Here is a 72,089-nt window from a genome sequence, read left to right as displayed (position 1 = left end):
GCTGCTCTTGATGCCTTAAGGTCCTTTTAGTTTTTTGATTTTTCTAATTTTTATAAGTAGTTATTTAGCAGAAGTAAATTTAGAAGCAGCAGCATTTCATTCCTTTACCCTTAACACAGAAACTACACGCATTCCCCAACCCTATTACCCCATTCCACGCTCCCCATATCAATTCTATCCCTGGATTCCATTAGAACATGTTTAGTCTCACTCAAAGATAAGCCTGTTCTGTTTGGAGAATGCTTATATCTTAGGCTAAACCGCAGAACACGGTCAGAAACTAGGTGACCGTGTACCCCTTGTACTCCGAAGAAGATGAAGATTGATGAAAAGAGGGTCTCAAAAAGCCCCCAGTCCCAATTCCCACGGGGTGGACTGGGGGTGGATCAGGACAAAAGCCACAGGGTGGGAAAACCTCGGATTGGACAGGTAGTATTATAAATTGTAACATCTGAGACACAGGGGCGCATGCGTTTTGTAATCTTATGCCTTGTTACCGAATTAAATCCTTTTCTTATCCCCAGTTAAATTGCTTTGGAATTTTTTTTCCTCAACTCCTTTAGGCATCATCTTATGTTGCTCTCCACAGTGACAGGGAGAGCGATAGAGATCTATCTCTAGAGAGAGAGATGAAACTCAACAGCCACACCTAGCAAGAGTTGCTATTGAATGTAGCTATGGTAATCAGAATAAAGTTATGGATGCTGGTGCTATCACTAGCCCTGTATCTATACACCCTAATGGCAAGCCCACATCGGTGCAAGGAAGAGAGGTCTCACTAGCTAAGGAATACAGATATGGAAACGTAGGGTATCTTATCATCGGAAGTGTATTTTGCTGTCTTCCCAGACTACCAAGACACCCTAGCCAGAGTTCAGTGGAGGTGCCACCTTCCAATCCAGACGAGGAAGACAGCCAGTTTTGTTCAGGTGACTGAATCCCTGGATCCTTCTGGCTCTATCCCAGTATCCTTCTAAGAGCAGTCTGAAACCACCTCCTCCTTGTCTCCTCTCTTCCAGACTGGCACAATGTGCTGCCACGCTAAGGTGACTGGAGATACACCAGCATCACCACCAACTGGAGCCCATGCTAAGCTGTGTGCTACAGCACAGTGTGTGTGTAGTGGACACAGATGATCAGGTCACAGCAAGTGCCAGAATCAGCTCAGGCATGCTGCAAAATTTGGTAAATGAGAATTCTTCTTGATAGTGCTGTCTGTGATACACTACAGGTGCCCCAACCAGGCACTGGATCCTTGAGTACCTCCACTGGAGTAATCTCCAAAAGCAAACAAGCCTATGAAGCTTTTGCCTACCTATTTGAAAGACTACATGCATTAGATAGCCACAGCCACAATACAGAGCACGTGAGTAACCACAAAATTACTCACAAAAGTATAATTAAACCATGTTCTGAATAATTTGTATCTATTGCATTTACAGCCTTTCTTCTGGGTTTATTTCTTCTAAGAGTCTTTTGGAGCAGGTAAAAAGCCAGACAGATTGAAATGGTGGAATGGGATTTTGGTCTCAAGATAGAGCTGAATGCTCCACGTACAGTATGTATCTTTAAACAGCAGCAGGTAAACAGTATTTTGAGCTGAATGCTATTTTTTTAAAATATTACATAAGTTAAATTGGAATATATGAGCTGTGACAAATATTCTATGGTTACCATTTTTAATGTTAATTTTGTAAATTTTTTAATGTTTAATATCTTAATTGGATACTACACATTGAAAAAATTTATTCCTGTATATGTTATTAATTGACCTGTCATTGAAATATGTATACTGTTTCCATAATGTTGATTGTTCATTTTTACATTGTTCTAGGAACTCAAAGATCTGGTATTTTCTATATTTCTCTTCATTGTTTCCAGATATTTCAGTGTATGCTTTTGCTATTTTGTGTAGGTTTTGTGCAGTAAAGTTAAGTATGATTCTTGTGGGTCCCTTCCAAACTCAGCATATTCTGTGAATGCTGATTTATCTGCAAGAAACACATGGAGGGAGAAGTCTCATCAGGCACCTGGGGAAGAAAGCACACTTTTCACAAATGAACTGTTAATTTCTTTCTCATTTCAGCACCCATGAACTCAGGGACTTTGGAGCAGCTGTGAGGAGAATGATGGATATTCCAAATTGATTACCATTGAACTCCTACAATTTTAAAAGGTCATAGAGTGAAGAAAATGAAAAAACTTTGTTCTGGCTGAAACAAAGTTACCCTGGCATGGCAATCAAGCCAACAAATAGCTTTATGCTCTTATCACACAAAATCCTAAAACTATATCTAAAATATTTTTCATTTTTATAAGGCTGCTTTCTCTTTAATTTTTTTGAGTTTGCTTTATTATTACTGTGTTTTCATTTATCTTGTGATCAAAATTCGATCTCAACGTATTTGTATACTTCTAATCTCTTATTTACACATATTTTGCATCCCTCAAGTATCCAGGCAGCACAAGTATTCCCACACAGTCAATAAATTAATTCTCCTTTTACCACTCCTTCTTCTCTATCAGTTCTGTACCTATGACCATAAGAAAGATAATTAAGATTTTGGGTTTTTTGCAGCTGTAGTTACCTGTAAATTCTTGTTCTTTTCAGCACTAAACCTTATTTTCTTCTAGTTGTCAGTCATATTTCTGTGCACGTCTAAAGAGAACAATACTTTCAGCTAGTATCTTACATGAACATTTTCTACTCATTGCTTTCTTTTGATTATGCAGTCACAGAGCCATGAAGGTAAATATTTGCCTACCTTCTGTTTAGGCCTGACTTGCTGATTAAAAAATATCAGAATACAGACCCCTGAATAAGAGTCAGGTGCACAAATATCCTTGTGAATTTTCATCAGTAAAACAGAAATATTCTCACTGTGCAAGCTGAACAGTTCAGATGGAATTCTAAGCAGTTTCCACTGCGAGTCTGGTAAAGATCTAGTGAGTGGTGACTCAGAGGATCCTTTGTAACCTGACGTTACAAAGAATTAGTTTTTGTTTTAGTGCCCACTTACATTTTTGTTATTTTTAAGCCATAATGAGTTGAAGCTGTTTCAAGGCTCTTTGTTCCCCATATTCATACTGGCAGAACTCCTAAAGAATCCCTACCTCTCATACAGGTAACAGTACTTAGCTGCATCTTTTACTCTTCCTCTTACACACAGGAGAGCTTTTCTCCTCTTGATCAGTACAGTTGTTTGGTTTTTTTTTTCTAAGAACCTTGGAGTTAACCTTTATTGAATAAGAGTAATCAGAACTTCACACAGTATTAAATGAGGATTCACTAATATCCAGCACATGGTTTTACTGGAAACCTCCTTAAATGATAGGATTGAATTTTCTACAGCTGAAACAACAAATATTTTGCTGTTATTTTGCACTCAACTAATACATCTTGATTTTTTAATTAAATGTGAATATCCAATATTTGTAATGAGTTTTGGACCAGTTCACTTCATAGGAAGAACATGTTGTGGAAAAGTGTTGCAATGTTCTAGTGGACGAAATGGTGACCTATCAACCTCAGTATTCTCCACACAGATTTTAAGACATGGTATGGGCATGTAAATAAATGAAGAAAATAGATACCAAAAGACCTGAATCTGGCTGTTCTTATCACAGACTGTTGTGTGATGCTAAGTGAGATATAAATACTAACAGCATTGTCCCCAATAAATTATGCTTGCCAGCTTGGTTGCACTTAACCCAGTTGGGAAGTGTAAGGTAAACATGCAAATATTCTTTCCAAGAATGCCAAGCAAGTGGAAGGATTAAAAAAAAAAGTTTATTTCAGATGTAAGGACCACTTTTTTACAATCTAGCATGCATTGGACCTTCAGGGGCGAAGGAAATGCTCTGCCTCCTCCAGGCTTCTTGTGTCTTCTCTCTCTCTTCCCCCACCCTCTCTGGCCCAAGGAGGCCTTGTACATGTCTGCAAACATGTTATCTCTCTGTATACCACAGAGAGAGATATCTTGTTCACAGCTTTTCCCTGTAACTTTCTTTGAAATGCAGAAGAAAGGAAAAAAATCCAATCAGTCTGAAAAGGTATTTTGCAGTTTTTCTAAGCGAAACAAGTCCTAGCTTACCCTTACAAATTCTTGTGCAATTACACCTATCCCTACCTACACAGGAAGAAACATCCTTCAGTGACCACTGCCATCCAGATTAAACATTCATAAGGTCCAAGAAAATGGGAAAGAGTCCTTTGACAGTTTGTGATTGATTTTCATCAAAAAGGGGGACAAGATCTCTCCCCACTGTCTGACATAAATATCTTATCAAAACAAACAAAATAAAACAAAAACCACTAAGTAGCCAATTCCAATCCTTCCCTCTTCCACAGATTTGTATTTGCTTCCCTGCTTCCTGTCTTGTGCATTGCTTTTGGGATTGAGAGGAAATAAGATGATCTCAGAAACAGCTTCATATAGATCAGGAATTTATGCCTGATTTTTTGAAACTCAGAGATTAGTAGGTTTTATTACTTAATTTATGTCTTTGTTGAAAGGTTTTGCTAGTAGCTAATTTTACCTGCACAAAATTAGGTATGCTTAGACTTCAACAATTAATTCAATACAAAAGTTTGCAAAAGAAACAATGTCTTCCTATTTCCAATATTTTTTGCAACTAGATCTCTACAAACCCGTATTGACTTTCTGAAATAGAGTTTGTACCTCAAAGAGCCCAATTTTCCCAAGGTCAGATTGCTGTGCAAACTCAGATATGATTTATGCGTGGTAACATAGATCAAAAGTGTGTCTGAAGAAGGACATAATTATATGAGACAAAATATGAAAAAATAATGAGGTCGTTTCCTATTCAGGTATCTATATACAGGTCTTAATCCTTTCCAGGGAAAAGAAGATCAAAACCAGGGTATTTCAGATCCAATTTTATGTCTTGTCCTCTTGATTCTGAAACAAGGCTTTCAAAATAAATAAATTAATTAATTTTGGACTGCACTGACCTTTTCTCTCTGAGAAATAATAGGATATAAATTAAACCATATATACACAGACAAATATAAAAGTATAAATATATATCAGACATAAATACAGATCCAAAAGGTCTGTATCTGTATCTGGATGAGCACAATTTTGAATACAGTAATAATTAATGAAATGTATGAAAATCTCAATCTTGCATAATCATATGAGGATAGATAAGCAGATAACAAAGGATTTTGTTAATACAACTGAAAAATATAAACTTTTTCATTCATGACACTAAGGTAATTCCTAAAATCCTGTAAGTACAGTGTAACTTTAAAATTAAGCATTAGGAACACACTAAACCTTTAAAAAGAACAAGTCAAAGACAAAGTCAGATGCAAGTTATAATAAAGCAAACATAACCTTTTAGTAAGAGAAATTTGAATATTTCCCAAATCTGAAAAAAATTATACTCAGTACTGTCACAGGTGAGGTGAAGTAAATCCATAGGCAGTGAAAATTAAAAACCTGAAAGATTGCCTTATGCCTCACTCAGTTATCTGTCACACTTGCTCACTGTCTCCCTCCATCACACACTAGGTTCCCTAGGTCTCCAGTCCCCAGATGAGAGGCGGACACTCACGCAGGGAAGCGGTGCAGAAAGTTGTACCAGTATGTGCTGTGCTTGGGCATCACCAGCCAAGGTCCCCGGACATCCCCCAGCATTTGCATCCACACAGCTCACTGATCTCTGCAACCTTTCCCTACTTCCCAGATTCCTTGTCCTGCCAGGATCCACACCTTCTGCTTCCTGTACTTCCTGCCCTTCCCCCTGACTATTCCCCCCTCCCTCCCCCTCCCCAGTTACATGACTGGCCATCTCTTTTTTCACTCAGTAGATTAAGGATGTGACACTTTTTTTTAGTCCAGGTGTTATAAAAAGGTATAGCCAACCCATACCAGCTGCAGGTAGCAGCTGCACCCTTCTCAGACACACACAGCCAATTGTCTTCTGCCTGGTAGCATTCACATTTTGAGCCACATTTTTACCTATGACTATGCTCTTTGATTACTATCCTGCTGAAGTTGAATAGCTAGTGCTTCTTTCCATAGCTGTATTATAAGACCTATCCAACTTAGAAGAAAGAGTTGGAAGGGACAATAGTATTTTATATTACAAGCATCTGCTATTCTATCATAAATTAATGTATGGCACACCTAAGAGTTTGACTGTTAGAGAATAAATAAATCATATTAGATAGTATAAAATATATAGTCACAGAATGTTAGACTTGGAAAGGAAGCTCATTTGCTTACTTCACCCTCACGGAAAGCAGAACTTAACCATATATTCTCTTGAACTTTTTCCAGACATGTTTTCATATGTCTGCAGTTATGAGATTTCTCTTACTTTTCCTGAAAGATTTTCATAATCTGGTATCTTGGAATATAATTCTGGCATTTTTTTATTATAAATATAGTGAGTCTTATTGATATTTAATGTTGTCCAGTAATCCACCTCATCAAGCTTGGTTGGTTTTGGCTAGTAAAATTTATGATATTGAAAACATAAAGGTCTTTTTGAAGCAGATGCTCATTTTGCACTCAGGCACAGCACAGACAATTAGAATTGCCCTTTACAGGTTAAAGGATACAAATATCTGTGAAAAAATATGGCTGTAATCTTGTACACTGAAGAGACAAGAACCAAAAGCAAATATTTTGTGCAGAAATGACTTTTCAGACAAACTGAAAACATACTTAAAAGTTTGACACAATAATTCTATCCCATCTAGTTAGTGCTGTTGTCTTTAAATATTAAAAATCTCATTAAATATTAATATCTGAAAGTTAATCACTGCAAATATTTTCCAGTAAACTTTTCTTCTTACCTCAAGACCTTGAGATTCATGGAAGTTTTCATTTTGTCAGTTACTGGTATCAATTCAACATTTTAGCATCTAAAAATTAGTTACACATCAGGAGACTCAGCATGAAAGTTAATACTTCAAAATAAGAAAGTAATTGCCTACACACAGAAAAAAAAATGCAGAGGAATTACTCTTTTTACCCAAATTAGAGTTTCTTCATCTCTTGGAAATTCCAAGCACAGTTCACTTTCAGAAGTGCACAAAAGAGGAAAGTGCTTTTTTCATGATATCTATATGGTTAAAGAAAGTAGGAGAACTTCTTTTCCAGGCACCCTTTCCTGCTAGAGATGTAGACCTGTAATTTCTACTTCCCCAAAATGTTTACTACTAATTAGACTATTGAAAGTAGCCTGAGAACCTTACAGCCAATGAAAGATAAACAACTGAAAAAAAAAAAAAGGCACAATGAGACTGGCTCTGCATCCTTCTCTAAAACACAGAGCTGGTACAGCGAGGCCATGGTGCAGTTACCGTATGTTACTATCCAGTGGCATATGATAGGACAAGGGGTGACGGATTTAAACTGAAAGAGGGGAAGTTGAAATTAGGTATTACAAAGAAATTCTTCACTGTGAGGGTGGCGAGGCACTGGAACAGGTTGCCCAGAGAAGCTATGGATGCTCCATCCTTGGAAGTGTTCAAGGCCAGGCTGGATGGGGCTTTGAGCAAACTGGTCTGGTGGAAATTCTCCCTGCCCATGACAGGGTGGTTGGAATTAGGTGATTTTTACGGTCTCTTCCAATCCAAATGATTTTATATTCCATGAGTTTACTGAAAAATGCATAGTCTAACAAGATGAAGGCCCAAAACTCTCTCACAGTTAAATGAGAGATTCTACTATAAAATTTATGTATTTCTGATTTTAAAATTTTATTTTAAAAGCACTGCACACATTTATTTCATCCCACTTACTTTTTTTTTTTTACATATCCCTCACTTTATAATGGAAAATAATTTGGAAATTATAAACTTGACAAGAAAGGGGTGTTGGTAATTTTCTTTCTAACAGTATGTCGTGTTGTACAGATGAGCCATCTTTTGATACATTATCTAAAATGTGTTCTGTCTCTTAATTTCTTCTCAGATGACTTCTGCCATCTGTCTAGAGTTGTAAATATCACTTGGGACAGAAAAATAAGAAGGAGAAGGAAGAACCCTGAAATCAAAGTATCAAAATATCAAGATAAAAGTATCAATATTGAAAGATACAAGAAAGTTTAAAAGAGATCAACAGAATTTATTAGGAATATAGTTACACAGGTGATATACAGGAAGAAAACTTAAGGAAAAACAAGATTCAATACAAGGAAAAAGAAATACTGAAAAATGTATTAGAGAAAAGAGTAAAAAAGCCAAATATGTGTTCATATATTATAGGAGCATTGAAATGGATATATTATGGAAGGGGGTTATAACATCTTATCTATTATATATTTAAGACGCATAATTGCGAGAAAAATAATATTGGAAGAGATTTACAGGTAAAAACCAAACAGTTTCTACTTGCTTTAAAAATATTTTAGTTCCTAAATCCAGGTAATTCTCTTTAGGGAAATCTTACCAGATCAATTAGAAACCTTTTGAGAAGTCATCACAATAACTAAACAAAGTTGACAGTCTGCATCTTAAACCTTTCTGGAACTTCAAAATACCTCGTATGTTTGTAAAACAAGAACATATTGGCAATGGCTTTTTTTTTTAATCAAACATATCTTTGCAATTTCTGTGCCACGGCAAATCACAGCTGATTATATCATATTACAGTATGTGTTGATGTAACCATAGCAATAATTAAATTCACTCTTGGAATTTGTAGGACTCATGGATTCTCCAGACTGTTCAAACATTTGTTCTAAAAGTGCAACATTTTCTTTTTAAAAATCATTTCTTTTTAAAGAAAATTGAGAGTTTTTATGGAATGTTCAGACATTAAAGGAGTGGTTGTTAATATGCAGTCTGGTCTAATGTACTTTTTTTGTGCTAACATTTCTCATTTGCTGTTAATCAATCTGAATTAAGCACAATCCATTTTGCCTGCTACGCATGATGTCTGGCATTTACCAATTAACTACACACTTACATACTGCTTTAAGACCTGATCTGAAAGATATGAGCAGTAATTCCCTGGGGAGCAAAGAGTCAAGACCCCTCAGAAATACAACAGTAAGTGACAAATTAGATTGTTTAATTATAAACATGAGTGTAGGTTATTTGTAATCTCAATAAATCATACAACAATATCTACACCAGGTAGAATTTTAATTCACCCTTTCAGGTAAGAGGTCTGACCTATAATTTGCCTTTATTGAGCAATGGAAAGATCTGATGATAAGGCTGAAGAGAGAATTCTCAGTTGTTAATAATAAGTCTTTTATTTCACTTTGCAATGAGAATTTTTAAATGCCAGTGTTTGGGACATATTGAATTGTTATACTACTCCATAGCATTACAATTGTGGTAAGGAATATAAGTATATGGGTACTTGTTGAGTAATTTTCAGAACCTTAAAGAGTGGCAGGCAAGACAACCATGAGATCTTTGGAAATGGAAATATGGGATAGCTTTCTAGAACATGGTTTAATTTGGTGGGATGAGCAAAAGAGCAGCAATAAGAATTTTGGAGTCAATTCTCAATTAATTTTGTGACCAGGGCAAGTATCTCAAGCCCAAATGTAACACTACATTTAATGATATTTTTTTCAATGAGCTTCCATATGACCAGTGGCTTAAAAAAAATCCTCATTGTGTAGAGGATAATGCAAAAATAGGACTATCTATTCTGACCAAAGTTGACATGCAATTTATTACTTTCAAACAGTATGAAATAGGGAACACTTCAGACTGCAACAGTATACAAGTTCTTTTGGTTTTTTTTTGTTCACCATCTAGTCTGTGCATGAATATCCACATGATTTTGATCAAAAACCGCTCTGGCCAGAATTGTAAAATTTGTTTTCTGAAGGTGGGCTACTAAAATAATGGCCTAATTTCGACTTCTCATAAATATACCGAAATTCACAATACCTCTCCCTGAAGTTTTAAAGCTATAGATTTCTTTTAGCTACATTTCAAACCAGAACAACTCTAGAAACTGAGCTTTTAATACATAATAATGATAGTAAAAGAAGCTCCAAAGAAGCAGTCTAAAATTCACATGAGTGGCATTGTTACATTCAATATCTGAGACCTAGTCTTCATGTTATAAACTGTTAAAGTGATTAAAAAGTGGTTTGCAGGCAGGGCAAAAAAAAAAAAATGAGTAGTGTTCTAGAGTTAGTACATCTTACAAGGCTAAGTAAAGGAGTGGTCTGTATCCATCACAAAATGGCATTATAAATCTTTGTACCTTGCAAGGCAGTGGCATGAAAAATTAGACTGAACAAGGCAGAGATGCAGTATTTGTAAGCCTCAAAGGAAAGGTTAATGCAAGTTAAATATTGACATGTCAGCAATAAGGATTATAGCAATTATAAATTTGCACTAATGCCAGCTGCTGTTTAATTATTATGTGACACTGACAGGTCAGCCTGGAAGATTGACAGCTGAAGGCATTTGCCTTACAGGAATTATTCAAGATATTTGGAATAGGCTCTAATCTCAGTTACACCAGTTCAATTCTACACACAAATCTTCTAGAGTCAGGGGAGTTAATTTATATTCCCAGTGGCAAGAGCAGAATCTGCTATGTCACATGTTATATTCCTTTTACCCAGTGTCAGGAAAGTGAATAATTACTTATCATGTAAACACACAATAACGCACTTCTCTTTTCTTTCCTTTAAGCCACTCTTCTAAGAACTGCAGTAGAACATATGTAAATACTGCTAACTTCTACCAGATAAAAGGAGGGGGGAGGAGAAGGAAGTAAGAAATGTGCATTTCTACTTTAAATGAGAATGTTTTCATTAATCTCAGTACTAATCATAAATCTTGAGCTCTTGGGATATGCTCAGAAAGAAAAAATATGTAGTCAATGAAGGAGAATTTCACTGGTTTATAAGGAAAAAAACCCCAAGAAGTAATTGAAACAGAAGAGTATTTGTGGAGTATAGGGAAAGTGGTAGATTCAGCTTCTCTGTTGAAATATACTGGGTCTGATTAAATTATTCATCTGGAAAAATTAATTCAATGCCTGCCATTTCGCTGCATGTGCATTGTTCACTAAGCAATCTTGACATCTAAAAGCACACTGAAATTATGGCAGTAAATGCCTGCAAATGATCAACAGAGTGCCCATGAATCAATTAAGTTCTAATTAAATGTTAACAGACTAAATGAACAGGATTTAACTTGTGGAGAGGTCTTATCTCCACGAATGCACCATACACTGGTGCATTTCTGAAAGATTTTAAAATTGAAAATTTGGACGGTCATATCTTTTCTCTCTTAAGTTGCATGAAAGAAAACCAACCACACAATTCAATGATTTCAGTGGGAGAAGATTAAAGCAAGTCTTGTCACTTTTGAACTTTCTAGATCATTCCTTTTCTATTTTCAGTGTCTAAATAAATCAGGAAACCTGGCCCAAAGCCCCATAGAATTCCTGATAAAGCTGCAGATTTCTGACTGACCTCTGTGGTTTTGGGCAGTTTCATCTGTTTACCTGTAGTAAGACATTTTAAATAAAGGAAATATGTTGAAGTTCATCATGTAACATCCTCTTAAATACTTTGCTTCAGCTGTCTCAGATTATTTGAAGGAGCTGCTAGCTGAGTCCCAGCTAGTAAGTGAAACCGTGTTTCAGTTCTCAACAACCATTGTTGCTTCCAATCCCTCAGGAACGTTTCATAAAAAATTATGGGGTTTTGCCTTTTTTGTTTGGTTTGGTTTTTTTTTAATTGAACATTAAAAATTTTGTGGAAAATTATTTCTGGAGGCTTCTATATGCTTCTGTTTCTATGTTTCTCCTTTTCTTACACCCAGTCTTACTCATTCACTATGTGTAAGGTTTAAACCTTCCACGGATTCTCTACATTTCTTTTAGTATTCCAAGCTTCCGGTCTAATTCAAATATTAAATTTAATTCCTGGTAAGATGAAACACATAAGCACAGCAGCACATGATTAAACTGTAAAATATCTGGCTTTAAGCTTGAATTGTTGGCATTCTTCTTTCTTCATTGAAAAGAGGATCTTTCACTTGTTAAAAGAAAGAAATTTAAAAGTAACCTCCAAGTAATTTCGCATGCAAAAAATTTCCTGTTAACATTTTACATTTACAAAATTAAAACCACCACAGCAAAAGGACCTCTGAACTTTAGATTTAGGTTAAACTTCTGGTATAGAGTACTCAGAATGCATTTCATATGTTCAGTATAGTATGGAAACAAGTTTACATCAAGCTCATAAAAGAAGATTATTGCTCCCTGCCCCGAACAAGAGCAGAATGAGTGGTGACAGTCAGTGTATTCCTTTAAAAAAACACACTTCTAATTCAAACTGGAACAGCAACATAGACATATCCTGTAATATCATTCCACTGTGTTCTTCACAATAAATGAAGAGATTAATTGAGACTTCTTTATGGTAATGTGCTGTGACAGCATGCCATCCTGGCAGCAACTCCAAAGCAGACCAAAGAGGTGACTAAGTCAGTGACTTTTACCCAGATATTTCTACAACTTTGGAGAAGAAATACTAGAGATATTCCTACACTTCTGTAGTTTAGCAGACTATTTTAAGAGCTTTTCTGTCATCAAAGTGTAACCAAGTTTTTGTATTATTATAAAAGTTTCAGTGTCAGTAATTAGCCTAATGTTTGCAGGTATGCTGATAGAATGAACTCAGAGTCCTCTCCTATCAGATGAAAAAATAAATTAATCAGATGGCTATGGCAGTTCTTTTTCTCCTACACCAAAACTAACAGGATCATCATTTGATTTAAAACAAATATATTTATAAGTGTACTTTCAATTAAATGGAGCAGACTGTGTTTTAATTAAAATGTTTTCTGAATTTCAATGCACAAATCCAATTTGTGCATAAAACTAACAACATTTCTCCAGTTTGAGGAGTCGTAAGGGAATTACGGCACAAGTTTCAAGGACACAAACTTTTAAAAGATTGACCAATCTCAATTATGTTGTTAATTCCTGAGCGTGCTTATATGAAAAAAGTCATAACGAGATTCAAGGGGTTTGGCAACTGAGCAAGTGCTTCAGCACCTGGCTTTGTACATGCTCTGCATCACAAGCAGGCAGAAAAGTAGAACTCTGTATTTTCTGGAGCACTTCACCCGGGTATAACAGAAGCAGTAAGTGCCATCATGAACGTTCCAAGGCAGGGAAGAGGTTTCATTAATGTCCAGTTTGGAAGACAATTGTAAACAAAACTGGTTACGGCAAAATTATTTTTGTATATTTTTTTGATGCAAAAGTCATTAAGCTCAAGCAACCCTAAGCATATCTTCATAGTTCTTCCAATCCCCACTTGGTTCTCTAAGGTTTAAACAGTTTTTGTTTGTTGTTTGAAGAGTTTCATGTTGTTTAAAGACTAAGTTTTCCTCTGCTATTTGGTAGTTATAGGATTAATAACTCTTTCCAAACTTATTTAAATTAATTCACCTAGAAAAAAAAATTTTTTTACTGTCTTTGTGCCTTTAATTCCAAGAAATTTTTTTTTAGAAGAGTGTAAAATTTTAGCTTTTAAAAACTAGTTAAAAAAAGGACTATATTTATACATTTCAAAAACCAAAATGGAATTCAAAATGACCAGATATATTCCTTAAGATGCTTCTTCCTGTAGAAAAAGTGCTCTACAGAAAACTGGGAACTGCCAGGCTGGTTTGTACCTATCATACCTCTAATCTTGCATGCTGTCTGAAATAGTGTCCTACACCAGTTTGCAGATATCATTTTATCTATGCCGCTGCCATTTTCCTAAACAGATTGAATCTTCTCCTCCTTTCCATTCAGACATCACAATTCTGGGGGCTTCTGATGATGTGCCTCGGAATCGGGTTGACTAGAGACTCCCAGGAATCTTTCCTGAGTTGATGCAATGCACCTGTAGTGTGCATAGGAAATCCAAATAGTCCACTCTACTGTGGACTAATCAGTACTTTTTAATTCTGTTTGACATGCCACCAAGTTACTATTCACATAATCCTCTAATATTTTCTTTTGACTTTCTCTGGATTTGACTATTCATTAAATAATTTCAATAAAAGCTGCGTCATTCATATTCTGAACACTTACAAATATATTAACGCTGGACTTTTCATGGAGATTTGAAACATTTCACTGTCAATCTGATATGACACAACCTGACCATTTACCATGTAGTTTTTTTTCCTTTTGCCATTCATGGAACACCTCTGAATAAAGGTTTGTTCCTATTTATAATTATTACTTCACAAAAATGTTCTGAGGACTCCAGTAATACATCACTTATCAATCTTGTTAGATCTGATATCCTGGAAGAGATATCCTCCTTCAAAAAAGCAAAATTGTTAAAAAAAAAAAAAATTCTTAAATTGACTTTGATTTCAATAAAGTGGAAAAAACCAAATTCTTAGTCCCAGATAGAAAAAAAGAATGTATCCCTGAAAATCCTTTGTGATATGGAATGAGGTTAGAAAATCATTTAACTTCTGAGCAATATCCTTAACTTCTTTCAATGTTTCCTCAATCACACTTAAATATATAAAAAACGGCTCTGAACAATTTGGTTTGACATTTATTGTGCAGTTAGAATAATTGTTATGCACATGGCACTGAAATGATGAATAGAAGAGTTTTATTATCATTTACAACTTTGAACACAGCAGAGTTTAGTAATGTCAAAGATAGGAGCTGAGCCTGACAGGTAGCTGGAATCAATGAAAGGCAGAGGCAAACCATGAGCTGAAACAGATTTTTTCAAACTTTTCATGTCCCTTTATGTGTGAAACTCTCTCTCACATGTATCATGTGTTTGCAAATTACAGGATTTATAATATTTCTGGGATCCCTGTGGAAAAATGGGGACTGAAAGGTAAGGAACAGAGTGAGTGAATTTTCTTCTTTATTGCATGACATGGTGACTTTCTGCAGAAGGCAGGGAAAGGGTTCTGTAGCCTCTCTGCTTTCTCTCTAGCCTGGTGAGGCCCTGGGGATAAGCATTACCAGAAACTTATTCTTACCAATGGTACTTTTGGAAAGCCATCTTTCAGCATTCTTCCATTAGGATTCACACCAAAGCAGGGTCAGTGGGGACATGGTATTACCACTGCCCAGTTTATCAGTGAGCAGGTTTTCTTTACTCCCCTCTTCATTCCTGTCCACTGTTTTTTCACTGGTCATATGCTGTGTTTGTGAGGACAGGTTTATCCTGTGGGTACCCAAATACCTGGCTCACCAAAAGATCTGGATGGAACATTTATTATCTGTTTGGCATTTATTCTCCATTTATCCTCAGCAAAATGGGATTCAGTTTGCATGTCTATAATTCCTACACACTACCATAATTGTGATGATCACTACTACAATATCCAGTTAATCTAACAATAAAATTATATTTGTTGAACAATATATTTCTCACAATTTTTTGTTAGTTGGCATGAATTGTTCTCCTTTATCTCCTTATCAGCAGTGAAAGTTTATCCAGTTTTTCATAATTAAGGACAAGGGTTTTAGGCTTATAATTATCACACTCGTCATACTTGTAATTTCTGAATATTTGCACAATTTAAACTGTCCTTCAATCTTCTGGATTTTTTTTTTGCTATCCCTCAGTTTTATTACAAATCAACACTATAAGGCCAGAGATGTCATCAACCAGTTCTTTTGTATGTAACTCTACCAGTTTGACGATTTCAAATGTTTATCACCTCCAGATGTTATTTAACATACATATGAGTTATTAATCAACAATATCTATCTAACCAACAGACATATTAATTCTTTCCTGATGTAGGAGTGTTTCTAAGCTCTTTGGCTTTTTTATTTCTTAAAACATCTTAATCTTCTCCATGTAGTGAATGATCTCTCTTTCCTAAGACTTCTATTCTACTAATTATCTTAATATATATATTTTTATATAGATCTTAGCACAGAATATTTCACTATTAGTATTCTGACTTGAAAACATCTATTTTTATCGGTTGAAATGTGATTCTACTTTTAACATTTTTTCTATTGCCTTTACCTTTTGACTTCTGCTTTAATTTCACTACCATACAAATATTAGGCATGCAGCCAAATTGACCCCTTTCTCATTTTCAGAATCATATTTTTCATTAAATAAACTCTGCTGAAACATTCTGAATTTTACTTACATGGTCTTTTGTGTTCCGGCTACTGACAGAATTCTTACTGACAGTTTGTTTTCTGATCTGGTTAGACACTAGTAGGACAGTAGATACTAATGGGTTAACATCTCTAAAAAGGAATAATACATTGTTTAAGTAAATTTAGAAGAGAAATGATTGACATGATGTATAAAGGAAAGTCACAGAGATGTGAAGGAAGGCATTATCACCTGTCAATCTTCACAATTATGATTCCCTAGTCTAAGTCAAACCTCATATATTATTTGAATAAACCTTTTTCTGTATGGACATCTTAAATTTTTCCTGCCCAAGGCCAATGACTCGATAAGTGCTGGAACTGGTCCATATCTAGTATTCTGAAGCTGCTGCTCCACAGTAGACTGTAAACTTTGAGTTTTGTGGCATGGGGTGAAAAGCAGCACATTTTATGTGGCACAATTACATCAAAATAAATATGAACTGGCTGTAGTGGTTAGATGCCCTTCAAACTGCTCAAAACTTAGAATGGTCTATGACAGGGGGAGTCTGTATTTCGCTTTGATATCCTTAATACATAGAAACTGTGCTGTTCATAAAGGCACAGGTGTACATAGTCTTAAAATCTGCTGAAGCACTTCTGCAAGATTTCAAATTTGTAAATTATAGTCTCAGTCTTGCAGATACTTATGAGTATATTTAGTTTACAGTAAGTAAATAAACACACTAAGGATAATGAGACCCCTTGCTAATTCTATTTACTGTTTAAATATTGAAACACATGTAATGTAATAATTTTTCATGAAGTATTACTGCTAACAGTTTTCCTTTTTGTTAACTTTTCACACACAGGCACTTGTTAATAATTCTCTGCAATCTCTTTGACTGAATAGGACATGCCTGTCATACAGATGCAGTCTCAGAAATACTCTAACTTGTCTTTTCTTGGCTAGAAACATGACAAAAAGTAGATGGGAGTCAATTTGGAAACGTGCAACAAAATGTACCTGAAAATTCAAGAAGGTGCAGGTATTTAGCATGAAAATTGAATACCTGAGCTGCAACCAGCCCATCAGCTCTTTCCATAGCTTTTCAGTGTTGCCTTAGATTTCTCTTCTAAGACAACTGGAGGTGATAGGATTGCCTAGAATGAGAGAATAACTGACAGTTCTGCTTATTAACCAAAGAAGAGCAGTTTATTCCATCAGGATGGAAAGAATCTTCTCTAGACTGACTCAAGAAAGCAAGAATTTCCACAGAGTCTAAAACCTATTTCAAACAAATTTTCTACGCAATACATAGTATGCCTGAAAATAAAGTTATAGAATACTGCAGGTATTAAAGAAGTAGAAAAAAATTAAATTTGTCATTTTTTTTTGCTAGAATCAATTTTAGGATAATTTAAAATATATTATTTTTATGGTATCTAATCAGATTTGGAAATGGAAATATCAAAATAAGTAAATGTTGAACATAATTTGATAGTCTACATCACACTTTTAAAATATTTACAGTAATTTATTCATGTTCTTACAAAAATTAAGCTGTCCTAACAGAGGAAACTGGTTTTAAATTAATTCAGTTAGTTTAAAATCAAGCATAAACAGTGTAAAACAGTACCAAGACTAATTCAGATAAGTATTCCACTTCTGACCCTGGATATTAGCTGAAAACAAAATGGGAATTATTCATTCCTGGTAACATCATCAGAAAGGTAAAATATAAATTTAGAGCTTCTTCATAGTGCAAATCCAAAGTCTGAGATGATTCTTACTTTCTAAATGGATAATACATACAAAATAGGAAGCTGAAGAGCTCTCCATGGAATGTATAAATAAGCCTTTAATAACCTGTAAGTTAATAAAAGTATTACAGTTAGAGTAATTTGCTCTGCTTTGAACGGGTTCTCCCTAAGGCTAACAATGAAATTGTTTCTGAGATGTTCTCTCCCTTAGCACAGTTGCACATGGAAAGGCTGAGAGACACCAACCTACAAACCAGGAATCTGGCATCAGGTTCTTAGTTTGCTCAAGTAAATTTATGATGCAGGTACCAGTTCCCTGGCTGATGTCAGTCAAGACAATCTTGCAGATGTTTATGGAGGGAGTATCCTGTTACCAGTGCCCAAGCACTGGTTAGGATCTTTAAGTGGTCCCAGGGCAAAAGTATGCTTCAGGAATTACAGATTTTCAGAGCTGCTTAACATTTTAGTTTGAGAAGGAAAGTTTTGACTCAAAGTATCTTCTTTTCTAGTGAAAAATACATTGTTTTTCCAAGATTTGTATTTTATGTGTTAATACAGAAGCTTATTGAGCCCTTCTCACTTCTCTGTAAATGAACTTTGAGACTCTAATCTCTTTGTGCCAATCAACACAGAGAACAAGGTCCTCCTTCAGTTACTCGTCCGTACCTCAGCTGTGGTACATATCTTACATGGGTTAGTATTACCCTGAGCCTGAGAGGGAAAGAGGAGAAACTTACACTTTGAACTGCACCCACCACTAGCCAGTTGATCTGGAGATGAAGTTGTGTGTGTTTCCCCCATGAAATTTTTATCACTGTACACAATATATGGCTTTTAAAATAAAAATAAACCCAAATCCCTCAGACAACTTCCTTATTGAAAGGTTTGGCAATAAAAATGAGTGCAATGTGATGAACGGATGTAAACACGTTTAGAAACGCGCAATGAAATGCAATTTCCACTGTTATATACCTGTTCATATGATAAGTTGTATATTTTAAATAAAAGTTTGGAGGACAATGCTTTATTGTTTTAATTTCAGATCTATTTTAGTATCTGCAACATAATCTTTACCATTTCAAATGTTAGTGAGGCTTTTTAAAAAGGATAACTAACATCATTATAGTTTTAACAAAGTGAGAATATAAGAGATTATATATTTCATAAGTTCTTATAAGATAACTTTAATTTTCTTTGTAAAGCACCTTTTGACTAGGTAGAATGTACATGGAAACTGCATTATCCTACAATGAAAACATTTTTCTCTTTATGGGAATGCAGTGATTCTTCTATTTCCCCAATGGGATTTGAACTAGTTTAGCAAAATCCAGTTTACTCATAACAGCTGCAGCTTGCACCTGTGCAGTATTTCAGAAAATCATTAGGAATTGTATATTACTTTTTCATTCCTGTGTTGTGGGGGAAACAAATGGGCAGAAAGTGATTACTTAGACCTAATGAATAAGAAACTAATGCAATATCAGTTTGAAGAGGTATTTTTTTTAGGTAGGTAACTAAATGTACAAAAGGATCAAATTTAAGGAACAAAAATGCCATATTTTCACAACCTTTTCTAAATTGAAACAGCAGCCAAGCTAGATATAGAATATTTGATGCTTCTAATTTCTTTCAAAGTGAAGTTGCAATCTTTTTTTTATTTTGTTTTTTTTTAGAATCAGTTACAAAGGTCTTCATTCCAGATTTTAAAGGTATGGACACAGAGAAGCCTGATGTGTGGTGAACCAGTCAGTGGGTGAATTAAGCTCCCATGATGTTATGAATAGTGAATCAGGCAAGGGATAGTGCAATGAGGGATTCAAAGCTTTCTCTTGTCAGATGCTGATCTTCCCAACCTACACTGAAGTCATGGTGAGCTACAAGTTCTCATTGAACTAAGGGATGTGCATTTTGTTGTACCCAACCCTGTTTGGAGACGGGGGCTGCCTCAGCATGATTCACACCAGGTCAGAAAGCACAGGGTGCACATTGTGGCTGATGGAAGGGGCCAAGAAACAAAGAAAGCTGCAATACCCACTCCCCACCCCAAATACATCCATGTTTATATCTTCTCTAATGTATTTTGTTAGTGACAATGTCACATGGCACAAGCCATGCCTTGGAAATCCAATCCTTTCGCTGAAATCCCAGTCTCCTTTTTTGGTGACAAAAAGACATGAGACAACGAAGAAAATTTCCAACAGATTTTTGTAACACTATTTGAAGCATTTTACTATTTGTTCCAGACAACAAATAAAAATAAATTCCATCCATGGTCTGTGGCAAGTTACCCTGCAAGTAAACGTAAGTGCATCCCAGCTTCAGGAAAAAAAAAGAAGAAAAAGGACAGAATATCTCCCCATTAAGTGAAGATACAGTAACACTCTTATTTTAGGTTTTTTAAATAGCTACAAAGAAATCACTTAAAATAAAGCATAAAAAGAATGAATGCTATTAAAGACTGTCACTAGGCTTGACAAGTTAATGAGGGTTAGATTAGGAGAGTATTATTGTTTTAGCAGAGTATTATATTCCACTCAGATTCTCCTCCTGACTTCATAGACAAAACTTGCTCAGAAATCTGTGCCAACTATTACATTAGGTTAATGGGACCCTGACACGCAAAACAAGGCAATGTAGTCCTGTTGACCTACCACATGGGAAAGGGATACTGTAGCTACAAATTCAGAAGGGGCACTAAACAGTTTTATTTTGTTCTTTTGAAATGTGAGAATGAGACAAAAAGATTAAAAATGTGTCTCATGTAGAGAACACCAATTAATTAATTGTACTCCAAGAATAAACATCTTTGTGCCTAAGTGAAGTAGGTTTCTCCTGTCCCTGCAATTTGCTTTTATCTTTAAAAAAGGTAGAATACTTCCTAGAAGACCCAACAACTGAGAAAGCCTCCTAATGACAGTTTTCACTAGTACTTTCTTGAGGATCTGAAATGAAAAAGTCTCCTAAAGGCACAGTTTTCACTAGTACTTTTTTGAGAATCTGAAAATATATCCCTTTGTTTTCCTTTCTTACCTTAAAGGACAAATATGCTTTTGAGCCTAGGCACGTGAACAGCACTTCTATAACCTGCTAATTTCATTAAGTTCTGGACAAAACAACCACAATTACTTAAGCTTTTGTTCAAAAGCACAGCTGTGGCTTTGTTGCAATTTTGTTTCATATAATCGTTCTGTGGCTAATGCGTTCCTCTTGAATGCAATAATTTACATTGAAATGTCTTCAGCCTGACAGGGTTTATAGCCACAATCTGAATTCCAGGAACTGAAAGTCTGAGCTGTCTAGTCCAAGCCCTGCAGAACAGGCAAAGTCAGTAATTTAGAAATAAGTATGTAGAAGATATGTAGGACATCCTGGGAAGCAGTACCAGACAGCAGAGGACAGCATTGCCAGTCGTGATCCTGTGCAAGGCTGGGCTGCCCTGGGTGTTCACATGAGTTAAATGGGCAATTCACTAAAGTAATTGCTATTTCAACTCTCCTCCTGCAGCTGTGGTGGATCCAGACCTCTCTTTGGTTATGTGATCCATGTCCTATGTCTAATGGAGATTTTTAATCCCTTCTTGGGCTTGCATTCGGCTGAAGAGTTTCATTCTGATAATTTTTCTTTTGGCTGCTTAGGAGGAGAACAGATTGTAAGAAACCCAACCCTAGCCCGTCAGACATCCCTCCCAAAAGGATGGCTACAGGATCTGTCTTTACACATCCTATTTAGGCTCTGCTAAGATCTGTTGGCCCAGCAAGGGAAGATTACTCCTCTGTACTGTCACTATTTCATTTGTGCAGAAGAGGGTGATGGCTCTAAGTGTTTTTTCCTTATCTTATCATGTTTCTTTTTCAATTGTCACCTGTGTATGTTTGTGGTTATTGTTAGTAGGATGATTTGCTTTTCTTACTGACTGCTTATAGCCTCTGTCCTTCCCTATGTGGCTGCTCTACTGCATAACTACTTAATAATACAATTTATATCCTTCAGTTTGGGCTTCATCTGATTTAACCCCTTAATCATTAACTTTTTCTCTTCTCTTTGGCACATGTCTTGCTTACTTCTGTTGTGACTGCTGCATCTATTTGAACAGCTATTCCCTTCTCCCTTTGTGCCTGGTTACACTCCTTGTCTCTCCTTTCCCTCAGACACAAGTGGGCCTTTGTTGTCTTGTCATAGTTGAGAACTAGGGACTTCAGCCAATTTCTACAGTCCTTAATCAATGACTTACAGGACAGACACTTGATTAAGGAGTGAACTTAGGATCTATAATGTCTGACAGTGCCCATGAAGCTTGCTGTATCCAGAAAAAAAAAAGTTTACACTAATCTTACAGCTAACATGACTGTTTTCTGATTTTAGAAATATATGTATTTTAACTATGCATCTTTTCCTACCCTTTTGCACATTCTGGTGATTTTAAAATCTAACAAAAGAAAATAAATTATAACTATAATTTTTCTAAATAGTTCAATATTTTAAAAATTAGATATGTATCCTTCTCCAGTTTCTTTTACAACTATTCTGTACTGTACCTTATTCCTTCCATTTACAGGATGAGAATAACTCATCTTTGGAAAAAAGACTAGTTTTATGCCTGTGCATGTATTCAAATAGATTAGAGAGAGAGAAAAAAAAGTGAGTTAGAATTGCAGAAAAGAAGTTTGGCAAATGAGTATCATATAACTTTTTAAGCAAAGAAAATTATTAATGAAAAAATTGAACTACACCAAACAAAGATTTATGAATGGAACTGTATGTGTGGCAAAACTAATTTCACCTGCTTTTGTAGGAGAGTTTGGACTTTCAAGCTGTGTCTGGGCAAAGAGCCATTCTGAAAGGCTTTTAAATCATGTCAACAGAATGCAAATCAAGCAAGATGTGAAACACTGGTATACTAGGTACAGCAAATGTTTAAGCTTTGTGCAACATTTCATTTTACCACAACACTGTGACATTTCTCACTTACCCAGAATATTTCAAAATATGCAGATGAACTTTTCCTATAAACTGCAGGTTGATCATCTTTGCCTTGGCAGCAGTATTTGTTTAATCAGCCTGCAAATGACATTTTGTGAAAGACTGATGTGCCAGAGTGTCCTGGGAGTGTGGTCTCTCTGGATTTTATTCGTGTTTGATCATTTCTCAGATGTACCCCCCACCCCATTACTCCTTAAGCTATGCTCTCTGTTTTTTAACTGATGGTATTTAAGCTGACATAGCAGCCAAAATGACAAGGCAAACAAAGCCACAGAAGCCCCTCTGCTTGCAGTCAGCCTCATCCTTGACAGCTGCCCTTGTCCTGCTAATTTTAACTGTCATGCCAATTGGATTTGAGAGCCAAAGCACAGATGAAATCAGTAATACAGAAATATTGTTCACATTTTATGTCTGTGCTCCTGTTCACAAGGAGAAAAGGTAGAAAGAAATCATGTTGCCCAGTCAAATTTGAGGATATGGAGGTCATTTTGTGAGTAGATGTATTCACATGGAAAGAATACTATTATGTTTCAGTCTGTGGAATAAGCTTATCAGACTGCAAAGAATAGATCAAGGTCTTCTGTAGTAGCAAATTGTAACTGTAGTCCTATCAGCAGGAGTAGCTTCTATAAACCTCTCTGATGACTGAAACAATACACTGTGATTTGCTTCTGATAAACAATGTAACAACTTTCTTCATTACATCTTTCTCATAAATTTTCTTTTATGTTTTTTGAAAGTTTATTTGGATATCATTTGTTTCTAATCATTCTTATGTTTTTTTCAGCAGTGCCTCTCAAAGGCATCTCAGCAAATATTTTATACTAATTTAAATATATGTGTACTATATATTTATATATGTCTACTTAAAATTCAGAAACTATTATATTTCTTTTTATTTTAACATTTGCTGAAAGCTGTAAACCCAATCTAATTTTTTAATAAATATTTCACTTTTATAAGAATTATATGGATAAAATATTGAGTTTCAGGTAGGCAGATGAGGAGTAAAATACAATCTCTTTCTTGTTAAGCTTACTGTACTGAGGGAACTCAATAACTCTGTGCCACCTAACATGAAAGTGTCACTTGAGACCCTCTTACCAGAAGAAACAGGAAAATCGCTATTACCTCAAGTTAAATTAGACAGGAAGACAGTAAAAAAAATTATATATGAAATAGAAAGTAATCACATTTCTCTACATTCTGTTCTGTCTCAGCCGCCAATTTCTTCTAATTAATCTGCTGAGTGAAGTCATATTTATTCATGATAAAAATTCATGGGAAAAAAAATCTGGCTCATGTCACTGGGGACTTCCACACGAAAGTTCCTGGTTTTGCAGGAACTAGAAAATCTCATGTATCTGTTATGCTTAGAAGTTCTCACAACAAATTAGAAAATGAGGATTTTTTTTTTTTATGTTTTCTGATAGAACAAATATTGACCAAATCTAATACATCTTCCTCTATGTTTGTACTCCTATTGAGTTTGTGTTTACATATGGTCTTTCGTTCCTCAATAAAATATACAAAGGAAACGAAAACAAGCCTTGAACACTTCCTTCTCCATTTATCTACAGAGCCTCATCTCAGTGACTGACACATTCATGTGTTTCTGAAAATCCAAGAACCACACAGATTAGCAATTGCAGACGTGCTGGATATAAGAGAGATTCAGGGTTTACCTACGTGATAGTGACAACATTCAATTCAGATATGAGCTTTTAGGAAAGGTGCTATCATTGTGGTATTTTGTTTATACAGTTTTCTGATCTCTGCTGGGGACTCTTACATGAAACCACTGTAGAAATTACAAGTAATGATTCAAGCAAAGGAAAGGTGTTTTGTTGTCTTTCAGACATGCCTTTTAGAAGTACTATCATGTGCCTGTATTTAGTTATTTATGGCAGAGATCTATAGTGAAAGCTATGGATTTTGAAGAAGTGGCAAAGATACAAGGTTAGAAAAATATTACAAAAAAGCTATGACTTATATGAACAAAATTCAAATATGATCATAGTTCTGGCTGAATCTTTTCTTACAATATGCCAAATTAGGATTCTATTGCTCTTCCCTAACTCTATGGATTTCATAACTATCGGAATCAGTGGACTTGCAAAGGTATACCAATGGTATAAGGGAGCAAAGAATCAGACTCTCATTTTCCTGTCTATACACAATCTAAAGGATTCAAGGAAGTCTTTCCTTTTTTGATCATACTTTGACCCTAACATATAAGGGGAGAAACAGTCCTACTCACTCAAACAAAAAGTGTTGCAATTCAGTTGATGATAATAACAAACTTTTCCTTTCAGCATTCTTGGAAGCAGAAGACAACAAAACAAAAAGAACAATGAAAATCCTAGGACTTTCCTATTATGATTTATTTTTCTGCAGAATACCACAGTTTCACAGAATGAAAAATTTTACTGACATGACCTATATACATCATCATAAACTCTGTATGTATTTTTCTTTTAGAGATAAAACTATGCAAGTTGAGTGGTCATGAAATTTCCTGGTAGCTCAGATATGATCACTCCACCGATCTTTTCTCTTAAGGAATCTGATTTAACTTAAAAAAAAAACAAACAACTAATCTCTTTTTTTTGTTTTAAATGCTGTCTAGTCCTTGAGAACCACTTCCCTGGGGATCTTGTTCCAGGGACCAACCCTCTTATCAGTGAAAAACCGTACCCTAATGGCCAATCTGAACTTCCCCGGATACAACTTTATTCCATTTCCTCATGTCTTGTCACTGGTCACCAGAGTGAGGAGATTAGCACCTACCCCTTCACTAACCTCTTGAGAAAGCTGCCGACCCTAATGAGGGCATAGCCCAGCCTTCTCTTTTCCAAGCTGAACAAACCAAGTGACCTCAGCTGCTTCCCATAAGTCTTGCCCTTGAGGCTTTCACCATCTTGCTTACCCTCTTCTGGATGCTCTCTAATAGCTTTATATCCTTATATTATGGAACCCAAACTGCACACGATGTTCAAGGTGAGTCCACATCAGTGCAGAGCAGAGTGGGACAGTCACATCCCTTGACCTGATGCCCCCCAGGACATGGTTGACCCTCTTGGCTGCCAGGGCACTGCTGACTCATATTCAACTTACCATTGACCAGGATGCCTAGATGTCTTTCCACAGAGCTGCTTTCCAGGCTCTTATCCCCTGATTTGTACCCTATCTCACGTGAAGAATCCATCACTTGGTGTTATTAAACTTCATATGGTTGGTGATTGTCCAGTCTATCCAGATCTCTGTGCAGGGGCTTCATTACCTTCAAGGGAGTTCTTATCTCCTCCCAATGTAGTATCATTGGCACACTTAACTAAATGCAATTCCTGCATCCAGATCATTTATGAAAACATTAAACAGCTCTGGCCCTAAAATGGAGCCCCAGGGAACCTCACTGGTGACTTGCTACCAGCTTGGTGTAACCCCATTTACTACGGCTCTTTCAGCGCCACCTGTCAGTCTCAGTTAACATATTATGTCCTGAACAGTTTATCCAGAGAGATACTGTAAGAGACAGTATCAAAACTGCTAAAATCCAAACCCACCACATCTGCTGGCTTCCCTTCATAGAGTGGGCTTGTCTTTAAAGGAAATTTTGTTTCTCAAGCAGGACTTTCCCCTGGTGAATTTGTGAAGTTTTAAATATATTACTACTGCTTCTTCTCCAAAATGATCCAAAACTAGTGTGTTTTCTATATACATGATTTAATAGGATGACTTTAAATCATCACCGTGTAAACACATTGTTTGTGATATTGTACTAATTACTGAAGCAAGACTTTCTTTTGCATATACAGAGTTAAATTACATGGGTACTATAAAACCAGAACAGATTCTCCTTTGCATTATCTCTGCTAACTTGGGCATATTTACCATAACTGCAGGTTTACTTAAAAATTACTAGGGTGATATGAACTTTAGTGAAGCCGTGTTTGCTTATGAAAGTCATTTTTCCTTGCAAGAGCAGGAAACAACTTTACAACAAATAAATAAATATATCTACTTATAACCTACAAATTGAGGCTAGAATGACTGAAGGATAAACATTTGCTACCTATGTATACTCAGTTCTGCAGTTTCTACTACAGTAGCCAATCACAAGTAGTATAGTACTTCAGTTTTAGTTCCAAAACTTTTGAGCATTTCTTTTTTTTGTTTGTTTCTTTATTTTTCCACAGGGACTCATATCCTAGCTATTAGTTCAATATCATTACTGTCACTTAATTCCCTTTGAGGTGTTTAAGTGGGAGGAGTTATTACAGCAGTACTGTGGCAATGTAGAAGTATATACTAAGTACTTAATAGAATCTATTATCTATCATATCATCTCAATTGATAATGCTAAACAACTAAAATATTGAGACATGAAAGCACTGGCATAATTCTTATATACAGCAGTCAGCTTTCAAACATACACAGGCTTAAGGGAAAGAATTTTAAAGGCAGACTTAAAACAGCTACAGGTTTTAGAATGTATGTTGTTTTTTTTGCTCCACAAGAATCATCATTCAGTGATGTCACATGCTGCAATAAGATTTCCATTAGCACAGACTACTTTCTTTAATAGCTTTGTTGGTGCATTGCCTATGTCAGAGTAAATTAAAAGGGAAGTTCCATGATATAGAGCAGAACAGTTTTGTTTGATAAGCACACATTTGGGGAAAGATAAGGGAGCATAACTGTAGGAAAGAATGAGATGCTAGAATCTAGATGCAAATTTAAGTTTTGCCTCAACAGCTTTCTCAAGAAACTTAGACCTGTGCACGGCCAGTCCAACTGAATGGGCTGAACTACTGAAGTGATCTGAATGCATGTTGTGCGTAAGCTTTGTACTTTTTTGCATTCTCAGGTAAACTGTGTTTTGCAGAATAATAGTATTTTAAAATGAAAGACCTTATGCTATACAAAGACCTTAAAATGTGTTTCCATTATCATCACTCACAGCCTGGACCGTAACATGGTACCCAGGGGACTACTGCAGCCTCCTTCTTACTGTTAGACTAGCTGTGACCAGTCTTAGCTCTACTCAATTCAGCTAGCAGGAAAAACTGAGTTCATATTTGAGCCAGTATAGAATGGTTTGCAAGTAAGCCAATTATTTTCAATGACACCAGTTAAGTGAGATGGTTTTATTTTGATGTGTATTCTTGTAATTGGCCATTAGTTCTTTTTCCTAAAGCAAGTTCATAATCCAAAAGCAGTCCTGCCAGATGTTCAGGCTCAGAACACCCATTTTCCAGACAGTGGCCCACTCCTCCAAGCCTGTCTTGGGGGCCATTCAGGATTTCCTTTTCTTTGAAAACAGCCTGATGTGGGCAGATTTCGTACTCATTACATGAGCTCCTCTTTCCTTAGACAAAGTATCATAAGTATCTGAATAGTGCAGAAATCCAAGCTCCTTGTTATATAGCATTTTTCTAACCAAATCTGCAACGAAGAGCAAAATAGGAATGTAAAACCAATAGAACAAAAGCCTCTAACTTGCAATAAGAAACCACTAATTAGAAGGTATCAAGAATACATTCTTTTGATCTGCTTTACAGAAGTACTTCACACATGAGTGTTTTATTGGTGGAATCATTCTGTCCAATTTTATTTCAGTAATAAAATATCAGATCTGTTTTCTTACCAGTATTTTTTCATAACAGCATTTTTAATTTGCCAAATAGATTTATGTACATACATTTTATAATAGATAATTCAGCACAATATAACTTTTTAATAGGCTTATCAATGTTCTAACAAGATTTTATTTACTCTGTAGCCCCAGGTAACAGCAAGAGAGTGGGGAAGGTAGTACTAAGATGGTTTTTAGCTAGGTAGTACTCCTAAGCCTTCTAAAATATTTTTGATGCAGTAATTCAAAGGACTAATCTCCTTTTGTTGTTTCTACAGTTTTTACTGTGTAAATTTTGGTTTTCATCACAAATGCTGCAAGCTATCACCCATATCACTGTAATGTACAGTAATCATAAAGAAAAATCTTCAAATATAAAACTCCATGCTGAAATTGTAAAATACTTGTTCAAAAATTAATTATAATTCTGAAAGAAACATAGCAGCAGAAAATACTGATCAAAGATTAAAAATATTAGACATGTAGGTCTTCAAGAAAAACAGAATTTTTGAAACATCAGTGTATTTAGTTTTGATACTCTGTTTCACAAATCTTGGACACTTGTATTTTATTCCTATTTATAGCTCCAAATTGACATTTATTCCTATAACAACAGCTATAATGTAAGCCATTAAGAAAAATTTGGTATCACTGAATATATTACCTTATGTAGTCTTTCTCTTTGATCTGTCACTTTAACTTCCTCTGCAAAGCAGCATTATAAAACCCCAAGTGACTAAGGGCCAAATCACCTAGGATCTAAAGCAGTACAAGTGACAAGACCACAGAAATGTAAAACTTAAGAGCAATCTTTCCACAAGTCATTTCGTCAGGGCCTGGACTTTTACAGTGTAACTAATGTGCACATGGATTGAGTTCTCAGATCCAAGATTCTTTGAGAACAATTAGAAAACAGGACTTCTTGAGAAAGGCTGATCTTTCCAGTTAAATTTTCTTTTTTCTTCAGCTATTCTGGACAAAGAGAGAGACCAAGTTCTCCTTTGGACAGACTTTTGGATAGATTTTACTTAGAAAGATGGACTGAACACACCTCTGCAGAGGCAGAAAAAGACAGTGGGGTCTGAACACAGCTTTGTCAGTCCAGAGGCAACCTGCAGAGGCATATCTCAGTGGGTGAAACTTTGGTCATGTTACCAAGCCACCATTTCTGGAATTAAAAATTGGGAATTGATAAGGGGGTGAAAAAGACCAAGGCTTGTGAAGCTACAATTCATGCAAAGCCAAACATTTTACTTTGATTTTGAAGAAATCTCTGGTAGTGAAACCAATTTATACCAGTTGAGAACTGGGTCTTCTCCATACTTCTTTACTGTTTAAATGGTGCATTTTCCATATTGATAATTGCATCGAGAAGTCAGCTTTTCCACAACCTTAGTAAGCAGAATTTAGGTACATTTTAATTGAGAAGCATATGACAAAAATAAGTACTTTACAGATTTCAGTGAGATCCTGTTAGCCATTTGAAATATCTTTCTAATTAATTTTCCATGAGCTCATTACAAGAATAAGCCCTTTACAATTTCAGAATTTATAACGAATTTTTAACTGCTATCTAAGGAGCAGAATTTTAAAAGTGCACTTATTTTAATCTGTTGGGAATACCTTAGATATAAAATATTTGTAATCAGAATAACAGCAGAAAATTTTTTCTATGCCTATAAACACAACAGCTTACTATCATCAAATGTTGACACATGGAGCATTGAAAGGAAACACTACTAATAGTTGTACTACAAATATAGATTTATCATTAAATTTTTCTAATTATCTGTAATGTTCTATAGCTTTCCTCAACAGGCATTGTGATTTTTGTTTCTTCAGGTTAAAATTGGAAATTTTCCCCATCTCTGCCTGATTGAAACTTGCAATTTAGAAGAAGGAAAGGAAGAGGTGGAAAAAAAGAGAAGAGGCAAAATAAACATGAGCAGTCACCAGGCTCTTTGGTAGGATATTTATACGATTTATAGTAATCACAGATAATCAGATAACAGTAATCAGTATTGATACCAGAACAATGAAGGTAATAGTTATTCCCCATAGGAGAAAAAATGAAGGTATTTTTTAGCAAGTCAATGTAACTCAGTGTTGTAGTCTACAATTATGAAAGAAGGTTAACCAGGTTAACCTGGATTCTAAGGTGCACCCTTTTTATTTTGGTTTGATTTTCTTTTTTTAACGTCTAAATCAACTTTATGGTTTTAGCATCAAGTATTTGATGTGACTTGATTTCTATGAACCTGAATCTACCTAATTTAAAATAACCATGGGGTCTTCAAGATAACAAACAAGAGAAAGAACACAGATGAAACAGGATGGGATATTCAGGTGAAGAAGACTGTACAGCACCTTCTAGAATTTACTCTTTCAGTAAGGAACTGAAGAGAACAGAGATGTTGCAAAAGACTGTATATTAAGAACACTTGAAATCTTCAGAACATTTTCAAAGTGTTCCACAAGTTTAGAAAAGCATTTTATTCATTCCTTTCCACCATTGCCTCCCCAGTGAAAATGTATTTTAAACAGTTGTAAGGATTTAGATCTTAAAGCGTGAAAACTTTGGGCTGTGTTACTTACCATATTGCAAAATTTTTGGTGTCTTCATACAAATCTACTTTTCTCTACTGCCATAGCCCATAGTCTACTTTCAGTTTTTCAGTGTATGTCTGTAAATTCTGTCTCAGTTCTTCTACCTGAAGAACTCTGAATCAAAACTCTGTTTTCTCAGATGTGATGGTGATGTATTAATTTCATTTTTTTATTATTATTTGTTTGTATAAATTGTGTTACTGTGCAAAATAGTAGGTAAAACTAAGCCAGTGGAGTTACAATCCTCACTAGTAAAGGGTATTATCCAAAGATTGCTACTGTCAGTAGGTATACAAAGGATTAAACTGAGGGTAATAACAGAGATGGAACAGAAACATATTAAATTATGGGTTTGATTCCAATATTTCAATATATAATTTAACATAAATATAACGCTCTTCATTCTCTAGGTGAGAACTGATACCTGGCAATGGGTTGACCTTTGCTGGTTGCTAGGCACCCACCTAGCTGCTTTCTCAACTCCACCCCTCAACAGGACAGGGGGAGAACACAAGATGGAAAAACTCATAGAACAAGGTAAAGGATTCACTTATCAATTACCATCACAAGTAAAACAAACTCGATCTGGGAAAAATTAATATAATTTATTGCTAATTAAAATAGATTTGGTAGCTGGAAACAAAGAAAACCTAAAACGTATTTCCCCCACTCATCCCTTTACCAAGACTCAAATACACACCTGACTCCTCTACCTCCCTCCTGCCCCAATCAGCACAAGGAAAATGGGGGATGAGGAGCTGTGATTAGTCCATAATGGTTCCTCTCTGCTGTTTCTTCCTCCTCATACTTCTTCCCTGCTCAAGCAAGGAGTACTTCCCATGGGACCCATGCCTTCAGGAAATATACTCCTGATCTGGCATGGGGTCCTCCATGAACTGCAGTGTGAATACTTGCTCCATTGTGGTCTCTTCACAGGTTGCAGGAGAATCTCTGCTCCTCTCCTCCTTATTCTCTGACCTCTATGCTCACAGGGCACACCTGTTCTCACACCATGCTCTTCACTCCTCACTGCCACACAGTGTGTTGGCTTTTCTTAAATGTGATTTCCCAGAGGCACCACTAGGTTGATTGATGGGATGAGCTGTACCCTGCAGCGGGGTCTGTTGTAGCTGATTGGAGCCAGCTGGAGCTGGCTGTATCTCCTCACAGAGACTTCTGCAGCTCCCTGCTCTGGTGCCAACACCTGGACACAACCTAGAGCAAATACACACCCCCCTTCTGACAAGCAGGGTCCCTTACCTCTGTAATCACACAGCTTGCACAGCTTTGCACACTAGCCATGTTGAAGAAAAGGAATCACAGAATCATGGAATAATTTAGATTGGAAAAGACCTGTAAGATCATCGAATCCAACCCTTAACCCAACACTGCCAAATCCACCACTAAGCCATGTCCTTCAGTGCCACAGGTACACACTTTAAAATGCCTCCAGGGATGGTGGTTCAGCCTCTTCCCTGGCAGCCTGTTCCAATGTTTCACAACCCTTTCAGTGAAGAAATTTTTCCTAATATCCAGTCTAACCTCCCCTGGAGCAACATGAGGCCATTTCCTTTTGTCCTGTTACTTGTAACCTGAGAGAAGACACTGAAACCCACCTGGCTACAGCCTCCTTTCAGGTAGCTGTAAAGAGCAATAAGGTCCCCACCAAGGCTCCTTTTCTCCAGACTAAACAACCCCATCTCCTTCAGCTGCTCCTTATAAGATTTGTGTTCCAGAGCCTCAACCAGCTGCATTGCCCTTCATTGGACACACTTCAGCACCTCAAAATAAAAAGCACTATCTATCCAAGATGAAGCCAATAACATAAAGATATGCTTAAGTTACTTTTCTCAACTCCTATATTTCTAATTTAACAAGCACAATCCACATCTCTGATTCCCATGGCAAGAAAATGTCCAAATGCCCTATTCCTCATCGGAACCGGCAAGGCCGTTGGATAAAAAGCAGTGATGATATTATCCTTTAAATACATGTGTTTTAATATAACACATTTTGAGGCTAAAACAAAATATCTAATCAGGAAAACCATGATTTATTAGACTCTCTTTGGAGATTATTCTGAACTTCGTGAGGTAATATTTTTAAAGAAGACAAAAGAGAAAAAAAAATCACTCAATTTAAGTAAAACAGAAAGCAATTAGACATGTAGCAAATGAAAAAATACCTAAGCGGTAGAAACCATGATCTAATTAAGGTTTATAATTAGAAATAAATTGAGATTGAAAAGGGAAAAATACATCAAGATGCTTAGTGTCAGAAGGAAATAGTTGTCAGATTAGTTAATGTATTCTCAGGGGTAAACAGGCTACCAAGCAACTAAAATAGAGTAAGATATGGATTAATTTTGCATTAAAGGTAACCAAAGGGGTAGAAGAGAGGAGTACCCTGCAGCTGTATAATCTCAAATATAAAAATTAATTAAAGACCATGCAAAATAATGAGGGGAAACAGGGGGTGAAAAAAATAGCTCGGAAACTAACAGTGGAGGACAAAATCAGAAATTTCAGCCTAACAACACAGGACACATAATGGGAAATTTCAATGATGAGTAGCAGTAGAAAATAAAAAACTTTCTAAAAGATCTCTGATGCACTCAGTGATCAGCCTTTATGCTAAATTAAAAAAAAATTTCCCACTTTACTATTTTTTTAACTAATGCTTAGATTCATGGAATATTACTCTATATTTTCACACTTTTAATTTAGTTTTAAATTTCACATGCTCTACTCTCTGTTTAACTCTACTTCGAAATCAAAATTATTCACCGATCAAAAATATTTAGAGAAAAATATACAAGAAACTGCCTTTTATCCACATACTGCTGCTTACAGTTGGGTTATGACTTTTTAAAAAATGTTTTTCCCCTCTTCTTGGAATCAATGTTCTGTTGGAAGGAAGAAATTTCACTGAAATTATCAGGAAACCAGGTAGACCATTTTGGCCAGGCTGACTGTGCTGGTCAGCGTCGGTCTTTTTAGATCCATAAGATCCAGCTCTCCTATGCTGCCCAGCAGAATTTTATTTCCTGCACAGCTAACTGTGCCTATAATTATTATTTATTTACCTAGTAGGCAACAAATACTGTGATCCCTCTAGTATACTACAGATCAGAAAAACTGTGGATACATACAAAAGTTATGTTTTGAAGTTATCATAATGAAAGGAAAGACAAATCAGATTCCTTTATGGAAACTACCTCAGAAAGACAACAAACACAAAGATCCGTAAGAACCGTATAAAAGATCCATATACTGGGAAGAAAAAGTGGATAGTACTAGGTGACAATGTGTCTAAGACTTGCTCCTAAATGTCAGTGTAGGTGGACTCCAGAACTGTCCTGCAAGACAGCAGATGAGATAGTATTAAGAAGTCTGGACCATGAGATAGGGTCTCAAAAATGAAAAAGTAATGTGAATGCTTACAATTTTGATGAGTTTAAGAGTGTTTAGTCTGTTAGCCACTCACAGAAATATGTGACCAAAATAATTGCATTTTTAGCAGTTCTTCACTACTAAAAATACATTTTCCCACTTAATTTATTTTGCACATACCATTCCAGATTCTGAAGCCTGCAGTTCCAGCATGCCCTGTTTCTAAAACAAAAGAATATATATGTATTCTCTTCAAGGAACTTGCTGAAAGCAAAATTATAATATAGCAAATGACGATGTCACCAATAAGGAATCATGCAGAAGAGAGATTTGACAGATGGAGAGGATGACAGACATGATGAAAACTGAGAAGGTAAAAACATTGGTTAAATATTTGTGAGGCACACGAATTAATATGCAAATACCATCCTCAGGATCTGCTCAATATAAGTGGTTTTAACTTAAGAGCTAGTAATTTAAATGGCTCTATAGTATATGCTTGAAGTAATAAATATATATGTATAACAGACTGATGTAATAAATAGCTGGAGATTTTTCTTTCATATTTGGAACAGTTAACATTTACAGTTAAATACTCCTAATACCTTCAGAAATACCACTCATTCAGGAGTATATTTTCTTTCCCTTGTATTTAGTACTTTTTTATTAAACGAGATCTGCAAAGATCCCAGGTTTTCTTATATCACTAGAACCAGGATTCAGACTTTCAAACACTGGACAGGACTTGAATAAATACTAATCAGCAAATCCGTGAACCAAAAGAAAAAAATCAAACCAATCTGAATATATCTTAATCTGCTAGGAGTGAAAATGAGTTTGAGTCATAATAAAAATAATAGTAGCACTCTGAATATCACCATGAAACTCAATTTCTGTTTATTCAATACCAAGCTCAACTAATCTATGGAATTGCTGAGTGAGACTTTTATTGTCTCTTTCAATCTCTACTTTCTAACACACTTATTAAGTATTTTAATAATTGTATCAGAGTTTAAAAATTATCAGTAACTCACTTGAGAGTGAGTATATAATATATAATGGATATAAAGGACTTCTTCCTAAGACAATGGTGTATGCATGACATGTCCATCTGTCTTGGTGATTAATCGGGATGTCCTTGACACTAAGACAGTCAGGTCACACTAAATTTAGCTGATACAGAAAGACTTGCTCTTTTTCAAGTGTGTACAGCATGCTTATTGGGACAGGGATGCAACTGGGCTGCAGAAGATTATTTGTACATCCTAGTCCAGTCTCTGCATCTCTCATGATGAAGTTTGGACTATGGTCCTCATTAGGATTAAATGTGTTTCTTTGATTGATTAGCCTTCCTAAGCTTTGTTTGCTCCTAATGAGAAACCAAGAGTGCAGACAATGTTATTCAAAATGAATATTCTTCAGATGCACAGTGAAGGTAAAGGAAGAGCAAACCCAGAATTATTTTACTGAATCATTGGTTAGTGGACAATTATATCAGTAAAAAGAAAATCACAGAAGAAAAATAAATCACTATTTCTGAGTAGAAACTGTTACCCTGACAAACAACACCTATGCTGATACAACAGAAAATCCCTACCTTTTTCTCCTAAAACTCCCTTTTTATTTCTTTTATTTTTATTTTAAAATTAATTACAGATACTCAGGATAGGAAAAATTACACTGGTGTCAAATGTTATTCTGTCATACTGATATTTAAGTCATCATCCTGAATTATCTGTAACAGGACTCAACTTCTAGCTAATATAAAATGAGTGGAACTTCAGAAAGTTGAAACAAACTAAGCCATAATCAGGGTCATCTCTAATACGAGTGGTATTTGGAGGTTGTCCAAGAACCTGAGTCCATGTCTGGACCTTCTCTTCAGAGTGGTGTTGCTGTCATTGTTTAACCTCTTATCTCTTGTGAGTCTTAAGGAAATCAAACTCAGTCTAAAGTTTTCCTTAAAATGGTATCATTGAAGGTTTAAGTCATGACTTGGAAATTCTCTAGAAAGGCATCTTCATAATCACAGAATTTAAGGCCAGGTAAGACTATGACAGTAATTTAATTTGACCATGTGCATAGCACAGGTCATAATTTTCACTTCATTTTGTTTCTGGTCAGCTTAGAGCACATGTATTTAAAACATCTAAATTTGATTTGAAAATGCAAGAAAATGCAAGCATATATTTTAAAAGTTACATTTACTAAAATGTGCACCTTATCTCCAGCTTGGGCACTTCTTATCTTTCAGTTTCTGTCTCCTGGTTCTCTTTTTTTTTTTTCTTCTGTTTAAAGGGTGTCTATGGAGAGAAAATTTTCCTTATGTAGATGCTGACAAGCATTCTCATAAAATAGAGTGCTGGAACTTCCTGAAACCTATAAGGCAACTTATCTTTTTCACTCATAAAAGCCTGGTTATGCTTACTTCTGTCTTTGCCAAAAATTACCTATTTTGCATAGTATATGTTGACTTAGGATCAAAATTTTATGGAAGATTCAGGTTTTCCTGGAAAAGACTCTAAGAAAATTAATGATGTTTCACTCAGTAAAAGGTCTGACTTCTTGCTTCACACTGTAGGAGTTTGTTGGATTATGCTGTATCACTAAATGAGGTGAGGGTCTGAGAAACTGAAAGGAGAGGCTCATGGCTAGGATAAATTATAGGATCACAAAATAGCTGAGGTTGTCAGGCATCTCTGGTCCAACCATCTAGTCCACCCTTCCCTCTCAACCAAGATCATCTGGAGCAAGTTACTCAGACCCACGTCCAGTTGGGTTTTGAATATCTCCAAGGAAGGAATTGTTTCACAAATGCTTGTTAATTGTATAGTCTTCATTTTCTGAAGCTGTGGGGCCCAAATGAAGAACTGTTCAATATTTTCCAGCACAAAGACAATAAGAGTAGTAAGTTGAACATACAATGTTATATGTAAACACCAACATCCTAAAAATACCAGGACACTGGACAACTTGAACCCTAAAACATCTTTGGAGCTTCATTCATGTATTGAAAAGGGTATAGTACCATCCACTTCTGGTTTTGCAGGGTTGTGAAATAAAATTAACTTTGTCAAGTACTTATGCATTACTGTGATGAGTTAAAAAGAAATAACTGCCATTAATGTTAATTAAACTTTGAATATAGAATTTGAACAGTACATGTAATAACCACACTGCAAAACACAATATGGATAAAGAAAAATTTTTCTGTGAGCATGAAGTAAGCACTAATTAGTCTGTGCAATGAGTCAGACAATTCTGAGGGGAAAAAAATTACATCAAACTGTCCAATCGAAACCATAACATAATGATTCTGTAGATAGGAACTGAGCTAAATTAGCCCAGAACATTCTTCATATCAATATTTTCCATCAACCATTTTGGGGGAAAGGGTAGTTTTATTAGTTTCTCTAGTTTTTAATGTTAGGCAGTTTTAGAGAAACAAAGATTTCCTTCAAATATTTTCTGAGGTACTTCCAATTCTGCAAGAGCCTTTTGAAGTCTGAAAACCAGAATGAGATAAAACATTGCAAAAGTATGGCCTTACTAAATCTATCTTATTATGCTTTTATATAAGAGAAATGAAATAATTTCCAAGACAACATTAATTTCCAAGTTCTGTGGTTTGCATGAACACACATGTTCTGACATTCTTTGCACTTTAATTTATTCTATTAATGAATCATCCCTAGTAGGAGTCCAAGAAACAAAACAACAAATACAGCATTAAGTATATTTGCTGAATAAAGAGCTTAATTAAAAGAATGTCTGAAATAAGCTTTTTATTTGTAATGTTTGGAACTGCTGTTTGAAATGCAGCAGACTGATTTTCAAACTATGTCCAAGAAACATTGAAAGAATTTTAAGTATATGAGAAGGCTTCGGGTATTTTTTTTTAATACTATTATTTTGAGAGTAGACATTTCAGAGGATGTAGAACAAATTAGAAAGCTGGTGAAATATGGTGAAAGAAAGAAACTTTGTTGGAGTAATAAAATGTCATTTCTTCCTGGTATCCCTAATGAATCCTAAAATTACTTCTGTTTTGCAAACAGACTTGCAAACAGACCCCATCCAGAACATTAGGTTTCTCATAAAACACATTTGTTTCTCAAGCTTCTCTTTCTGCTTTCTTTAGTGATGACCCTAGAAAAAGATGATAGAGGGTGCTACCATTTCTGGGAGACATGGACGTGAGTTTACAAACATGAAGAAAGAGTTATTCACCAAAGATAAGGTTTAATAACAGCAAAGAGTCTCAGAATATTTTAATGAAGAGGTAAGAAGATGATGGGAAATCATTTCCATTTCTAACTTTCCACCACTTCTTTTCCAGTCTTATGTATTCTTTACCGTATTTTCTCTCTTCTCACAAAAATTCTTACTGTCACTTGGCTCCCTGAGTCAGACAGAATGTGCAAGGGATCATTCCTGTCAAGCTGCAAAGTGGTGTGAGAAACCAATTTTCTCAGTTGCTCTGTACTTAACAAGTGATATAGAGTGTTTCTTACGCAGAAGGACCTAGATGGACCTATACCTATAGAGTGCATTGATCAGTCTAGAAAATAAAGCTGTTCCAACAAGGAGCTAATTACATGTATTGCAAGAAATTAAGATCTTAGGAGTCAGCACTACTAGTGGTTTATAAAATTAAATAATGTTAATTTATTAATAAATTAGGTTAATTTATAAAATACATTTCTCATGGTTTTCGTGTGAAAGAAGATAGGGGTTTTATTTAATTAATGAAAGAATAGATTCTCTTGTGATTATAATAGATATGTTTTCTTTTAACACTGTACAATTATCTCATGTTAAAATTTCAGGAATCCAGTAAAAATTGGCACTGTTTGCTTTTTCTCTGTTCTTCTTAAAATCAATAAGAAATTCCAGCAATACATAATCAGCTAGGCTATTTTTCATTATCAGTAAAACACCAATGACTGAATCGTTGCCCTTTTCAGGTACTCCTCAGTGAAAAAATCATATATATTTTACTACATATTTTAGTGCCTATTTAGTAAAGAAATCCTGCAATATCAATATCTGTTTCCTAGCTTTTCTAGGTCTTAGTCTAGAAGCTATTCAGGTCAACAGAATTCATATCAACTTAATAAGATTCAGTCAGGCATCAGCGAACAAAAATATACAACAGTAAATAAAATACACATGTTCACCTGTACTGGCAATGCACCCAGGAATTAAAAGAAAAAACTCAATCTGCAAACAGTAAGCTCATAGGTAATATATTGTTGCACTTCAAAACCAATGTTTCATTTCATTTGAGGTATTTTCAAACAAAAAATAGCTTTTTCTCAAATAATAGTATTTCTTTTGCCCATTAGCTTTTAAAACATATTTTATCTTCTCTTCTTACTGAAGGAATAAATTTGATTAAGCATGATGCTAACTTGTCCAAGTGATAAGACTTGGCTGCCAGAAGCAAACAAAAAAAAGAGATTGTCATCAAGATTATCTGTATATCTAGTCTACACAAGACTTCAGAAGCCTCCAGATCAATTTTTCAGTACTTGAGAAAGCCTCTATGGTAAAAAAGATATTCAGGATATTTTTCTTTGCATAGGGTATCACATCACTCTCAGTTGTGTCCCATTGGACCACCCCTAACAGAGAAAAGTTCTTTTTTTTCTTTTATTCTTATGCTCTTCAATACTCCTAAGTGACTGTTACAGTCTCTCTTAAATGATCTTAGCCAAAGTGAGGTGTGTTCAAAATGTTGCCTCCCAGCATGGGAGCAATTAATTAAATCATAATAACATGGGTAAGGACTGTTTTCTTTCCATGAATTTTATCTAGCTGTGTTATTTTAATCATGGACTGGGCATCAAATCAATAGACAGTGAAATTCACATTTTCCTGCACTCTTTTGTCTTGGAAACCTTAATGGGGGTCTAATGGGCCTTTCAATACCTTTGAGGAATTTGAGAAAACCTAGCCAGAACCTTCACAGTGGTGTCTGACAGGAGGACAAAACCAACCTGAAACCGGAAGTTCTGACTTGATACCAGTGAAAGCTTTTTACACATGAAAACAGTCCATGGGGAAAAGGTTACCCAGAGAGTTGGTATCATCTTCACTCTTGGGTGTTCTCAAGACCCAGATGGATAAAGTCCTGACTAATCTGGATTGATATCATAATTGACCCTGTTTTGAGCAAGATGTTGAACTAAAATAACCTTCTAACATCACTTCCATTCCAGGAATTATCATGCCATCCTACATGAAAAAATGCAGAAGTAATCAAGTAGGGAAAAAGAAATAGAGTAAAGCAGAAAAAGAAATAATTTGCTTATTCAAAGTTTCTGGGGATATTATTTTATTTTTACCATATATACAAATTTAAGAAGTAAAACCATAAAAATAAGTTTTCATTCCCTAAGGGAACATCTCACCATCACTGAATAACGGTTTTAAAAAGCATTCAGGTAGAGGGAGAGAGGAAAATTTTTAGGTTTTTTTTTCTCATAATTAACAAATCATGTAATATTTCTTGGTAGGACTCTCTTAGAAAGTCATTTGTTGAAAGAATAAAGATGCAGGTAACATGTACATCTGTATGGCTCATTGGAGCATTCAACTCTCTTAGCCCTAACTATTGTTAAAACCTGTTTCAAGAATTGCAGTGTTGGGCTATTAGGAACTCAATGTAAGTCACCATTATGCCTGAACTTAGTATTCTAAAACATGCAGCATACATTCCTGGTTATGTGTGTGCATTTTAATCCAGTTTGTCTCTGTGCTTGATCAGCTATTTAAATAATACTGATGACTATAGGAATTCAAAGAATGGAACTTTTATTCTGAGAAGGAATTGTTTTATTTCTTTCCAGCAGCATTTTACTGAAATAAATGTTTAATTTTTTATTTCAGTGATAAATGTATTAGAAAAGATTCACAACAACTTTAATAATTTAGGGGCTTATTTTACAAAAACCTTCTCCACTTTTTCAACAATGTCTGAATACAAATACAAACAAATTTATAACATAAAAAATTATGGAGTTTAAACCTTTAAAATTACTTATTAACTTAAAAAAAATATGCTTCCTTTAGTGCCATGCTTCTGGTTACATGGACATTTCCATATCTTCTTCAATTAACTGCCCAAACAAAGTCTATGTGATTATAAAGGTCAAGCTGTTTTTTCTCTCATATTCAGCTTTCAGTCACATACATGAGACTCTACTGTCTGGTTGCATGGTTAAAACTGGTATGCTATTCCTGCTCATACATTAACAAGGTGTACTGAAAACTTATTTTTCCTTCAGATAAATATGACCCTAAATATACCCGTGCAATAACCCCATGGCTCAAGTATTTTTAGAAGGGAAAAGATGCTATTTTTGCATATATGTGTATGCACACATATGCATGACACTAAATTTCAACAATACTCTTCTGAGAACTTCTGGTTCAATAGTTTCCAAAAGGCCTTGCCTGTCAAATGTATTAACTGATTGTCTCAAAACAAATATACAGAATAATACATCTGTCATTACACCACATACTTCCTTAGCTGACTAACAAACTGAGAGTCAGACTGAGAAACAGTCACACTGATTGATGGCTCACTTTAAAGCGGTCTTCTCCTAATCTGTCTGCCATGGCACTCAAAGAGTGAATGCCAGGAATGTGCAAGAATTTTTACCAGTGCCATCCTTAGCTCAGCACTATGGAAATGGTTCTTTAGGGAACTGGTCATTGCAAGGTGCAGAGGAAAGCACTCTGGAGTGCTTAGTTTCTGCAACTTACAGTCACCCAGATGGGAATTAAGAACATCAAGTCCTTGGAAGGCAAGCTCCCACTCACTGATGTTGCAGCTTTGACAACTAATGTACTGCTTCTGAACCTTTTATAGATTTAGAGATAAATGCCTTTAGCTCAGAACTGATGCCATTATCTCTAAGGAAATGAATAGACACTGTGATTATTTCAAACTTAATACAACATGAATTCATTGGGAAAAAGCTGTTGATGTGTTTTTCAATTTTAAGCTAAAGATGTATTGCTAAAAAGAGATAAAAAGTTGTGCTAGCTTCTGTAGGGAATCTTTCATATCTATAACTCTTGTGCAAAGATTTATATGCTTTGATGGTGCAATTACCCACTATGAAGGATCGGCACAGAGACTAGAATGTTTGCCTCATTTTGTGTTTCAGTTTGTACTTGAAACATAAATATGTCAAAGACCAAGGCTCTTTTCTCTGAGCTCCATTCCCTCTCTTCCCACCCCCCCACCCTGGTCTACTGGAGAGTGTCATAAGCCTATACAATAGGTCTCATTTATTAAGAATTTAGGGTTTGTTGCTATGAATACCAACAGGTCTAGTGTGAAAATCTTTGGTTGCTGAATTTCAATTAAATAATCAACTCATAAAAGCTGTTATAGAACATGACCTACTGGCCAGACACACATAAATATTTAATCAGGAGTCAAGACTTCCTTACACTTGCTCTTAACACAACAACTTCTTAAAGTAAGAAAAATGGAGATTTTTCAAAATATATGTTTAAAATACCTCATAAGTGCTGTTAAAGAATTAAGTGTTCTTTGTTTTAAAAGGATTTCTGTACATTCAGGTACTGAAATATATAATATACAAATATTATATGCGAACAGAAAACAAAGATTTAAATAATTTTAAACCACTCAGTTCAGGCCCAAACTATAAAGTTAAAATTAAAAAATACGTTCACAATAATAAGGCAACTATGAATACGTCAGCCAAGACTTTAATAATATTTCCTTAAGGAAAAGTCAGAGTGATCCTAGTGATACTGTGTTGTCTCATGCTAACCAAACACCACCGTTAAGCAATATAAATGCTCAACTCCAAGGCTCCTCAGGGACATGAACCTATAAAACTGCAACAGTTGTTATACTGTCATGGGCTATGAAAGAGAAATCATCTCTCTAATTTACTTGCAGTAAAAGGGAAGTGAAAATTTTATAAGAAAAATGAGGGGAAAATATAACCTTGATAAAATGTATATTGAATGGAAAAAATATAGACTTTCTCAAAGCCTCTGATTTTGTTTAGTAACATTTGGTTTTGTTCTCAACTGAAGTGCTATACCAACCTCAGGACAATTCAGGCAGAAGGAATTAGCTTTAGTCTTTCAACACTTCTCTTTTATTATGGAATGTGAGTTAGAGTAGTTAGGTAGTACAAACAAGTTCTAAATGTCATTAATCTTGCTGCCCATTCTGTTCCCAGCTGTGCAGTCTCCAATATGGCAATCATATTTTGCACTTAGGCAGCCACCATCTACTCAGAAAGAAGAATGATGTCTAATTTTAAGAACAATTGCCCAAATGGTAACAAATACAATATTGCTTTTACCATCCAACATCTAGAATTACTATAGTAAGAGAAGTGCTTCTTTTCCTTTTTCCACACATAACAAGGTAGGGGTGGGGAAAAAAAAAAATATCAATTTCCCTGTTTTTAGAGATCAAGAAAATTTCCAATTGATTTCATTTAGCCTAAATTAGAGAGAGGATAAATGGAACCTCCCACACAACTGTTCTAAATGTCAGCAAGGGGTTGTTGAACTGATGTATCTCCATGGCTATGACTGGAAAGGATCTGTGCTTCCCTTCTCTACTTTGAATGTGACAGTAATCATGTGAGAAGAATCATACTAACAGGATTTCAAACCAAACTGGCAGTCACCTCATAAGAAACACTAATCTCCAGAGATTTCCCACCGGTTAAGCCAAGAAACAGTGAGAAATATTTACAAGCTTCCAGCTAACATGTGTGAGTCTAAATCTACATCCTGGGCTGAATGAGAGCACTGCTTCCCTCACCAGTTTTTTCTCTGTATGCACATACCATGGCTGTTTCATGGCACCAAGAAGATAATAAAGTAAAACAAAGAGGAATGGTAAAAACATCATCAAAGTTTAAAATAATGACTATTAACTATCCTTGACATTTCAGAACTAGTTTATAAAAGTATAATGGAAAAGTGCTGTTAAATAAGTAAATAATAGCATGTACTGCAATATTGAAAGAGAATGAATGTGTAACAAATTATATAGTATGTCTGAAGACACTATGTTGGCTTTATATGTACTTTTAGACAAGTGAACATTAACAATAAATTGCTTTTTAATTCTTCTTAAAGCTATCTTAAAATTCATATCATCTGCAATATGTGCAGTGATGTACAGTTAGATAAATAACACACGCTGTCATTGTCAAGAAGGAACTTATAAATTATTGCATAGAGATATATGACTAAGAATCTTAATTAGAAACTGGCTTAGCTCCACAAAAGTAGAGAAAAATAAGAAGAAAATAATTCCTAAGAAATATCTATCATTCCTCAGGTTGATATGTCCAAGGTAGCTGTCACAGGATTTTCCCAATCTTTCTTGCTATAAATACTGACCTCCAGCCTGTCAGGTCATGACTACAGCCTTGCCCCTCTATAACCCCTGAGCTTATTCTATTTGACTTGCTTGACTTGCATCAGATGGGTGAAAGGTTTTGTTTTGCTTTAAAGAAGCAACAACAAAATACCCACCAGCAGGCAAAGGCCTGTCTAAAAATTAAGTGACAGAATTGGAGTCTCTTTGTTTTCCAAGACAGTTATGGCAAATCAAGTTTGAATATTGTTCAACTAACCCCCAGTCTAGATGTGTTATAAAACCTGCTAGGAGTGTTTATTGACATATAATAGGTCAACATGAAAGATGTTTTTCTCTGGAAGAATAAATGTGAAAAGAATGGGGATAGAAAATTGAACTATGCATATCCAAAAATTAAACAGTTGTCAGAATGAAAAATTGGATCATTTTCCTATGGTTTGTAAGAAGAAAATGCATAGACCCAGCCCACTAAGAGTGTAGGCTTGTGTCATCCACAGTGAGCAGCTTGGTTGGGACACCATTCAGCTGCCACATCAGTTTTCTCTTCTACTAGGCAGAAAAAAACCCAAATAATATCAGTATTGTAACATTTATGTAGATGAAACTTTCTTATTTTTCATGTACAAAAAAAATTAATATGTAAAATTAGGTCTATTAAATTAAGTGTATAAAGATATTTGAACAAATTTCATTAGTTAATAATCACCTGAATTACATCATCCCATATTACAACTCTCTCTGCTCTGCGTTTAATACCATAGTTACAAGCAGGAGACGTGGGCTCATCTGTTTAGGATTAGCACATTGCATTGTTGCAACAAGAAAAGAAGCAGCTAAGCTTTAAGAATATTTACTTAAACAACAACTGACTCTTTAGCAATATAACACCAGCTTTCTTTGGCTTTGCTATGATTCCTTGTTTTTTCCCTTTATTTACTTTTTGCCTTGCTATAGTGTAAGCCTACCTGGCTTCACCCAGTTATTGAAATCTCTTTGGGAAAAAATAGTGTGAAATATAATCTATAATTTGGAACAGAAGTACAACATTACCAAACACTAATTCTGAAGTAACTTATGTTGTTTATGCTGATGAAATTAGAACATTTCATGTGCAAATTCAGCAGCTACTGTTATATATAAATTATATAAAAATTAAATACATATGCTCTAACCAATATGAACAAAACCAATCAACTAGCATTAGTATTCCTGAATTTCAAAAAAATGTAGTCCTAAAGGATGTTCTAAGTCAACCATCTAAAAAACAGAATGTAACCAAAAGTAGTAGCTTCTCTTAGTGCATGTGGCAATAAGAATTATAGTCTGCCACCAGGTTTCTCTACTCAAGACTCACAATTGCTCTAACATACATATCCAATCTAATGTGTCAGCTGTGTCTCATTATAAACAAAGCATACCAACTAAACTGAAGGATTTTTCCATTCTCTATTTCTAGTCCTGCCTTTAATTCTCAAAACCTATGTTGATTTTTTTTCCCAAGAAACACATTAAAGGAGTCATTGTTTGTTTTGTATTTATGGTCATATCCAGTGAAATATTTAAAAGGAACAATACCTAAGATTATACACCTTGCAATAAAGCATTAAGCACAATTATCCTGACACCTTATACAGCATATCTAAATATCTGGACATTTTTAAATCTTCTCAAAAAAATCTTAAAAAAACCCCAAAACCAAAAACAAAGTCACAAGGCTGTGCCTGAACGACTGTGCCCCATGGAAGGGTGACCTATATTGCAGCAGTTCATGGATAACTGTTGCCTGTAAGACGGACTCATGGTAGAGAAGTTAGTGTAGAACTGCCTCCCATGGAAGGGACCCGACACTGGAGCAGAGGGAGGACTTCTCTCTCTGAGCAATGGCAGAAACAACCTGTGATGAACTGATTGTAACCCCCATTCTCCATCACCCTGCACCACTGACAGGGAGGAGGAGAACTTGGGAAGGAGGGAGGGGTGGTAGGAAGGTGGGTTTTTAAGATTTATTTTCCTTTTCATTATCTTGCTCTGATTTTGTTAGTAATAAATCCAGTTAATATCCTCAGTTCAAGTCTGTTTTGCCCACGAAGATATTCAGTGAGTGATCTCTCCTGGATCTTATCTCAACTCATGAACCTCCATTATATTTTCTCTCCCCTGTCCAGTTGTGGAGGGGAGTAAAAGAGTAGCTTTGGTGGGTGCCTGACATCCAACCAGGGTCAACCCACTACATATTTAAAGAAAGCATTAATCTTTTTCTTTTAAAATAAACCATTAAAAAAGGAAGAGAGGAGAAGAAAAAGACAAACAGCTTTCTATGTCAAGCAAGGGAGCTAACATGTGGTTCCTTTTCCTGCCTGAGAAGAGCAGCATCTTCCTTATTCAGTCTCCCTTCCTGCTGAAAAGAGGCTGAAATACTAAGACATATTGTACTTAAATACTTGCCACCACTGTTTATTCTGTGCAGAAGAATATCCAGAAGTCATTGGTTTATAAGTAGACAATAATTAACACTTGATTTTATAGGCTCCGATATACAGAACCACATGAAATTTTTAGCCTTGAGCTTTGGCAACTATCCCCAGGAAATTTCCTGCATTTTACTTTAAGCAGTCATTGAATAAAAGTCATGAATGTATCTCAAAAGTCAGAGATGGAACACAGATTCCTTCTCCCCTCAATGAGGGATGTAAATTGAGAAAAGTGCTCCACTTTTGTGCCTCCACTGTCAAAACAGAGGTGTTGATACATGTATGTAAAGAAATATTTGGGATTGAATCTGAGAAATAACTGTAATTGAATCTGGGGCAATGTAAGGTAAAAACATATAAAATCTGGGAAGCTTGAGCAATGTCATCATCAAGGGTCAGCTAAGCTTTCAGAGGCTTTCAGAATGGCGAGTTTATAGTCGTAAGCATCTAACAGTTGCCTGCATCTCTTGTTGGATCTGGTCTATAGTTTTTTCAAGCAAACTTGTATAGGCTTGAGCATAGTTTTTATTTGAAGACAAGTCCTGGGAGAGACCTCTAGTTCTTAAGCTAGTTCTAACCTTTTCCTGTATAAGCAAGCATGTTTCATTCTTAAATGCATTTCTATTCATACACTGTGTGAATCTCCTACTGCAGAGTATTAATGTCAACAAAAGGTTAATAAAAAAATAAGGGTTTGAGCCTTTTTTCATGCTCGTCTGCTCCCACCTGATTTGTTTTATTACTGAAGCTGATGGTTTTCAATAGCACTTACAGCAGCAGCAGTGGAGTTTAACTCTCACTTGTTATTGAAAAAGCCAAATCAAGAGCTGAGTAATATCTGTTACTTATCTGTTCTTTTTAAATAAAAAGCAAAAGTTAAAAGCTGACAGGGTCATGGGTAAGTGTTATTGAAAGTCACAGCCAGCAAGCATTTTGCAGCTGGAAGAAAAAAGTCCTTTCCCCTTCCTTTTCTGTAGTAAGTCATCGTATTGCTATTTTTCAGTGTTTTTTTTTCTTTTCTTCCCATGCCCTTTAACCAGCACTGATGGTCTGTCTTGAAATAAAGTTCACCTCTCTTATTTTTAGATAAAAGGTAGCATGATCTAAGGTTTGTTCTTGGACCAGGGAACTCTGCAATCTGGATTTTAAACCTCGTATTTCTCAATCACTGTGCCATGACCTCAAATCACTGTGCCACTGATTTTTAATTCCCTCCCCTCTTTAAATTGCCAGTTTTAGAGCAAGAAGTAAAGGATAACAGTTCTATAGTAAAGTACTTTGATATCTACAAAGAGAAGGGTTCAAATATTATTTCTTCAAGGCATATACTGGTATTACAGTCCATAGAGAAGACAGAAAGCAAGCTTGCAGTGTGGAACATTTGGAAGTTCATAGATCATTAAAAAAAAAAGTGAAATCTATTTTACAATAAAGAAAATCTGCCAAATCTAAAATGTGTAAGATTAGCTCTGACAAAGATGCTTCTCCTCACTCTTACTGCTTGTGGAGCGTTAAGGTTAACACTCCTAAACATCATGTAGGATATTCACAAATGAAATAAATAATTTGTAGAGCTCATAAGAAAAGGGAAAGACAAAGAAAGACACGCAAATACTAAGAAGAAGATATGGACATTTCCCTTTCACCGAATCTGAATGTTTTAGCAAAATGCTGTCCAAATGATTTATTGTGACACGAAGTTTCAACTACTACAAAAAAGATTTTTATCTGATCTTGATATTTAGCTAATCTCAATGAAAAATCTGTCTGACTGATAGTTGTAGGAGATCCTAAATTTTAGTTATATATAGAGCTTTGACAAACCACTACTACATTAATAAATGCCTGTTCACCGACTCCAGTGTATTATATGGAATTATACACATCAAGAGAAAGCTTATCTAGGAAAGAATTTAGGTCCATAATGGAAGGCATGGACAAAATGAGCTATAACTTCCAAATAGTCAGCTGATAACAATGAAACCTGACCAGTCAGTTCAGACATTTTCCGTGACATGAACCAGACCAAGTTTCAGAGGAAATTTTCATCAATTTCACTTTCCCTCATTCCAGAAAAGTGACTTGGCCAAATAACATTATGGTTAAGGCAGAATTGTACTCTGAAATCTGCTTTCAATGAAGAAACAGTAGAAGACCTTATTTTCATCATGCAGTGGAAAAGGACACTACTTTTTTTTTTTTTGAGATCTCAGAAATTTTCTAATAATCAAAAAACCACTTCCCACCTCTCTGTCCTGCCTTTATAGCTTGTTAAGTACATCAGTGTTAAAAATTGAGTTTGTATTTATTCATTTATTTTTTCACAGATTGAGCCTGCAAATATTGGAATATGCAAACTGCCTAGTACTGGCAAAACATGAAAATGGAATATTGATATTTTATTCACAATTCTTTTCAGATCATCAATTACATGTGCTTAGCATCCTTCTCTTTGACTGCAAAGTACAGTTCTTTTTAAAAGAACCATGCTGTTTCCTTCACAACTTTCTGCTTAACAAGGTTGCAAAGCATAATGTTACACTTTGTTACTCTCCTGACAGATAGAACTGCCAAAAAGCCATTCTCTCTTTCATAAGATTCATTGGTGTGTCAGTCTTTATCCTCAGCTGTTCATCCTCAGTTGTTCCCCTTCCATTTACATCACAAAATGAAATGATATTTACAGAAGAGAAAATACCGTTCACATTACAATTTAATTGCTGTTGAATTAACAAGTAATTTTATTAACAAGGTTTAAATCAACATGTTTATTATGCTCTGTTGGAAATCCCCAGAATTGATTAAAGCAAGCTAAGGATTAAGCTGGTGATTTACTGACAAGAAGAATGTCACCTTTATCAACAGACAGGGATGTTTGTCTCAGCTGGAGAGTTCCCAGTGCATTTCAGCTCTTTTTTGCACACTACCTTTCTTCTCACTTCCCCCATTTTCAAAAGAAAAATAAAATGTATTTTTAAATCTGGGGATTATTTGGGGTAACTGTAGGAGTGGGAGCTGCATCTACTTGCAGGAACACACAGTTTCTTGGGCTGATGGAAACAAAGTTTAAAGTAAACTAAAACCCAACCAACAAAACAACAAGAAGAACCCAACATAACAGAAAAGGCCTTTCCAAACATTTTTTCTCTTTTCCATGACAAGCAGCTCAAAACCCAGAGGGACAAATGAAGTTTCTTCCACTAGAAAACTTGACGCAGAAAAAGTTGATGCCCTCTGTCTTTGTTCAACTAATAATTGTTTCATTGGTTTATATAGTCTGGTGGACCATTGCTCCTGAAAGAGGCATTTTAGTAATATCTGTTTGTACATCACTTAATATCCAGCAGTGGTGATTCATCAAAATGCAAATCAGTCAGGAAGACTCTAATAACAGCATAGAGGAAAGTGATTATAAGCTCCTGTGAATCACAGCACTGGGTGTCTTATGTGTGATATTTTTTACAATAATCTGTTTGACTGCACTTTGCACTAGGCTAGCTGATTTCCCATAGGCTGTGTTTCAAGGCAATATCCAATATAACCTGCACAAAAAACCAAAACAGATATGAAGGTCATTTCAAGCAGAGTAGGGAGAACTTGCAAAAGTCTGCCAGCTGAGCACACTCACTTTTCCTTATAATTCAAAAAATTAAGCTTTCTCAGCTGATGAGAATAGCTTACTTATACCTTTTGATTTTCTTATAGTGACAGATGAATGAATATCTTTACACATTAAAATCTTTTTCATACTTGTTCCATTCAAAAAAGTTCTTGCTACAATCAAAACACAGAAAATATACACAAATGTCTTTCTTACACTCATTTTTCAGCCACAGATTTACTTGAAATCCATATTTCACAGCTATTCTAAAGGAAAGCACAATATGGGAGTGTCTAAAGAACTCAGCTAAATATTGTAACTCCAATCTTTTCTACCAATTCCCAATTGATGCAGAGAAAGGTCATAAAAATTTATAGAACACTCATACTATAATTAGAAGAATGTTATTCATGCTGCTGTTGTTAAGAAGAAGACTAGACTCATTATTTGAGGTAACAATCTCTTCGCAGTAACCAGATCTGTACAGCAGGAACCAGCAGGTGCCTCTGGTATCCACAGTGTCACACCTTAAAAATTAAACTCTTGTTTCAGGATATAACTGTTAAGGTGGTGAAGCAATTCTGTGATTTCACAGAACTTTCCTCAGAATAATACTGGCCCCAGACTACAAGGTATTTTGGCACCACACACTTTGATGAGCCTTTTAATTCACTTTATTTGAAATCTCTGATAAGCAAAATATTGTACAGCTGATTTCTGAAACTCAGAGATCTTCCAGAGGGGCACCAGACAGCACCTAGAAATAATATTAGCTCTGAGGCTTGCAATCAAGAGCTACTCGTGAACATAACATCCGAGTAGTGATAAAATATGACAGCAGGGAAGAAGGATTCCAAATGGTTTCACACTTCTTGTCTTTACTATTATGCTTTGGAAACAAGACTACAAGAGTTTTTTCCTCAGAGAATGTTTAAAGCACTCAGTTAGGAAAAATCGGATGGACAAGCAGACTCTCACTCCAGGGAGCTGTAACAACGAATTACTTCTGAAATCTTTTGACAGATAGAAAAATGTAGGTTTGTGTTGTGTTTTAGATCACTGAGTCCTCTATACGGTTCATTTCTGTGGTGAAGGTTGTGAAGTGCTTGACCCTTGCTGTTTGTAAATCCAAACTCTGCAGCAATGGGATAGTTGTCACCCACTGATCACCCAAGTTAATTGTCCCTTTTCCACAATTACACCATTCCCAATAACTCAGCCTTCAAAGGATGCACCCAGAACTTTAACAAATGCATTACCCTCAAGGTAGATTGTCTTTGATCTAATCTACTCAATACAGAAATCGGGTTTTGTGTGTGAGTTCTGTGAGGACCATTTGTTCAGTACACTTGAAAAGAGAAAAAGGGAAAAGGGAAAAGGAAATAGGAAAGGGAGAGTAAAAGGAAAAGCAGAGGGGAAAGGAAAAGGGAAAGGAAAAGGAAAAAAAGGAAAAAGAAAAAACTGTCTTCTGATTGTTTCATAACTCAGAATAAAAGGTCAAAATCTGCAAATTCTTCATCTGATCTATGACATAAAAGAAATGTCAATAATTATGATATTTAAAAAACCAAAATATATTAAAAGTCTTAGTTGTCCACTCTGCTGGACTTTCTAAAATAAATATACATTTTTCTCTGTGTTTCTGTTTACACCATAGAGGGTTTTGGTCTTCCTGACTATCAGTACTTTTTCATTTACTTAAACTGTTTGGAAATGGAGTGTTTGTACTTCATGCAAATGGCAGACTAAAAAATTTACACCTCAGGAAACTAAGTTTAAAGTACTTAATTTCAGGCATAGAAGCACAAGGTTGTTCAAGCTTGCAAAGGAATAGCAAGTTATATTACAACTTGCTTATTCCCTTGGACTTCAGGGTACATTTAATCATTTCACTCATAATTTTTGCCTACACTGCAACAAAAATGTATACAGTATGTCAGGAGTACTTTATTCTCTGCATTGGACTGACAATCCTGGCCACCTAAGGTGATTTCTGCTTGGCATGGCAGGGCCTTTACTTCATCCTACATCTTATATGTGTAGGACTGATCAAACAGCAGCCACAAATAAGGAAGAATAGTTTGAGGTAGGAAGAGAATGGAAGAGTAAGCAGAAGTGTATGGTCATCCCATTTTCTGGTCAGATAAAATGCCCTTAATTTGACTTTTAATTCACATTTATCAATAAAAGTAGAAATGTATTTCTGTTCTTGTCATCTTTAAGACCACTGATAAGGAATAACACAAAAGGTTTGGGGTGGTGAAACAGAAGAGAATATGGTCAATCTCCTGCTTTCTAGCTAGCTACTCAAAATATTTGAGTTCTTCCTGAATAATCATGACATGTGGGAATATACAAACCAAAACACTAGAAATCTTTTCTTGGGTAGTTTAGCGAGTGTCAGCATTATTGTCCTTAAGATTACATGACTTAAAGGCACATTTGTAACTTACAGCTGTAGTGAAAGACATTGGAAAACTGAGAAATCTATGACTGCAAAAGATGGAGCTCTGAAAAAACATGGGATTTATGCATGGCACAAAAATAGTTCAGTATTTTTTAACATTCAGAAGAATAAGTTATATTTTATTTCATGCTCTGTAGTTACATATGCATCTGCTTGAAACATACTTTCCATATGTCTTCTGAAAAAAGACATTATATAGAGTGATTTAGATTTAGTCATGCAAATGACTAGATCCAAAAAGACTTGCAAGATTTCCTGATTACAAGTAATTTCATAATTTTTTTTACCAACACTGTTTTGAAACAAAAAAAGTTCTTTATGCCTTTATGGATTTCTAAACAAAAAAAAAGAGAAAATCTGGAACATTTGGATGCCAGAAAGGCACTTCAACAAAGTCAGGAAATATGTGACAAATACTGAGCTAATACACTACGGTTTTACTTTGCTAATTAGAACTAGAATAATGCAATAATTAAATTAAGGTCTCTACTAAAATTGAATCAATATACTAATAGATTAAGTCACCAAATTAATACAACAAGTAATCAGATCAAATTAACAGATTGACTCCACAGTGAATTATTATGCATTGGAAGATTTTAAGGAGAATATACCTCCTCAGTGAAAAGCAAATTGGTTTTTCCCCAAAAAAGCTGGAAAAAGGTTAGAGAAGGAGACTTATAGGAATGGTTGTCAAGAAGTTGTCCTCAGCCTCTTGGCTGAGGTAAGAGCTATTAGAACAACAATCAACAAAACACTCTTTTATAAAACGTTTAATGATAAAATAGATATTTTTTTTCCATGCTTCCATTGTTAACAGCAATTGCCTCTCTGTTTTCAGCATTTTAAAAGTATCCTGGACCTTTTAATGTCAAGGAATTGGAGAATCAATTTGAGCTCATAAGTCATGCTAATGTCTGTTGATAAAACATGAGCTGCTTTTCTATTTATCAGAATTCTACTCATAATTAAGCAATTTTCCCAGCTGTACTTAAATTTCTGCTTAAACACTTCACATGATTAAGCACCTTAGTCCTGCAAATGTTGCATCTTTCATTAATTCCTGGCAAGTAATCCCGGGAGTCCCCATTTGTGGTAAAAAAACCAGTTGTTTAGTTTTCTAATTCAGAGACACTGTTTATTTCAAAGTACTTCCTATGCAAGTAGTTACTTTCTTCAGTTAAATCATGAGATGAGAAACCCTGCTGCTCTTGCTGCCGGAAGGTCAAAGGGTTGTGTGGGAGAAAATTTACCATGGAAGAAGCAATCTTGCTTTACCTGGGTGACAGCAATTATGCAGAATGACAAAAGGAGAAGTTAAGTTACAAGATGAGAACTCTAATACACTCTCCCCAGGGTCTGCCACTCACTCAGCCATGATAAAAACAATACCAGACTTCATTTTAGTAGTTATGTCTCCATAATGCTGAGATAGTAAAGCCTATCATGCACCCAGCAGACTTTGTTGTTTTACTTCCCGGGTGTCTGCTCCTCAGGTTGCTACCCTTAGCTTGTCATTCCTTGGAAGACAGCCCAATCAATTTTTATTTTAAGTGTCCCCATGAATAGATAGTGAAGTTATAACTTTCTTCAAAAGGCAAAACCTGGGCACACCTTTAGCCTGCAGTGAAATAGAAATGTGGGAAAACGTATGGAACCACATTCACAGTATATTAATATCCAAATCAAGAAATAGAAATATCACTGGGGAGAGGATTGTAGAGGGCATGGATTCTCCAACCCTCACAATAGGAGAGGTGCAGCAGGGGGGAGAACACATTGTCTTGATTTGGGTAGGCACTTCAGGAGAAAATACTTGGAAGAAGTACTCACCCACTCACATTCCCCACAGTCATTCCCATTAAGTCCTGAATCTAATGAAAAGTGAACTACAAATGAAAAATAAACACACCTTTACCTCTTGTGTTTCATGTATGAAAGACACCCAAAGGTGCAATTTATTTTTTTGTTTTCTTAGGTTGTTGTTTGCATTTTTTCTCACACTCGGGCATTTTTGATCAATTAAAAAGTAGGTCATTTTTTATCTGGAGTCACAACTCCATCCCCTCCCCTGAGTATATTTCAATCACTCTAGCAATACCAATTATTATCACATGTAAGAATATTAACAATAATTGTCACTATTTCCAAGTTTGAAAAAAAAGACTCAGAAAGGTCAAGATATTGCCCAAAAAATGTGCTGGTTCCATGAAATAAACTTCACTGCCCATGAAAGAAACTGAAGCACTCTGATGTGTTATCTTGTCTCTAGACAACAACAAAAGGCCAATTGTTCACTGAAGATCACATTACACAATTACTCAGACAATTACTCTATCCCTTTATTAGCAATTATTGACTGAAGCACAGGCTAAAGCCAATGGGAAATCTATGAAAAAAAACTTTCAGACACTTATGTGGCAATTAAGCACTGCTTTAGTTTATAATGAAATCATTAGAATAATTGTTTCTATTATCAAATAAATAAGAATAATAAAATACACCTAGGATAAAAACATTTTTCCTTAGTAAGTGATTAAATAATAATACATAATAGATAGTATTAATTCTTTGAATAAGTTCAGTTTACCTTTCCTTAGCAAAAATCCTTTCTCTATACATATTGATATGTACCACAATACACACATTAATCTTTCATAATGTGATGAATTTCAAAGGGTGAATACTCTCAAACTGAGCAATTTTATTAGTTTCACTGTTGTTTGATGGGGCTTTTTCATTCTATGTGTAAATATTTATATTGATCAAATGGGCAAAAATAATATACTGCAAATCCTGTATTTTGATCCAAATGTTTGTGTTTTGGGGGTCTTCTTCTGATAAATACTACTAAAATGTGTGTTTGACTTATTAATTGTGAAAATGAAAAGCATGTCTTTTTCTAAAGGACATTTCCTCTGTGTTGTTTTATAAAGTTAAGATATATTTTTATTTTATTTTTCTTATTCTTCATGGTTCCACTACTTATTTTCAGCAAATAGAAAATACTTCACATGGATACTTCCTTTCTCTACTTTTCTCCTCTCTTTAGCTCCTTAGGTGGCTAAATATGGAGATTGAAAACTTTTCATGCTTTCATTTTCAACTAGAAGATTTTTCTAATGACATTCGCACCTGTGTCATGGGCCATCAGAAAAATCCTGACCACAAACATCAGTAATCTGAAAGGCAAGCAGAAAACACCTGAGGTAAAGCCACATTCTCAGCTTTCATTAGAAACTTATGTTTAGACCTTCAAGTGAATGCTTCAGAAGGAATGAAAAAGTTTTCTCAGTGTTTTGCAATACACATTGCATTTAAGAAACACATTTATGCATGTGTTTTATGACTATATATGACCACATTTTAATTATGTTATGTATGTATAGGTATCATATCCATGATGTATCAAAACTTACTAGTCACCAAATACCCTGGAGGTTTTACCAGCTCCTGGAAGTAGCATCCTCAAGTCCAAGCCTGCTGATGGAGCAAGCTACACTCAGGAAAACACCATTCCTGCTACAATGTGGTCTTAGTAGCTACTAGCACTGGAAATCAGCTAACATGTCACTACCAACTTAATTTGGAGTGTCCAGGAGTGGGATAAGTGAGCTAGGACTCAAACTGTGTCATTAAGACGTTTAAGTTACCTATGAGGATTTTAATCACCTGCTTTCTGGAATCCATATGGTTCTGGAAAGCACACCAAAATGATGAAGTTATTGGGCTTTTTCTATGACATCTGCTCTGCATTACTTATCTTGCTCCTGTTTTACCCTCTGAGCACTGTAAAACAATGAGTCATTTCTTCCTCTGATGTAAATTGCTGTTCACCACTGCCTTAGTGAAGATAGAATAAAGTAGTGGAACCACACAGATGTACACCAAGGATCTGTGTATGCCATATTTTTTAAGTCATCTTACCATGGAAACAGTCTCTCATTCCAATCTCAATGAAGATTTTAAGAATTTTCTTCTCATTTATTCTGTCCACTGAGCAAAATGGATGAATGTTACAGCTAAGAAGCAATCTCTCAAGATTTCCCATGTCTGGGAGAAAACCTTTGTCTTTTGGAAAAAAAATATTTTTTAACTCTTGTTTTCTCAAAGGTCTGAGTTTATAGGAAAATTTATATTATTGACCATAAGGATCCAGTAGAGGATACCCATCCCTCTATTGCCCCTATACATTTACTAGGGCATGCGATATATTTCGCCAGGGGGAAAATTATTTCTAAACCAAACTGCTGTTCTGAATCATTCTTTGGAAGACACAGAAATGCACAAATATTTCTGGTCCCTATGATTTCCCCTTATCCATCTATAATAGTCAAAAAGTGGAGGAAATAATCTAAGACTTCTGAACTAGATATCTAAAGAGAAAAGTAGCTGGAATATCCTGCATTCTTTCTATACTTGGAAGGTCCCAAAAATACCATGTAGGTAAATAATTTCAGGACATTTATAAAAATGCTTTTTCTTGTTGCAACTTTTAAGAATTTTATATGTATAAATGAGTGAGAACAAGGTTACAAGTCAAAAGCTATGACTTGGAAAATGAGGGAGAGAACATTTTAACTTGAAGTGTATATTGTTTTCTGTGATTTGTGGTTTTTAAGATAGTATTCTCCACTACTCTTTTCCTTGAAGATGCATTTGTATAATTATTATGTTTGTAGTAAACACATGCACAGCAAGCACTTTCGGTGATATATCAGAGAAAATCATCTTGGCAAGGATATTTGCTTTCCCGGAAACAGCTAAGACTGTGTAAATATTTAAGTATAATTATGCTAAATCAGTATTCTTTTACGCCACAGTCACTCACAAAATACGATCCTATAAATTCTTTTCTAGGGATTTGTTACATGCTGGTTTTCAGGCTTATGGGAACAAATCTCTCTCACTGCTATTGATCTGTTCTTTAAATTATTCTCCCATGAGGCTTTCAGCTAAGAGCATCTTTTTCTTGAATCCCTTTGTATTTTTAATTGGCTTATGTTTGTTTAAACAAAATCACACCAGTGCCTTAGGCTGCAGCCATCAACTCATTGCATTCAAAACCAGACACACTGTACTCTAGCAGTCTTCACTTCTGTCCTCTACTGGACTCATCTCTTTGGGGATGAAATCTGTCACAAGGACAAAAAAAAAAAAAAAAAAAAGGCATACAAAATTGCCTTTGGATTGGGTTGCCAGGGACATTGCTGGGATTTGCATAATGCTGTTAGAGTCCTAAAGATGAAAGGAAGGGTAGATTGTGCCATTTGTCTGCAAGTTCTGGCTGGCAGGTGGTGAGTAGACACTGCCCCAGGAGGAGTGCTGGAGAGATGCTGCCTCGGGCAGCCCCAGACCTTCCTTCCCTCAACGTCTCCGAGTGTGGGGATAGGCTTTTTATAGTCTGCACTTTTCTCTGACGTGCCACTAAGGGCTCTCTGCCTTTCACCCATCCTGCTCCCTCAGGTGAAGTGAGGCTGTCAGTGCTGCAGACTCAGCTTTTTCCTTAGCTCTGTGCATCAGTGGATGAGTGGTTCCCAAGCTCCCCCCATTCAAGGGAGCACAGGAACCGCTGTTGTGTGCTGCCCTCATGCCACTGTACAAAGAGAAAGTTCTTATTTCCCCTCTACCCCTCCTTGGCGGAGCAAGGAGGTTTCAGAGCCAGAACACAAAATAAGACAGAGAGTATGGGTGGCAAAAGCAATACAGAAAAACATTTCTTGTCATTCCAGTTTATTCTTATGCACTTCGATCCCAGATTATTTTTGCATAGTGTGAAGTGAGGCATTTTCAAGGACTTTTAGCTTTATCCCATTCTTTTAACTGTTTCCAGTCAATTACCAGCTGCTAAAGCACTTTTCTTCTTCAGTACCATAAAAAGAAGAGAAAGGAAATACAGTTCTGCTCATATTCTACTATGTTTCAGTTTAAATTGGTATGGAGCCAAGTCTTTACAGGTCATATGGGCATGCTAACTATACAGTCCAGTCTGGGCTGTATAGCCCACATCCGGGCAGTACAGACTCACTCAGCATTGTCTTCACGTCACAGTCTCTGGTAACAATTAGTCCCTAAAAACCTCCACTCCTGAGTGCAAACCTGTTGTGCAGATAATAATATTTTTCAAGAAAAATAAAAGTTCACTTGGCATACTCTTCTAGAAGACACATACTTCTTGGACTGTAGACAAGCATCACTGACTATTGATGACATCTGAACTAATAATGTTTGTGGCAAGGTTCCAGATCCTCCATGATACCAACCTCTTGGTTAGCTCCATTCAATCCAAGCTCAAGAATACTCAGTCTGCTCATTCTTATAGGAACTAACCACGAAAGTTTGGTATTGATCTATTAATCTCAAATAGTTAAGTTTATGCAAAGGAATGAGAGATAGATATTGAGTCACTAGACTAGAGGACAAAGTGCTGGGCTGTGTGAGTGCTGCACTGTGGTTTCCCATCTTGGGATTTAACCAGTCAGCATCATGTTATGGAATCACAGAATCAGGATGGTTGGGGTTGGAAGGGACCTTAAAGATTATCTAGTTCCAACTCCCCTGCCATAGACAGGGACCCCTTCCACTAGACCGGGTGTCATCAGATATTAAATGAGTAGAGAATAAGGCAAATTACTCACTGAATGCCATAGTATTAGAATAGAACAGCATTCAGTTTGATTCAGTCAACTGACTGACTAATAATAGTTAAAGGAGCATACTTCCTTGTGCAGCCAGTGGTGATGTAGAAGTTGCTTCCACTGCAGGTTGGGGAAGGTGTTCAAACCACATCAACAACAGAAAGACACTAAAGCAAACAACAGAAGATATCCTCTATGATCCTTAACCCACCAGCTGTGAGTGCTGGGACAGGAAGGACAGAGTGCCCTGCAGAGAGAAGCCAGACTCACAGGCTCTCCTCAATTAATATTAATAGTTTCCCTGCAATCTTACCTAAAATATTGAAAGGACCTACTAAAGTCACACACTACACAAGTGTGAAACTCAGACCAGCCATGCAAACTAGGAATTTTACAGACTAAATACTGACACATTGTCATAACCCAAACCATAATTCTAAAACTCTGGAATATTTGCAGATCAGTCAGGCTTTCAGTCATGAAGGGATGACAAAAGTTCTTTTCACAAATAAGTGAATCATAAGTGGCGATGCAAATTCACCATCAAAAGTGAAATTAATTGGAACAGGTTGACAAACATTTAAGTATAAGAAAAAAACTGAACTGCTTTGATAAGGTGTTTTACTTCTTGGGTTTTTTATGGGTTCTGGTGACATGAAGAATTAATAATTTTGCATTTCCTACTTAAAAAAAAAGAAGATAAACAGAAGATCACTAATATTTTCAACTCACAGTAGAATGCAGTATAAAACAAACTTTATCTCAGAGCCCTAGAAGTAAATATATTCCTGCTCATTACTATCTTGATTTCGTATCCTTTGTTATGCTTCTTCATATGCTGTCCTCTAAATAAAATCATTCCAAACTTCTGTGCTGACAGGGTTGATAAAACATTCAGTTAGTGTCAGATGTCAAAACTTAAAAGGGAAAATTTAATTGAAATTTGCATCTTAAAGGTTTGGAATCTGTTTTTCCAATGGTAGAGGTAATGGCTCCCAAGATGCAAAAATCATAGGATATTTGAAAGGAGAAACCAGGAGGTAACCATTCCATAGTTTACTTTTCAAAGGAAGTGGCAAATATGGTTAATTATTTCAAAGTCTGAATTCAGGTAAACTTTTGAAACTTACAGTGTCAACATACATTGTTTCCATCATTTCCCACTTGCAGAACTCTCTGTAAGATTGGTTATTAATTAAAGTGTGAATTCTTCCATTAAAGAAAAGTAACATCCTGATGATACAAAGTCAAAAAATTGCTACTGGAAAATGAGAAATATTTAATGTTATCATCTTAAAAATATACAGATGGCAGTGAAAATGCCTATAAATCTGAAAGTTTTGGATCACTATTATTGTTTCAGTCATATTTTTCCAGTTTATTCATTAACAAAATGGTTTCTAATGCACTTATTAAAAAATCCAATACCTAATGATAAGCTTTACATACAGTAATGCAAATGATATATAGAGAGAAGAAGCATTTTACAGAAGTGTAAGCTCTGGAAGTGTTTTACTTAGTTTTAAAAAGCAGTGCTACTTATCACTTGATGACTATTGAGCCAGATGGAGATAGTTAAAGTGACAAGAGGCTGCCCAGGGGTAGAGTTGCCTCCCAGACAAGCGACACAGAGGGCATACCACAAGAAGCAGCACTAATGCAAGAGGGGAAAAAAAGAAGCCCTCTGGTAAACCTGTCACTGACCATTGTCATGTCCTGTGCATGTTAGTCTTCTCTATCCAATTTTATTTCCTTCTCCAGTTGCTGTTCTTATCTATACTGATGTTTACCCTTGGAATTTTACTCTGTCAGATCAATGGGAGCTGATTTAAGAGGGCATATCAATGTGATGAAAATGTGCCTTAGCATTTTTGGCAGTCCTAAAAAGAAAATAGCCGATATTATGGGTCATACTGGAAGTTCAATGGGCTAACCAACTCAGTTGAGATGTGGGACAAGCACAGGAGCTAAAGGTTTGAATTGACTTTGCCATGACTGTATGCTTATATTCACCATTATCTTAAACAATTGGCTGACTCAAGACCAGGGAATTTTTAATGCACTAAGATCCAGAGACCAAAAAATCTGTCTGAAATAAAGGCAAAGGATTAAGAGTCTAAGCTAGGGGACCAGACTAGCAAATTACTCTCACACCCTTTACTATTACTTCAGTGTCGTCTGATGCAGAACATGTACTGCAACTTTTTCTCCATTTTCTTTTCCACAATTCTTTGCACTTGCTCCTTTACTAGCTCATGAATCCATCTTGCATTTGCCAAGTGGATTTTTGGGGAAATACCTGGCTGCTAAATGTGCAAATCGGGGGTACACAAGAAGTACAGCCAGGACAGCTGACCTCAACTGACCAAAGGTGAGGTCACACCTCAGTTTCATACCATATGACATCACACTCAGTATAAAAAATTGAGGGATGAAGGAAGAAGAGAAGGAAGACAGGGGAAGTTTGTGTTCTCAAGTAACCACTACACATGATGGAGCCCTACTCTCCTGGAAACGGCTGAACACCTGCCTGCCCATGGGAAGTAGTGAATAAATTTCTAATAATTGTTTTGCTTTGCTTGTGTGTGTGTGACTTTTGCTTTCCCTGTTAAACTGTCTATATCTCATCCCACAAGTTTTCTAGTTTTTATCCTTCAAGTTCTACCCTCAAGCTTGCTGGCTAGGGAGTGAGTAAGAGACTGTGTGGGGGCTTGGCTGCTGGGTGGGGTTAAACCACGACAGTAGAGAAAAATCTTCCTCTCCCTAAGAGGCAGTTTTTAAGTTTTCTGTTTATAAGGGACGCTTTTAAATAAATACCACCACGGTAATGTAAAAAAAGGCCACCACTTAAAATAGAATAACATCCAAATATTAACTTGTACAAAATAAGAATATAAAGTAGACAGAAGCCTCACAGAAAATTTAGATGTCAGAAACGTGAAAATTTAGATACAGTCGCATCTGAAGCAGAGGAAATAAATAAATGCCCCATTGAAGCCAATGCAGATGAAACAATTTATTGCTTCATATTGCTGTTCAGTTGTAAATATATTAAATATTTTTCCTGCCTTTCAAATATTATTCCTCACTAGATCAGTGTTTTCATTTTCATTGGTAGCAATGGTAGCAACTGAATAGACACAATCCACAGTACCGAAGTCTTATGCCTACAAATATCATGGACATTTAGAAAAACACTTCATCAATTCTGTTCTTGTGAAAATTATTACCTTGTGAGCGAAAGTGTCTATGGTAACCAAGGAATCTGAGATAAACCCAATGAGACTTTAAAAGAAAAATAAATAAAATAAAATCTGTTGCTAGGGTTGAATACTGTCCATTCAACATGTATAACAATTAAGTCTTTCAGGTCAAATGAAATTATAGTCAATGGTCATCATATAGCTTATATTTTCCTAATTCTTGCTTTGAAGTGGTTTCAATTACGTACTCTTAATAAAAGCAAGTTTTAAGCACCTTCTTGTTATGTCTGCTGTAAAAGAAAAGCAGATGGAAACAGAGTATTTAAAGATAACTGAATAGGAATATTTCTTTAGACAATTATTTTTTCTTAATGGTTAATCAAACCTATCAAAAATGCTAAGGAAGATAAACATCATTCTTGGGTTAATATTCATATCTCTTTGTTGCTTAGAATTTCTAAAGGTCTGAGCACTGCACTCAGTCACTAAGAACAGAATTCACTAATGGTGTTGAAGGATGCTGCCCACTCAAATCTTGCAGAAGGTTTACACCCTCTTCAGAAGGAGGAGATGGGAAAGATTGTGAGGGGGGTGTTGTGGAAGGCGACAGAGTGCTGAGGGCAGAAGATTTTAGAATGAACTATAAAGTAGAGAGCAATGATAGGCAATTTGCAGCTTAAGAGTTCATTCAGGAAGAGAAGTAAAAATCTTTAGACAAGCTTAGATAAGAGAATTATGTTTAAGCTGAGGAAGTGAGTTTATTCCAGATGTGTTTGACAGCATGAGAACAGAAATGGAAGTAGTGCTTTTGGTAAGGAGCCAGTACTGGGGATTAGTCAGGTGGAGAGCTCTGAGAGGGGAGTGAGGAGCTGAGAGCACAAGGGTGGGAAGAATTGAAAATATAGGCTCTGGCAGTAAGCAAAGGGAATGAAAACAAAGAGAGAAGGAAAGGAATTAGAGAAGCAGAGAAATCAAAGGGAGGTTTAAGAGCAAAGCCAGCTTTGGTAGAGATCACAAGGAACGAATAAAACCAAGAAGGAAGGGAGAATAAGAGCTACTGAGAGAGGGATGGTGGTGGTTGTGGGGAGGTAATAAAGGGACTGGAGATGATTTGGGGCTACGTTTCAACATGTGAAGACGAATCTCTCAGACTTTCCCACGTTATGCCCTGCAGAAGGGGTTTTGTGATCACTGTTGTGCATATGTGCAATTAGTTCTGTTAGTCTATCTGATTTTGGCTTTGTTTTTCCTTCCATTTTATCTTTCAAACCTACTCTCTAAGAACTTTATTTTTATAACAGTGTCGTTTGCTTATGTACCGTCTTCCTTTTTCCTACTTTTTAGCATATGGCCAATAAATGCAAGCTGTATTGTTTACATTTTTGCTGTCAGCCTACTTCTACCCAAGCGTCTCTAAGAGGCATTTAGAGGAGCAGCAAGCTCTCTGCCATGGAAGAGCATTGTGATCAGAATTATTTCTTAAGGCAGAGATGGCTGACCTGGGCAATGAAGTACATATGCAGTTCACAAATGGGGAGGTGGTATGTCATCTGAATACATTTTTTAAAAAGGATTTTTAATTTAGGCAACTCATGTACCGACACCCATGTCTGTCTTTGGATAGATTACAGGACTATATTCTAAGTATCTGTCCATCAGCTTGTATGCATGCACATGTGATCTATAGGCTTTAAACTTATGTTGAATGTATTACACTTCAGGCACATCTAAACTCAAGACAGCAATTGCTTTTCCACAGAAGAGTAAACTCTGGGCTGAGAGGGAAGAAGCAGAAAATTATAGTAATATTGAAATGAGATTCTGGTGTCAGAAGAAGGGATAATTCACCCTCACCTTGGTATCTGGACACCTTGATGTCTTCACAGAAATATTAAAAATGTGGGAGATTTAATTCCACGCAAAATGTAAGTCTCAAAACTCATTGGTTTAGACAGTTGTTGACATCAGAAATAGAATAGCTTGTGAGCCCTCTGGTGGTATTTATTTTTTTATTTCTCAGATATTAGCAGGATCCTGCCATAGGAACAACATGTAAATGTACTTTGATATATGTGCAGTGGTGTGTGTCGCTGTGCATATTTACATATGCATACACATACATATATACACATAAATATAAATATACAGGATTAATTTACAGCAGACAAGAGTATCCTGGTGCATTTTAAGAGTTGCTGCCAGAGCAAGGGAAAGAAGAAATCACCTAACACCATGATCTGAGTATTTATGTGTAAGTGTCCTCTGTACCTGAAAGAGGAAACATGACCGTATACTAAGACTATTATAAGAAATTTAGGAAAATCTTTACTTTTTCACATCACAGGCTCTATCTATATTATAAATAGATAACACCTGCTGAAAGCAAAAGAAATCACTATTATGATACCAAGGAACAAAATGTAAAATTATTTCCCTATAAGGTTCCAAATGGATTTGACAAATATAAATGCTTAAAAATAAGACAAATTGCTCTAGATCACAGCAAGTTTCTCTTAATGTAGTAATAATAGCAGCTTTCCAGTTAAGAGTGATAGACAGTTTCCATTTTTCCTTACATCTGCAAAACTGAAACATATCAAAAATTTTTTTCCTATACTGAAGAATTTCATAATATCACCATGCTACAGACATTCAGACATTGTAACCTTAAGAAAAAGAAACAGAGAAGAACCTAATAGAATGTCATGTCATTCTGAAATTGGTCTACAGCAAATTTCAATTAAGTTATAAATAAAGCTCCATGTTTTCTACAGTAATTCATCACTAGCTTGTCATTATCATCCCTTTACCTAACTTGTGAGGTAAAATTTACGTTTTAGGTGTTACTCTTTGACAAGGATAATAACCGAGTTTCATTTTCAGAATACTCTTTGTTGTTATAAATGATTGGGGATTCCTGGTTTAAATTTAAATTTAAATGTAACTGTAATACTTCAACAATTACTATTGACAGTAGAGATAGAAACTCTGCCATAAGGGAATTTTCATAATCCCTCTCTTTTGGATGTATTTAAGTATCATTTGTCTTTAGGAGGAGCTTTAACTAGCTTTCACATTCTTTTGTATTTTCACCTCATTAAAAACCCCAAACATATTAATCAAAAAGCAGGTGACCAAAGAGTATAACTAAGTTGTTACATGCACGTAGGGTTTGGAGGGATTTTCACTGCCATACTCTTTCATTTATGGCTTTCATTGGTAGGATCTGGAGTAAAGCATTATGCTTAAAAATTGACAAATTTGCTTGACTCTAATCATCCATTTCCTATTGTCCAGTGCAGGTGTTCCATTTTCTGGCACAAAGAAGGTTTGAAACGTCAGTGCTGTGCATTTCATTTAATGCTCCACTATGTTTCACGTCTGCTGGGAGTCAGGAGTGGTGAGTAGTTACACCTCCCCAAAGAGCTCTAGGAAAAAACATCATCTCATGAGGATACCCTTGAACTTCTGGACTGCATTGCACTGTGGTGCAGCTGTGCTTTTTCTGTTTCTTTGGACGGGAAGAGAATAAATGTATTCCTGGAACTGCAGTGCCTTTGGAGCTCCTGTTCTTTTCCAGGAGGGAATATTTTATGTCAGACCATCACTAGAGGCAGCCCCCTTTTCCACCCATGCTCTACACTGTTTAAGGCCTGCCATTGCTTCTAAATACAGTGTGTTGTTATCATGAAATTAATCCAAATAAGTTTTACTATTGGAGTATGTGATGTGAATCAGCATTTCCGGATGCCATTTTCAGCCTTTTCAATGTGCTGATGAGTGTCATTGGGAAATCACTAATCTAAAGGCTTCAGTGAATTCGGTTGGTCTTTACTCTCTGCGCATTAATCAATGTACCTGTAAAATGTGTTTAACAATTTTTGGATTATATCCCAAAAAAGGCTCCCCAAAAGTTTAGATCAGTCTTCTTTCAAAGTACCAAGCTCTTATTTAGTGTCGTGGTTTAAACCCAGGGAGCCGCCAAGCCCCACAGAGCCACTTCCTCACTCCCCTCTTCTTCCTTCATCCCCTAACTTTATTTACTGAAAATGATGTCATATGGTATGGAATGTCCCTTTGGTCATGTTGGAGTCACCTGTCCTGGCTGTGTCTCCTCCCAGCTTCCCAAGCATCCCCAGTCTCCTCACCAGACGTGGCAGTATGAAAAGCTGAAAAGGCCTTGGCTCTGTGTGAACTCTGCTCAGGAATAACAAAAACATCTCTATATTAGCAACCCTGTGTTCAGCACAAATCCAAAACACAGCCCCATACTCATTACTGTGAAGGAAATGAATTCTACTCCAGCTGAAACCAGCACAGTTAGTCAAGTATGAAGCAGAAAAATAAAACATGGTTGCAATCTTGACAGTTCACACAGGACACATCTATGCTGAGCGATAAAGTTGGAAGATTCTTAGAGCAGTAGTGATAGCTGTGACCTTTGAATTTGAACTTTTGACAGATGATTTCACTGAGCTCTTGTCTCCACCACTCTTAGTGCAAGGATAATTCTGTCTGTTTCAGACAAAATAACACACATATCTTCTCAGCTCTACCTCATATAACTTAAATGTTTGAGTGTTAAAAATATATGAAGAATTAAGAACTATATTGATAGCATTGAGCAAATTTCTTTGAAATACTATCCACATAACCAGTGTACTGAATGTGACTTTCTTACAAATGATTTAGTTATTTTTGAATACCATTTGTGAAATAAATAGACATGGGCTCAATTTAGTAAGGTAGTCATTTGTCTTCCAGAGCTCCAAACTGGAAATCAAAATACAATAAAATATAAAATGTTTATTAAATCCAGATGGATCTTCATATGAAAACAAGACCTATGGTTAAGACAGCCTTTAAAGGGCACTGCCAACTTAAAAAACATAAAGCAACTGAAAATCTTTTATATCTTTTTGTTGTGAGTAACCACTTTTTAAATTTTAAAAATACAGAACGAAGGAGTTTTCTCAATGTTCCTATTGTTCAGTGGTTTTTAAATTTCTTAACAGTAATTTTTACTGTTTTTCCTCTGTAGTAACATAATTTTATTTTATTTTTCTAATTTCAAAATCTACATACTGAGATCCAATGGGAATTATATAAACATTTTAATATTTGTACAGAGGTACCTAATGGGATTTAGGCCCAGAACTATTTTGTTAAAAAAAAAAAGAAAATGTCCTGTAGAAGTTCACAGTTCAAATTTTTCCAGATAACTTCATTTGTCTCTCTGTACTCACAGAACTGCAGTAGTATTCTTTACAACAACCTTAAAAGATAGATATCGAAAGTATTAATTCCTTTGTGGGATATGCAAGATACTTTAATCCTTCAATAAATTCTACCAAAAGTGCTCTCTAATAACTTTTTTTAAGAGATAATATTGTTTGTCTGATTTATTCAAATATTAGCAGTGAGCTGTTTGCTGCTGGAAATGTCAGGGGACTAGCCAACAATTTGCAATGATGTGATACCACATTTGCATCCATAATGCAAAGTGACAGAAAGCAAATCAGGGGCAGGGGCATGGCTGGAGTTGGAACTATATAAACAGCTTTTGAAACCATACACTATGGTTCCATTTGTATGCATTGCATTCGAAATGGAAACATTTGTGTTTGGAATGGGTCGGTATAACATCATCATGGCAGACAGAGGTAAGTTCTCCATAGAAAAGGATTTAGAAGATCAGCTCACCTCCTCACACAAAGAAACCATCAAGATCTTCCCTTTGATATTTTACCTTAGTACCATCTAGGTTTCTGCTGAGCTGCAGTACTATTTTTTTTGTCATTTCAGGAACTGTAGAGGTGCACAAGATTATCACAAACAGATGGCAGCCAGTGAGACACATCACATCAGTCCTTCCTCCTCATTTCTCAGGATAGGAGTCCAGTAAAGAAGTCACAACTTGGCACTTCCTAGGAAATGATATATATTATACTCAAATAAAATTTCAGAAGCCAAAAAAGAGAGGCACGTAAAGATTAGGCAGACTGAACTTCCTCACTGCCACATCACTCATCAAAATTTTTTCTTTTCGTGTGTACATATTTATACTGTTAGGAGTAGAGGAATATATTAGTTACCCAGAACATCCATTTCAGTTCCTACCTTGTCTAGCTGAGGAAGTGTTTGAGCCACGTGTGGTAGACCACATCCTTTCTCTTATGCTAGCAGATGATGAAGGAACACATCTGGATTCAAAATTTCATTTTCACCCTCAACATTTTTTGTATTAGCACACTGTCATACTTAATATAAATTGGAAAACACTTAGTCCCATAGCACTTGATTTTCTGGAAGAAGACAAAGCATGACATTGTGGAGTCCATAAACAGCAGGGGGTATAATTCATAGTAAAGCTATATAATATGTTCCATATACATTGCAGCTGTTGATAGATTTTATTACATTTCAGTTAAGGGCCTTATTACATTTGCAGGCAAGATTTATTATATTTCGTTGTATTACTTCTAAAGTTCAGGATATTTTCACGTTTGTAGCTGGCTTATTTCATCTATGATCACGGAGTTTACATCATAACCTTGTTATAACTGTAGGTTATGAATAATGTCACCTGTTGTTATGACGCTTGCAGTCAGTTTTCATTACAACTGTTTCTAATACTTCACAATATTTTGCAGGTGCTGGATATTAGATTGCGGTTTTTAAAGACATATTTTGAAGTCAACGGAAACATAACAGAGAAATATCTGAAGTAAAGCCTCTTGCAATAGAAATGAGGATGCTGGTCAGTGGCATGAAAAGAGAGGTGGGAGATTTCTGCTTATACACATGCAGATTACTTAGCTACATATTTATGAACTGGAAAGTACTTCTAATTTCAGAGTTTTCAGGTATAATAACATAATGAATAGCATCCTATCTTTCTTTGTTCCTAGAAATCTAAAGTTCATCCATACCTTAATGTCCCAGGGCCTTGGTGTGGCGAAGAAGTGCTGGGGTTTTTGGAACATCACACGAACATGGCTGTTTTTTATGCCCGTCTTTACCTACCAGGTCTCAGTTTTTACCCATTAGCACTTAATGCCTTCCAGTGCTAAACAAACACTGTAATAGCGTCTTTCATCCTGTGTCACCACTCTTAAATCCACAAATTTTAATGAGAAATAAACCACTTCATAAACAGAACTTATAAATTGTAACTAGCAAAAACATTGAACTAGCTGTGCTATACCTAAATTCTGATTGAATAATTGGAATTTATTTACATTGTTGCAGTATAAAATAAAGATTCAGAGGATCCAAGTCCCTTTCTTCTAGCTGCTTCTTTATATGTCAAGACAGCTTTTCTACCCTTTATAATTTTATCTATGATAAGATGGAAGCATGCTTGCCACAAAGGGAGGAAACAAATGTCACGTTGATTTAATGAAAAATCTTCAGTGATTTACCATGATAGTAAATGTATAGTTTCAAGAAGCATCAATTCAAACTAATGAAATCACTCTGTTTCAATTGCAGAAAAGGCAACCATCAGTTATTAACCGTTTTTAGGAACCACATTAAACTGCCTAAGAGATTCCATTGTGATTCCATTGTGCATTCACATATTGAAAATTGTTTCAGTCTTGTGTGGGGAGATAACATGAAACAGCTCTATTCTTTTGCTAATTGCTCTTTTCATTTTGCATGCTGAATCAGTTGTGTCCTTAGTATAGGAGCTTTTTTCTACCTGATGACTGGAGCAGAATATGTTGACCAGAGAGTGTACTTTAAAGGAGTCTATAAGAACTCTTCCTGCATGAGTTTAAGTCCTGTCTTGTATGATACAGAAAAAGCAGAAAAGGCACTGTGTGCACCAGATGAGTGAAATTGTACAGTTCATATCCAGGAAATTGTGCAGTTCTGCTCATCCTTCTGTACTTTTAGTCCCACATATAGCCCTTGTCCTAAACAGTCTTCAGGGGTTTAATTGTCTGATTAGACTTCAACTGAGAAGAAAGAAATGAAACTTTTTTTTAAAACATAAGAAGTTTTCTAATTGTCTTATCCTTTTAGTTATCTAAACCTGGTTAGAAACCTAGCCCTGACTGTAATCTAGGAACACTTTACAGAAGAAAGTGCTTCACTTGAAACCATATCAAAGGAACAGGATGTCAGTGCTCACAAACAACATTCATAAAGGAAAGTGAAAATCAAAGACAAAGGGAAGTTGTGATAAAGAAAGGGGATTTGGAATTCTGAAATTATACTGACTCAAATCCTGCAGAACATTGAGAAGCAAAGACACAGAGGAAGGGAATTACATATAGGTATTTTATTGATTTATCTAGAGTCTGTTTAATTTTTGTGCTAATGAAAAAGACTGTAATTTTGGTGCTATTCTTGATATATGTTAATATTTGATCTATCAGTTACCTTTGGAAATTAAAATGTCCCTGTCCTGGCTTTAAACTGAGAGGCTGTACCCAGAAATATGTCAAGAAGGTCAGAAAAGAGAAACTACATTGGTCTGGAGAAGCTTAAAACCACTTGGGTCTAATGTGATATGAACTGTACAAAGAAACGCATCATGCATCTGTCCAGAATTGAAAGTTCAGCAAATGCAATGAAATATATTTATATCTTCAGCATATTAACTTTTAAATGCAAAGCATTACTGTTTCAATCTGCCTCCCAAAACCCCAAGACAAAGCATTTAAAGCCAACTCCCATGAAATGAATAGTTGCACTAGTTAGTTTTCATCAGCAGATTTTTTCTCCTTTTTTTTCTTTGTTTCCTTTTCATAAAACTTAAATGATCCTGATTGCGAGCACAAGTTGCAATTCTTATACTTAGAAAGACAGGCTGCACTGAGAACCACTGAGTAGAAG

This window comes from Manacus vitellinus, unplaced genomic scaffold, assembly GCF_001715985.3.
Source record: "Manacus vitellinus isolate BGI_N305 unplaced genomic scaffold, ASM171598v3 scaffold_0_pilon, whole genome shotgun sequence".
NCBI classification, from domain to species: domain Eukaryota; kingdom Metazoa; phylum Chordata; class Aves; order Passeriformes; family Pipridae; genus Manacus; species Manacus vitellinus.
This window is presented reverse-complemented; position numbering follows the sequence as displayed.